The sequence below is a fragment of the Thermobia domestica genome, chromosome 13 (genome assembly GCF_964235325.1).
Source record: "Thermobia domestica chromosome 13, izTheDome1.hap1.1, whole genome shotgun sequence".
Classification (NCBI taxonomy): Eukaryota; Metazoa; Arthropoda; class Insecta; order Zygentoma; family Lepismatidae; genus Thermobia; species Thermobia domestica.
In genome coordinates, this window is record NC_137466.1 from 131,942,698 (window position 1) to 132,014,786 (window position 72,089).

The 72,089-nt window shown below is 36.0% G+C and overlaps 1 protein-coding gene across 1 annotated transcript; it reads left to right on the forward strand.

Annotated features, from left to right (window-relative positions):
* The first annotated feature begins 1,008 nt into the window (after positions 1 to 1,008).
* LOC145667756 (uncharacterized) lies at positions 1,009 to 26,961 on the forward strand. The gene is made up of 4 exons (XM_081735198.1): positions 1,009 to 1,194; positions 19,131 to 19,379; positions 24,276 to 24,394; positions 26,887 to 26,961. The coding sequence occupies exons 1-4, from the start codon at positions 1,104 to 1,106 to the stop codon at positions 26,959 to 26,961; spliced, it is 534 nt and encodes a 177-aa protein (XP_081591324.1). The 5' UTR covers positions 1,009 to 1,103.
* Positions 26,962 to 72,089: the final 45,128 nt, after the last annotated feature.

Genomic DNA, 72,089 nt, shown 5'->3' on the forward strand with positions numbered 1-72,089 from the left:
CTTGAAAACAAAATTTGCATTTTTTTTTCAGCCCACCCTATTGAACAGTGTACATATAGTAGCTGTACTTTTATATGATTCTCTTATACAGCTTATACAGAATATTATACAGTATAATCAACGTAACAACTTCTTGGAATTATAGTTTGTGTATATACCAGTGGTAAAAAAAAGGATCCCTCTAACCAAACTATTAACGTCTCTGTATTGTTAATTTATTTTGTAGTTCTTAGAAGGAAACATAGTAGGCCTCATATGACACGAGTTATCACACACAATATTTTTTTTTTTTCAATGCGTGTTCTGAAAGATGACAATCCGATCGAATACTACACCAAAATCGTTGATTTCTGTCCTCCTTTCCAAAATATTATGATCCATCTTACGCTCTCTAAGCCGAAGAAAGATATCTTTCTCTTGTGGTGTCGGTGCTGTAAGGTTTTTATTTACTTTTAATCCTTTTGTACTGAAATGTTCGTGCATGTTAAGTAGTACTTAGGTTAACAGTTAAATTTACAAAAGAAGCCTATTAGGGCTGCACAATTTGAATCAATTAATGCAATACAAAATTTCAACATTTCTGTACATATTTATATTAACGGCTTATGTTCTGCTTTCATGTCACCCCTGTGTCAACGAAACAACAGGAGGGGGGGGGGTGATGATGCTTATCATCGACTACTCGGTCATCCTCGCAGCAATATATGAAAACTATAATAAATTAAAAGGTAAGTTTCGCAATCTGATATACAATTTTAGTTAGTGCTTAGAAAAGGCCCGTTAATTATCTTAAATCATCTGCAGTTTTATTTTTTTTTAATACTTCCCACACTCCTCTGCTCACTGAATCATATTGCGCCATCTTGTTTCAACCAAACTCTACCATCATAATTTCCTCTTAATTCTTTTCATTCTCATTGGCCAAACAGTTCTCGTGCCCGTCCTATATAACACAGACCATTACATGAGGTGTTGGTAATTGTACACTACCTAGTGCAGTGTTTTCATTAGAGCGTCGTTCGTCTCTTTGAGCATAGAAAAGGGAATTCCCTTGTAGTTCTGGTTTTTTGTTCTCATCTTCTCATACAGTGTATAAAACTTGAATGACTGTGTATTCATCACGAGATATTCCTACTCTAAGACACCTGTCTGGTTTCCAACGTTCTTCAAGGGCAATAATGGATAAAATATTAGGTAAATATACAACCTACTTCTTTTTTAGGTAAATGCCATCCTTTTTACATAAACTTAGTTTTCTTTATAAAGAAAATAGTTCATTTGAAACTCAATTTGTGTTAGACGTAAAATTTAGTGAGAAGACATTATACTATGATTGAAGATATTAATTATAATTTATTATATCCTATTAATCTTTTCGCAGCAAGCTCATACTTTGAAAGAAAAAAAATATGACATGTACTTGCAATTTACTCATTTTTAATCATGGAGTCTGCAACGCACGTGTTAAAAATGTAGTTGTATTTTGTTTTCATTCTAAAACCCTTAGGGCCTCTTAAAAGAAGTGTTTTGTTCTTTTTTTACTTCTTGTTTCTCTTTCCTTTTATGGTAACCAGTTTCCTTAAGATTCGTACCCCGCTTCAACAAACTTCCAAATGTAAATGCTCCCACCTTCTGAAGCGAGTTATTTATATGCAGCTTAATAAATTTTTGCGAAAGAAATTTCAAAATAAATGTCAATTATAATTTATACTTTGCTACTTGTTCTATAATACGCAAACTGAATTAGGGGGAGCACGGCGACTCTAGTAGAGCGTATACCTCTGGTACATGTGGTCCCTGATTCGATCCCCGGTCAAGTAAGTTTATGGTGGACACCATCGTACTCGTGAGTTTACTCGGAGTACTCCCGTTTCCTCCAACTTTCTCATTCCACTAATTCCTCCATTATCATAAATGTTTTAATCATCGTCTTCCGTAACCTGACAGACATAAAAACCTGAGACGTTAAACTCAAAGATTTCTTTCACATATTAAACTTAATTTCACTTAGTTATTTCACAAAATAACACGCAATATCATGTAAAATGATTAGCTAACCTACGCTCAAGAAATATAGAATATACCCATTATATGCAGGCAACCTGTAGGATTTCTTCCCCAAGAGGGAGAAAAGAAAGTTACACAAGAACAATCGTGAATTCACACGCACATATTTTGATGCACGCGTGCATATACCATATTATATAAAATAACGATTATATACACACATGGCCTTATTAACTACATTAAGTAAACTAGCGTACCGTACTATAGTATTTAATATTTAATAATTTCGACATGCATTTCCAATAACTGAATCCCATTCGAAAACGTACTGTGCAACTTCCTCCTTGCCTGCTGGCAGCCATAATAACTTGCATAAGAGAAGACATTTTTTCTTATTTTTGTGCAATGAAACAAAGTACACTTTTACTGTTCTGTGTTTCCTTAATGTGCAGCTGAAGTGCATCTTCAGGTTAACACCAGAATGAATGTAGGCTACAAGTTAAGCGTTGCTTAATGCTACACCAAATGAGTTGCCAAATATAAATGGAAAATAATATCGGTCTTTGAGCATAGATTGTACAAAGATTTGACAAAACAATATTTGGCCCAGTGGCGTATATTACATTACACACGATAAGTTTTACAGCTCGGTTGATTAAACTTTGACTACCATGCATAAGATGAATCATGTTGCATTTCTTTTGTGATTCTCACTCACTTGTTCTCTGATAGATTTTGTAGTTATCTCCCAGTGCAATGATCAGACGCACGCAACAAGAGAGAAAGAAAATTTACAGATTTAGTTAGAAAATGAGACATGGGGTGGAAATTATAATCGCATTATCTGCCTCATAAATGTTCTCTATGTGTATGACGTTGTTTAGTAGTATTCGGGTCTTCGGATCATGGATATGTCCGCTTCCTGGTCACCAGATTGCATTTTCATCGATCCCAAGTGGTTCATCCAATACATGGCTAAAGTAGCACTCTTATTGGCCACGTTCCGATGACGCCACAAAGCTTCAAGTTCAACCTGCAACTATGCATGTTGCTTTCGTTTCTGGGTCTGTGTGTTTAAAAAGAAAGAATTGAGATTATCAATATTATTACTTCTGAAACACAGTGCATTATAATTCTTGATTTTTGTTTACTTCCTACTCAGTACCAATATATTATCCTTAAATATGTCTTCGTCCAAATAAAAGTTTTCAAAAACGCGTTTTAATTTTGCATCATCAAGTGAGTAGAACCCAAGTTCTGTATGCAAACTTGAAATCAAGAGGTGTTGCATTCCAAAATGTACGATTTCTGCAAAACCCAGTATATTCATTGTGATCACCATAAGCTAATATGTGATGTAATGAAAATGTTAAAATTGAAAACAATAGTAATATTCATGTGTAGTGTGTTTTTCAAAACTTTTACTTGGACGAAGACATATTTAAGGATAATACATTTGTACCGCGTAAAAGGTGAACATAAATCAAGAATAATAATGCACTGTGTTTCAGAAGTAATAATATTGATAATCTCAATTCCTTCTTTGTAAACACGCAGACACAAAAACGAAAGGAACAAGCATAGAAGCAGGTTGAACTTGAACATTTGTGACGTCATCGGAAAATGGCCAATAAGAGTGCTACTTTAGCCATGTATTGGATGAAACTCTTGGGATCGGCTAAAAGGCCATTAGATCCTCGTGGGCTATAGATATGACTGCTTCTGGATCTTTCAGGTCAAGAGTTCTGTGTCAGTTGCAGAAATGCAGAAATGTTGCCAACTAATTAAACAAAAAAATGCTATATGCAATTTTGTGCTAAGAAATAAATAAACAAACTGAAGGGGGGAAAACAATGAGATTGAAAATAAAATGGCATGAGCTTGTGGTAAGAGAATCAGGAACCATTTTCTCACGTTTCCAGTGGCGTACGCACTGCTCTCCTGACTCTTTGAACTACTACATAAACGCATACACGCATCATGAGGAAGAAGGGCAGAACGTTGAATTTCTTCCACCAGTGTAAATTATAATTAAAACTTACTATCCCCACTCCTAACGTTTCCTCTAGCTGAGAATCTACCTAAAATGTTAGGATTCAGAGCCACTATTACATGATGACTTACTATTCCACTAGCAGATCTATGGTTGGATGGATGGATTAAAGTTTATCGTCCCCTTCAACAACAAGGTTCTATAAGATTTGGACCTACAGCAGAATGAGTGATCCGAACTACATGAATTTCGTCCGGAAATCGAACACGGGTCTCCCGCCCGACGACGAGTACGCGGATCATATAGCCACAAAGGAGTTAATTATCAGATCTAGAAACGTGAGCAGTTGTACTCACGACTTCTATTCAAAATTGAGCTCTTGGGGGGCAGCGGTGGCTCAGTGGTAAAGCGTTCACCTCTGGCACATGGGGTTCCTGGTTTGATCCCAGTTCGCGCCAAGTGAACCTTGTGGTAGACAAATACCGTGTGCGTGGGTTTCCTCTGGTTCCTTCAGTTTCCTCCCACTTTCTTCATTCCACCATTTCATTCATGTTTTCATCATCACCGTCTCCTTTAGCCTAGCCTGCATAATCGTGGGACGTAAAAGTCGAAAAATTTCATTTCATTTCATTTCAAATTGAGCTCCTTGTACGTTTCCATTATAGGCGAGCGAGTGTTTGGAACAAGCAATTGTTCATTCTGCAAGAACTTGAAAACTACTGAGTTTACTTATTTATTGAATAGAGAATTTATTATTTTATTTTCTTTGTTATATGTAATAAAATACCTATAAAATATATTTTGAATCCTCGTGACTTATCCTTTCATTTGATATCTAACAGAAAAGTTACGCCATAAACTAATATCAGTCATGAGAGTATGAAGACTCTATCGACATCTTATTCAACAAATTCCAAGAAACTTTTTAGATTCTACATAGGAATAAAGACACATTATTTAACATGCACATAGTACCTCCTCTTAATTTCACTGCAGCCAGAAAAAAATAAGACTCAAAAGTTATGAACATTCCTATCCAATATTATGAAAATTCTTAAATGTTGAAGATTCCTGTGTACATTATTTCATTTTTGGCACCGAATATTCGGTTTTTGCACCTTTTAAGTGGTCATTTATTCTGATCGCATTTTAAAAAGGAGATATACAAATAATAACTGAAAAAATTAGCCTCATATTACTTCGTAATGAATCACTAAAACAGGTTTTACCCTCTTTAACTTTTCTCTATCCCCCTCCCTCTCTCTCTCTCTTTCTCTCTTTTTATTAATGACTATTTCCTCATTTCTAATGAAAGGTCAAACGAAGATCTGAAATACTATAAGGAACTTATTATCTTCAATAAGAACAGCAAGTTCACTTGATTTCTCTTTTTCATTTTCTTAGCCCATTTTCATGAAATGACACAACTGTTTGACATCAATTCTTTGTGAAAAACTGAAAAATAACTATGAGTTAGCAACGTTGAAAATGAGACTAATAACAGTTTATTCTTCCATGAGCAAATAGTACACAACAAATGTAATGTATTATGGTAATTAATGTATTATTAAGGCACAGTAAGAACATTTAGGTTTCGACTCAAAGTATGTATCTATATGGGATCGAAATCTTGAACCAAAATCGAATTTGTAACAGAAAACTGTTACAACAAATGACAAAACATACGAAGTGCGTGCCACAATTTAAAGATGTCGCCCAAGGAAGCCAGCATATTACCTGCTGCTCCAAGTTATTCTGTTAAACATAAACAAGGCAAACCCGTAAGTGCAGAAGAAAAGCAAATACTTTATCAAACGATATCAACGTTGTTCAATTCACTTGAAGAAAATTAAGACCTATAATAGCTAATTTTCATGTTCTCATAGAATATTTATTTACTTACTTTGTAGTACTGAAGTTAGTATTTGTACATTCGTATGCTATACAATGTAAGAAAGCACATCAATAAATTGAACTTAAGAGGGAAAAGTACCATCTGTTTTTCGTGGATATGCATAATGATTTAGGTAATAGATGAAAAAGAAATAATCTCCCATAATGATAAATATGCTTGCTGTTACATACCAGCACCATCTCTTTATCGTTCAGTTGATAATTTGACTTAACTCATTGTAATTTTATCTATAATTACAGTTTGGAGAAAAATAATGTTCAGTTGCTCTTAAAGGAGGGGGGGTTATATAGTATTGGGTATTTTGTCTTATATCACGGCAATGGTGTGAGAGTGAGACGAGTAATGCACATCGCAGTAGCAGAAATACATGCACCTGCTGCAGCAGAAATATTGCGGGAAACAGACGATACAATTTCCTCTTCACCAATCAGCAAATAGTCTTGCGCGCAGTGATACCACATCAAGTTACGCGGTTTGTTTTTGAAAGGTGCAAAGGACTGTGAAAAACGCTTTAGACAATTATAAAAAAACTTTAATTACTGATGCAATGGAAATATTGTACAGATTATATACAATATATCCAACAATTTATACATAAGATAATTTACTATTTGTGTTTAATCCACATTTGTAGCACATATGAACACCATGTCCGGCAACTATAACTAACGCCAATAAAAGTGATTGTGGATGAATGAAATGTCGGAAAATAATAAAGTAGAATATTCGAAATACTAGGAGTATGTGTCTCACTGCTTTTTCAGAAGAATTGTTCGGGGGGTACCAACTCAGTATTCGGAGGGAAACATATTATTTTCACACATATTCTATTTATTATTATATTATAGACGTATATTATAGACGTATTCGATCTCCTCCGGGGGCACTCTCAGAGTTTCGGGCGGGCAGTGCTCCCCAAGAAACATGTCTGCAAGAAACACTGATTATATACACACGATACATAAATATGGCTGTAAACAATCTGTTTCAACAGAACTATCAATTACTGTACAATGTGAATGGCTATTGTTTTTAAAAATACAAATCTTAATTTATCGTTATGTTATTTTGTTAAGCTCGATGCGATCTGTCAACTTATATATGTCATATCTATGGAGGACTCTTAGCACTGGTGCAAATCCCGGGATTGATGGGGCACATGTCTTCTCCAATCTTGAAACTGAGGGAGACTGTCCCCCCGAATAATCCGATTTGAAATGCTTTTTGGGGGAGAAATGTGATGATTTGTGTCCGATTGCCACAAAGGAAAGTGAGATGAAATTGATATCGCCCCAGAATAAGCCTCAAATCTGTCCGCCTTCCAATGTTGAAGACAACCCTGCTCCCTGATCTCCCACAGCATAGTTTTTCAATTTCATAAAAATTTTGATCATCGTTAAAAAAAGAAACGGTTTTACCTGTACCCCCAATATTGAAGACAGATTTGCGCTGCTGACTCTTAGTTAAATAGAAACTAAAGTGTAAAACTTAATCATAAATTTGAGCTATATCGTATTAATTATACTACGTACTGTCATCCATAGTGATCAAGTTTAGACACACCACTCGCAATAATTGTTGAAAATGTATAATTCTTTCCCTGATTACCTTCTTAGTGTTCTTCAAGAGATTTGCACTGGGCGACATGACATTACCCCACTTAGCATAGGGCCTAGATGAAATTCAAAGAGGCCAACTGAATAGTTGTTCAAAAATTACAATTGCTTTATGACTTACATATAAATACAACTTTCGGATGTATATCATAAGAAGTACAGTGCAAAAACAAACAAACCTGTGTTGGGTGGCTACCTAACATAGGTAACCACCTAAGCACGAACGCTGTCTAACCGAAGGACTTGGTTAGGGGTTTCCTCCTAATAATAACCCAAACATTATTAGGACAAACAAATCAAGGAGTTTACTATCAAATTCACAGAATGATAATATCCATCCAACGTCTCCTTCTTCCAACATTCGATCTTTTGACGTTCATCCTTCTGTTTACAATCAGTCAACAAAATCTAATCCTTCGCAAAAATCTCTAAGCACTTGAACAATAAAAAGAACAAATAGCTGTTATACAACAAATAATTCAAATTTCACTTGGCATATACTCCCCAAATGACACTGTTAATTCAATCATGCAACAAATTACTCAAATGCTTGATTAACCAAAAATTCTAATGTATACACTGTTCTTCAATGGAATATGCAAAGTTGTCGGGGAAAATTTCTTATTTATATTTTCCAACCTAATATTATTATTATTCAGGAAACTTGGTCCCAACCAGACCTCCTGATAATTATACCTGAATATAACCTTATTGAACAAGTAAGAGATTATGGCTATGGAGGGGTAGCTATAGGAGTTCATAAAAGCTTTTCATACAAAAATATTCGTATTACTCTTCCTAATACCCATTCCGCAACACAAATTTTAGCTATTGAACTCTCAAAATATAAGATCGCGAATCTACACAGTCCTCCAGATAAAATACTCATCACACAAACCTGGCAATCTCTATTTACTTCTAATCATCAGTTTGACCTAATTGGAGCGGGTCAATTCAAAATCCATATTGCGAGGCAATGTTCGAACAAATACAGAGATATAAGAACTTAATTCGGCACTAAAAAATAATAATTACTTAATTTTAAATGATGGAACCCCGACTAGACTAACCAAGGACAACTCTTCAGCACCGGATGTACCTATTATTAAAAAAGATAAGTACTTACACTCTGATTGGACAGTATATTATGATACTTTTGGAAGTGATCACTATCCCATAATTACCATTACCACTAATAATAAAACGTTTTCATCACATGTGTCCAATGATAAAAGGATCTTTTGTACGAATTATACACAACCAATTTCTACCCAAATAAACTGGGAACAATATATAAAAGATATAGACACTGTCGTCACTAAGGAAAACCATACTGATATTGACCCTCTAATGTCAAAACTTTGTATGCTTCGAAAGTCTCACAACTAAACAATTACAAACCACAAAGAAAAACAAAGAAAAAGAACATTTATAAATCTCCGCACCCAACATGGTTGAATCTAACCTGCCAAAAATGGGTAAATAAACGTATAACTGCTTTGCGCGTTTTTATAAGAATTAATTCAAAAGCAGATTTTTTATATTATAGAAAGATAAAGGCAAAAACTAAAAAATCTGAAATACAGAAAAACGCAAATATTGGCATGATTTTTCCAATGGTTTAAATTTCTGTACCACCTCCTCTCAAATTTGGCACTTCTTCAGAAATAAGAAAACGATTGACCCAGTTTCCTCGCAAGGTACCTTAAAAATGTCGATGAATGGGGGTCTTAATTTAATAAAAAAAATTAACTCCTCCCTATACTAACAATTCCAGAATTGAATTAAACAAATATATGACTGGAAAGGAATCTCATAAAATCGAGGATCCATTAGATGAATTAAAGCATGTATTAGGAAATTTGAAGAAAAACTCTACACCCGGCTTAGACGGAATACATTACACTCACTTAATATACTTATCAGAAAAGGGAAAAAGACGTTTATGTGAAATATTTAACAACATTTGGAACACGGCAAATATACCTTGTAACTGGAAAAACTACGGCATTGTACCAATTAAAAACCCTCAAAAACCTATAGGATCTGCAGATAGCTACCACCCCATCGCATTAGCTTCGTGCATTCAAAAAGTATTTGAGCAATTACTACTAAACAGATTAACTTGGTTTATTGAACACAATAAACTGTTACTAAATATATATGTGGTTTCAGAAAAAAATTATCAACCTTAGATGCATTAGGAAACTTAATAATTGATATTTGGTCCGCATTCCAAACCCGTCAATATCTGTTACTACTATCTATTGATTTTTGAGCCGCCTATGATAATATCATACTTGAGAACCTCATTTTTTATATGGATAAATTTAACATTCCTCAAACATTTATTTGTATAATTCATAACCTTTTCATAAACAGAAAGATTTACCTAAAAATTGGAAACTATATTAGTACACCATGAGGAATTTCCCGGGCAATAAGACCTACGCTATTTAATATTTACATTCTCGATTTAATTAACACACTAAAACAATATACTCACCATCAATTTAATATTTTTGCAGATAATCTTATTCTTTTTGTGAAAATACATGATGCACAATAAAGACTTCAACGCATTCGAAAGGGCCTTAAACTTGTAACTGATTGGAGTAACCAAAATGGCCTGTCAATAAATTGGCAAAAATCCAGTCAAATAAATTTTACACTTAAGAAACATAATCCTTCAATACAACTCCAATTTAATGGTATTATTTTCAAAGAAACACATCACATCAAATATTTAGTTTTACATCTCCATGAAAAGCTGAAATGGGAGCTACACATAGAACATCTCAAAACTGAGGCTTCCAAATTCTTTAAATTTTTCATTGGATTAACTTTTTTTAAAAAAATGGGGTGTCCACCCTTCAATTCTGTACACAATATATAAACAATGTTTAGAATTGAAATTAATATACGGTGCGATATTCTTTTCTCCAATACCACAAGATAATATTAAATCGTTAACGGATATTCAATATAAAGGCCTAAAACTTATTTTTTCACAACCGAGTATCTGCCCTAAAAATGCATTACTCGAAGAAGCCCAAACCATTCCATTAGATTTGCAAATAAGGCATCAAGCTTACAAGTTTATTCTTTCGCGAATTGCACGAGCAGAATTACCTCTCATAGAAAAGTTACATCAGATGTTATATGATAATGAAATTAAATGATTAATTTATTATAATAGACTACCATGGATTTTTTAGGCTTATTTGGATTTACGACAAATGCATGATCAAATTTCTCAATTTCCATTATTATCCTGTTTTTGTGTCTCGTTCACCACTGTTTCATCAAAAATCGTTCCCATCATTTCATCGTATCCTACAAAACTATCATCTGAAACCTACTTCAAGATAATACCTGCAATTTGGCAAGCACATATTGATAGACTTCTAGCAAATACTAAGATAATCTGTACAGATGGTTCTAAAACTCAGAACATGGTGAGGGCAGCTATTTACATACCTCAGAAAGAAAAAAAAACTATAAAGTATAAATTTCCGCCTTCCACTTCCATTTACGAAGCAGAATCTTTTGCTATTAGGCAAGCACTACTATACATAAAAACTAACCGAATTAAAAATGCATGCATTTGCTCTGACGTCCTTAGTGTTTTATAAAGTTTGTCATCAATGCATTGAAACAAAAGATCAACTTGGCTTCAATTCCAGATTAAAAGTATAATTCTTTCTCTAAATTATAATGGTGTAGAAATCATTTTATATATACAAAAGATCATAATAACATTATTTTTAATGAGATAACAGACACAGCCTCTAAATTAGCAGCTAGAGATGGTTCACTTGCTAACACCAAACTCCCATATGATAATTTTATGCTTATTATTGAAGATAAATTTAAAATATTCTTAGATAAATACAGGCAAACAATCAGGATGGGTCCCGATAAACATTATTGGCATATCTCAGATCCACAAACTAAAAAATCTTGGGATCAAATCCAACACTGGAAACGTTCGGTCATTATAAACCTCTTTAAGCTTCTTCTAGACACTGAACTAATCCCAGCTCAATTATTTAAAATAAATAAAAAGACCCCCCGGATGTTGGTGTGGGGAGGGAAAGGCTGATATAGACCACATTACCTTTAACTGTTCTACCACTAGTAAATATAGAAATACTCTATTTGATGTAATCAAGAAATATCACGGCATTGTCCCCCATAAGGTCCAAAATTTTTTGTCATCCAATAATGTACAACTCAATAAAGCTCTAAGAATGTTCTTACAGATCAACAATGTAAATATTTAAAGAAAAAGACTAATCAAAAACCAGAAAAAATAAAAAAATAATAAGGAAACTACAATAATGACATGTATGCTATATTTTTCCTGTACATTCCATCCGGTGAAAAAACAATACATAATAAATCTTGTAACAACCATAACAATTAATCTTGGCAATTTAAATATTTTCACCGGATGCTTATGAAGATCATCAAATTTCGTGCAAATTAGTGGAAGCGCCCTTCTAGCGTTGTTGGCGAGCCGGATTTCAACATCCGCGTCAGTATAAAATACCTCCTTGGAGGTAATTAAGTCAATTCAAGATTTTCGTTAACTTTATACTATACATGTGAATATTTGTGGACAGTCAATACCAATTGTGTATGAACTTCTTGAAAGGAATAATCACAATATTTACGTCGAGCTGTTTCAAGAATTATACTATTATTGTTCTTCAATAAATATCTATCTTGTACCAAAGAACGTGGTAGGGGGTTTTGAGATACCAGCTATGATAACTGTGAAAGAAGTATTTGGAGATACAACAGAAGTACAAGGGTACTTTTTTCATTTGTGTCAATCAACGCAGATACCAGAAGCGTTTGAAAAGATTGTGTGAAAGATATCAAGGACGAGAAGTGTCTCTAGAAGACTTTCTTAGAAGTGTTAGTCAAATTGCAAGAAATCGTTTAGAGACCTCAGTGGGGAAAATTAAAGCTAATGGGAGACCCAATTATAATCAATGTAGTGACTAGTTGTAATATCTGAATATGTGTAGGCCTATGCTGATTTTATATTATTTCATTGGTGTAACTTTGCTTTCTAAATTAGATGTATATTTTCACATTTATTCACTATATTGTATACCTTTATTTGTTTTATCATTTTGTATGATGGCACTTCATATTAAAGGAGTTTAAAAGTACGCTTGAGTATTCTTTTGACTTGCTGTGAATGCTAGGTTAGCATGTTTTACGAGTTTTTTGATGTGCTAATCATTTTGTCGGAGGCGAAAAAGTAGATATAGGTAATAAGGAAGAAAAATTCTGGAATGATAGTTAGGATGGTACTTGCTGCACAGTGGACAGATATCAACTTATATCACATGAATACTCTATTATTATTATTATTATTATTATTATTATTATTATTATTATTATTATTATTATTATTATTATTATTATTATTATTATTATTATTTAAAAAGTACTTTTTTGGAAGGAATTTGTTCGTCAGATTTTGCTCTAGGCATATCTTTCGCGGGGTGATTATGTCCTACCCTGTCTTTTGGGGATATTTTGTCCGGGGAGGTTTTGTTCTAGATTCACAATACAACTTTTCTTATACTGTGCAGAAATACGTCACCGGTGGAAAATAGTATATAATACAGTCAACTTTCATATAAACTCATTTGTTTTAACCGTCGTTAAAGCACTTGTAATGATCTTTCACTAATAACCGTACACTTGTAAACCAAAAATGTACTAGTATTGTTTAGTATTTAATGCTGTTGCCTGCAGAAATTCGTTCCTTATAAAAATATCTTTCCATACAGAGTATTTAATTTCAGCTGTAAATTTTGCAAAATGTGTTGTTCCTAAATTTAAACTGCCCCCTTTCGTCTTGTTAGTACCAGCTTCATTCGATTATAGTTTAGTGATAGTTTCATGTCAATAGATGGTGTGATTCTCGTTCAGCATCAAGTTTTAGGTTTATGAAATAATTCGTTTTTCTCAGTTTTCTAGATAACTACGCATGAACTTTTACACAGATTGAGTATATCAGCGAAATATATCAATTGGAATACGTCTGGTCTTTGGACATTTTTTGTTACACCCTAATAATATGGTAGAATTTAAATTATTGTTGCATATTCAACAAGGCAACATCGAATATATTAACCCATTGCATTCCAGGTATTATTTTCTATTTGTGTGCTGTAACACCAGGTTTTCATTTCCTGTTAAAAGACTGTAAAGATCGTTATATAGGGCATAGTTATTGTGCGCATGTGAGGAGAGAATTCACATTACTGATAAAAACATTACAGTAAACCCTCCTTAAGACGAACTCGTTTAAGCCGAACACTCGGTTGACATAAACAAGTTTTCGGTCCTGGCAGCGATAAACGTTATCTGATTGGAAGTTTTATCGGTTAACACGAATTTCGGTTAGCACGAATTAGGAACTAATTTTTATCCCGTTGCGTCATTAGAGGTTTTCATTTAATACAAACTTTCAAGATTTCTTTCTTTTTTCTCCAGCTCAGTTTTTTTTTCGGATTTTACTCCAGATTAGTATTTGCAATACAGTATTTATACAAAAGAAAATTTCCTAGTAAATAAGAGAGGAACAAGAAACGCATATATTTTTTTCTTTTCTTATGAGATGTCAATTATTTCCTCTCTCAAGCGCTTAACACTACAGCTGCTTGGTAGACGAGCTAGTGACAGCATAATACATAACAGCTCCTCTACATCCCCTTGTGGCTGCAAACTGGTGACAGTAGACCTAAATACAGTATGTAACTTTCCATTATAATTATCAGCGGGGTTGCGAGTTTTATAACTTAGCTTGGATTTTCTGCGTGAAAATTCCAAGAATAGGAGTTCGCGAACGTGCTTTATGCTCGCTGCTTCCACCACTTGAATTTTCGGGTGGGAACAATATTCGGGATGTTATTTTTTTCTCCTAGATTTCACCTCTGAAGTTAGGATAAGAACATTCGAACAGTTTTCGAACGAATATGGTAACAATTGCAGTACTATGTTCAGATCAAGGATCTTATAAAATAGAGGATCTGCCCCTACAAAAAATCTTGAAGCCATACGTCACAGTTTCGTCACCCCTACTCTGCCCACTCCGCCCAATAGGATCGCAATGTTTTGAGCCAACAATCATGGCGGAAACGAAAGTAGCCAATCAGACGATGACAGAAATGAGAGTAGCCAATCAGACGTGCCGATACTCTGTTGTTTTTGGGCTTCATCGATTTAATAGGATGAAGATACATATGGGCAGATCCTCTATAACATCCTTGGTTCAAATGTACTTTTCAATTGTTTTAAAGTGAGCTAGTTCGAGATGTGTTATGGCTAAGAGAAAGCAGAAAGTATAGATCTGCGAACAAAACTACAAATTCTAGTTTTCAGCGAGTTTTGCGGAAGCCATGAGTACAATTGGCCGTGAAGTTACCAGACATTTTCGTTTCCGTCTAAGACAGTGCAATATGCATGAACTTTTCACCAGAAATAGTAGAACTAAATCTTACTTTATACCCACTAACAAATTTCAGCATCTTCAGAATTAATACGAACCTTAATAAGGGATACATTTTCATGATATCTATATGGATGTCACCAGTGGCGGAAGGAAGATTGTGGTTTAGGGTGTTGCAGTACGAACGATCGGAGACAGAAGATATAAAGTGCACTCATTGACTAATCAGCACAACTTTAGATGCAAATGCTACGTGACATGTTCAATTAAATAAAATTCTGTTTTTAAAAAATACAAAAATGCAGAACATTTTATCCGATTAATCACCTTATTTAATTAAGTTCATTCTTCTCTCTTTGATTGGAGCAAATCTGCCTAATACGTGCTGGTTGAATTCTAGTATTCTTATGAGCTCCTTCGTGGCTAAGCGGTAAGCGTACGCGCCTTTGGCGTGGGAGAGACCTGGGTTCGATTCCCGGCGGGAGCTCATGTGGTTCGGATTCCACGTTAATCAGTAGGTCCACGTCTCATATAGCCTCGCTGCTGAACGAGACGTTAAACTCAAAATCAATTCAACTCAACTTTGGTATTCTTATTGTCAGGTCTTCTTTGATGGAAAGTATAACCAATGGTGATAACCTTTTTTGGAGTATTCAATTCCTTGAAAGTGTCAATTCTTTTTGATGTGAAAAAAATATGTGAAAAAAAAACTTACTGACGCCATAGGTACAGTTAATATTAATTTCACAAGTTTTGTAGATTCACTGAATAATTTTTCTAGATTATTGCGAACAATTCATTCTAGGAAACTCAGTCCCTGACAGTGATCCGAATTCCTCTTCAGTGTAGGCTGAAGAGAGTTCGTAGTAAAGATTAGTGTAATAAAAATGTACATTGAACACGTTTTATTCACAATTTATCTAGGAAAATTTAAAATAAATTGTGGAAATGTATCTAGTGCATACAACATTACTGCCATAAGATGTCCTGTAAATTTAAACTTTTTTTTTCGAACACTCTCCTGAATTGCACTATGCTTGTTTATGTCTAAGCTTTTTCTCAGTTGAAAGCTGGGCATATTTTTTAGTAAGTTATTTACAGAAGTCATGGTATTCAATGCATTCAGAATTTGAAGATTATTTATAGAATTAAAGCACACACAATAAAATTAAATCTAATAACTAATAACCAAAACAAATTAAAGAAAAGAGGTATTGGTATATGAATTGCGAATGTCACATATTCATACACAGGGCTGCGAACTGGCCGGAAAAATTGCTGTTATTTTGATTAAAGCCGGTGACGGGTACAAACTTCTCGCCAGCCCCTTTATGACCTTTTTTTTTTCAAATTTGCATCTAGTTCGAAGTATAGATATTGAAAAAGTAGCTGTCATTCTGTAAATACAATCAATTACAATCAATTTACAGTACTGGTAAATACAATCAATTGATCAATGCCGATTAATCAATTTCAGTTTCTCATTTATAGCACAATGTATCTATTAAGCTTATTAGTGAATGTTCTAAGAATATATGTGCTAATGCACTTTTGTTCACTATAGTACATTTCCTTTCCATGGATAGGTCCGAACAGAAATACTTCACGCTTAGACCTATATCATAGGGAATTTTGAGGAGGTGCCCTTTTTTATTTTACAGAGTTGGCAACCCTATTCATACATCAACACACACACATGTGCGTAAAAGAAAAAAGCTACATTCCAAATCACCCGTCTTAGTTGTTACGCAATGCACGATGAACACAATATACTTCCACATGAGGCGAAACAATAATGAATGTCATACGTTCTGAAAAGCAACCATGAAACCCGCCAGATGTAGGAACAGCATGTTAGCTGGGAGGGGTCCAAAGTATTTGAGGGAGGTCCAATACGTCTGCGTAATATCGAACCTGTCTTATACTGCACCCGAAAAGACGATGAGTAATTCTTAATTACTGTCACTTATATTTTTAGAAAAAATGATAGAACGATTATTTTTATAAGAAAAGAAAGAGTACGTGATGAGGCGTAAAATAAAATATCTAGCCTACAACAATCATTTCTCTGTTAAACAAGTATAGTTTGTTAAGAAAGTCTACAAATGTTAGTCAAGTTTCGAAATTTTTGGGAGGTCCGGACCCGGTGCCCTTCTCCCTCGTGGCTACGCCCCTTAGCATTGCTAACTAGTCCCAAATTCAATGTGGCGTTCCCCATCATACAGTTTTATGTGGAAATTATCAAGAGTATAAAATATACTTATTTTATAAAAGAAATATGTATATACTAAAATACTATCTACATGGGGGGAGAGAGATTCTACATATTGACTTATTAATATTTGGTTCACAAATTACTGTGGAAGAAGCCTTCATTATCTATAGAAACTAAGAATTAACTTGTAAACGCGGGTCTACTTTCATTTGTTTTCTGCTCTACTAGATATTTTCTTTCTTATTTTGTAATTCTACAATCACTTTTTTTGTCATTTTATTGATTTGCTTCAGTATGGCCCAGTAATTTAAAAGTATGAATGCATAAAAACAAATTCCATTTGTTAATTGCTAGTGAAATAAAATTCAGAAATCTTATTTAGCGCGAAAAAACCTCGTTAATTGGAAACCGTGCTGTGTTGCAGAAGCACTGCAACGACCAGTCAATTTAACTTCTGAGATAGGGGAAAGGAGACTTAACATTCGCTCCAATTGCCGCGCTGAAGGAATCTGGTCGTTGAATGCTCGCTGCAACACAATATAAATTAGAGACTCTGTGACGGATTATTTTTCGCTTTTTAAAACGGATTAACGGAACGGACAGCTACAGAAGTAAAAAAAAAATAAATAAAAAATGTTATTTAAAGTGTATATATGCGAGTACTAGAAAGTTTTTTTTCTGTTCTTTACTACTATTGATAATTTTTTTTAATATTTTGGTCGTTGCGCAACGCTGCAACACTAACATTAGCCGCCACTGGATGTCACTGGTATGCAAGGCGTTAAAATATGAATTATTTGTATGGAATAATTTTATGCGATCTTTTTTTTCTTAAAAAATTAAAACAAAACTTCTTAAGTACATTTTAGACAAATGATACGATTTAAGAGTGAGCAAGTATGAGTACATCTGGTATGGATGAATTTAAAATGGTCCATAAACGTTTTTGTTACATATATCTATCTATGGTATATCGTTTTTTAATGTCACAATTTAATGTAAACAATACATTCGTTAATGGCTGCATTGATGGAAACTTCATGGGCATATTAATGCTCTAGTTTGCTATACGTAAGGGCGCCGATCCTGGGGGGCCGGAGAGACCCGGGTCCCCCCAAAGCTCATGTGGGCCCCCTGTATTTGTGAATATACAATATTTGGCATACTTTGAGTGCAGTTTGTCTTAAAATCCTCATATATATACCTTCAGCATCTGAATGGCCCTCCTCCCAAATTTACAGAGAAATCGGCGCCTTGGCCATACGTATTACCAATCGAAAATTTCATAAGGAAATCATGCCAAATTCTGTTCCTTCGTAGACAATGTAATAGTTAACTTCATATCTCTTCTGTTTTTTCTCTAGTGAAATAATAAAATATAACATGCTAAAACTTGTCAATCAAATTTTGTTTTGTCCGGGGAGGGGAACAAAATTAAAATATGAAGGGGTTGTATTTTGACACTATTTTGGGGTATTGGCAATAGTAATTTAATTTTTCTTACTTCCAGGAGGACAGTTGGCAAGTCTGGGGGGACAAATATGCCCCCCCTCTCCTCGAAAGTATGCCTAGAAGAATCACTGTTCTCAATAGTGATTATTTCACTATTCTGTATGTTTCATACTCAAGATCTTAAATTAGCAAATAGGCTAAAATTATACTTTTAATAAATGTGAAGATTTCTGGTTCAAAAGTCTAGTGAATTCATATCACTTATACAATTTTAAAACTTAGGCTTATCAGTTTTTGTTTGTTTGTCTGTTTGTTTAATGGTAACTCTCATTTCATTACAATGTACTACCTAACAACTTATATTTTTTCTTTATTTTTATTTTTCTATTATGTAAAGGTAGAGAAAATTATTGGTTGTATAGCAAAATGTTTCTTTTTTATATATTTTTCAGGTCTCCATCTAACCTTAATTTTGGCAACTTTATTCATGGAGAACAGTGTTGAGTCATACTCTGTATTACAGGAAGATGCACAGTCAAATTGCCAACAAAAAAAGATTGAGGTTAACTATACATTGAAATATTACAACACATTCTGCTTGTCTATAAAATTTGGACCCCGCACATTAATGGTTACATCAGACGATAGAGAAAACTGGACATTAGAAGTTGAGAAGACACATGACAATTCACCGAAAAAAAGTTCGTACTTCATTTCATTTTTATAACGAAAAGAATTCTCGCATACTGTATTCTTTTTAAAAATTATGTCAATGTCTTCGATGTTCTTATAGACACATATTTATTAACTGACCGCAAAAATTAAATACTTTCTGTTCGTCTTTCATTTATTTTTGTAAAAATCTGTGGGTTAACTGCTGTATCGCCGGATCAAATTTAGAAAATTTACCTGGTAGACCTATGTGAGTAAAAGGTGGGGGGAATAGTTGAAGCTAAGAAAATACTTGTAATTGTTAGTTGTTTTTGATTATGTAAGCGGCACTATATGTAGAGGCGGAAGGGACTATTTGGCGGAGAGGTATATTTGCTATGATTTATTTGAAAGGCAGTGTAGAAATGGTGCTTAAAGGATAAGATAACACGATAAAGGTCACATATCATGTTTGAGTTTTATGGAGTTGTACAAAAATAAGGAATGTCAGTTGTTGAAATTCTGTGAAATACATGGTCTACTAATCAGTCGAATAGTTTGTCGTAAGAATTGAAATTACAGAAAAAGAAGACAAACACCTAACCAAACCTAACCTAATCTAACTTAAATTAGTACATTTTGGTACCTTTTTGGAGGCATTTAGTATCTCCCCAACGCTGTGCAACACATAAGCCATGCATTTCATGACATAGAAAGTGTATTTCCACTATACTCGTTTATTCGTATACTTACCGCCGCTGTCGCACCTGCTCCCTACGGATGCCCCCGTATTGTATTGGAGTACCGCTCGCCTCGGTCCCGCTCGGGCTTCCCTGCTTTCGTGCTTTTTAGTGACCACCTAGCACAAGTTTGGACGTGTTTTATGCACTAGATTTTATGCCATACGTCCACACTGTATTTCGATCAATAATCACTACCAAGTGAGCCAGAGTCAGAACCTAGTAGTTTGGGGGAGAAACTAAGTAATATTCACTTTTTTCGATTTTAGTGTGGTCCGGCGATACAGCAGTAATGCCAAATCAGTCATAAGAATAGTTATATATAATGTACATAATCTTTAGAACTCATCCAATTTTCACTAAATTTGGCAAGTAAATGTTGACTTCCTTAGTGTGCATGTGAAATATTTTCATGTACAGAATTCTGATTCCTAACTTACTGTATGTTAAAAGTTCGGGTTTGCACTTAGTTTAATAAAAATCACTAATTGGTATTTAGAACAAGAATGAACTTTGATAGATAGCGGAAAGCATCACGCTTCAATTTAGTCCTGTAGATGACCACTGCAGAATTTGTATTGCCACCTAACGGCGGGATATGTTTCTTCTACTATCTATATATTAAAATGTTAGGTTTATATGTTTGTCTCCAAAGAAAAGTTCATATATTTGTCTCCAAAGAAAAGTTTATATGTTTGTCTTCAATCCTTTCGACAATGAGATCCCAAAAACCACAAGTGCTAGAAACGAGCCGTTTTAGTATGTCAATTCCAAATTTTGAGTAGATTGTCTAGCTCTAATTGAATATTTTAAAAATCTGACCGTTATATCTTTACTACATTTTTAGGGGCACACTGTAAGTGTTGAAATTTCAAAAATTAAAGCATCATATACATGAGTTATACATTCCAACACAACACAGTTATATATAGGAGTTGTATATCTCTCAGGCGTTTGTTTCAGGGCCAAATGATAATGAAAAACGAAGGATAACCATTTCTCCAGGCTAAGATGAATCTTTGTTATTTGGAGTGTTTTGCCCAATGAACACCATATATCACTGACATAATTAATTTTATTACATACTTCATGCAAGAAGAAAGAAAACATTGATCATACATGAATTAAAAACTCCAGCCGGAAGTAGTCTCAATCTTGCAAACGGTGCGAGACATTGAACAAATAATCGAAAAATCTGCCCTTTATTGTACCCCTTGCTGATTTTCATCAAGACGTCTTTCACTTGTGCTTGTAAAGGGACATGTACAGTTGTTGTAAAGGAGATTCATGCTCATATGTGAATGATGCGCTGCGTAGAGAGCGCAGGTTCAGCTAGTCTTTACAAAGAAAACAGAATTCAAAAAAGGAGTTCGAGGCAAGATGGTGTCAGGGTAGAAAGAATTGTCTGGAGCTCAAGCTAACACAACGTTTTGTTCGCTTATAGATTTGTTTATTTTGGATACAGATTTTAAAAAATGTGTGGACATTCGTGGCATCACTACTTTTCATACTCACGATAGTTTAACTGTATAACCATATTGTTTAACACGGGCGATTTTGAGCTGCTTGCTTGTGCCATTTTAGTTATAGCTTGGGTTGTGACCAAGACAATTTTTAGTGCAAATTAATTTTTGTTTAATACAATTTTGTTACTTTATAATAATTTAGAGTACAATAGTCGACATGACTATGGTTGTGGCATTCCATTTATAAAAACCACAAAGTAGTTATAAGAATAAGAATTCAAAAAATCCGCTTGTGTTCTAGAATTACTGTGTGGACTAATAGATGGATGGATGTAAGTCACTGTTATTCATTAAAATGTTAACACGTTGACTTCTTTTAATGAACTCAGCTAACTTAACCGCTCTAGCTATCTATTGGATAAAATAGAATTCAGAAACATAAAATTCGCTTCTATTCGAGAGTTATCCTATGAAGTAACGAGTGGACGTAAGTCAACGTTACCCGTAAAAGATGTTATCGAATTGACCACGTTAATCAACTCAGCCCAGGTAATCACTATAGCTCTCTACTGAGAACAAAAAGTTGGTTTAAAAAATAGCTCTCATTTAAGACTTATTGTGTGGACTAACGGACGTATACGTCACCGTAAAGATGCTAATGGATTCACTCCGTTAATGAACTTGGCCGAGATGACCGCTCTAGTAATCTATTACAGAATACATAGTTCAAAAATTCGCTCAAGAGTTGTATGGAATAACGAAAGTATGGACTAAAATTACAATAAATTCCACTTCTCTGATTCTCCTAGTTCTAAGTGCGGAATACACGAAATAAACCTGTGAAATGTTAACATGATGTTAAACTGTAAGTAAATTCCCGTTTGTAATTACAATACAGACTTGCTCAAATCAACGAAAAACGATTGTCTTTCAATCCGGAAAATCGTTAGTAGTTGGCTTTTTATACAGTATCTAATATAAATAAAATAAAGAGTTTGTTCGTCTGTGTTTCTGTCTGTGTGTGGCCTGGGGACCAGACGAATGAACCGAGAGTTATCAAATTTGAGTCATGGGTACCTTGGTCCAAGCCCCAGACAAAGCGGTTTTCTTTTTTTTTTATTTCGAACCAGAAGGACGTTTACGGTACATGTAAAAGTAGTAGAAAATCTCCGATATTAGTGTCGAATTCATAGTTTTCGCGGTGAAACTCCGATCGCATTAACTTCCAAATTCACCCCATTTGGCTGCGGGCCGGGGGTCACCAGGACAGAGGATACTGAGACATGTAAAAATAATCCAAAATGACCTATATTATTGTCAAATCCATAGTTTTCGCGGTCGCTGACATTAATGGTGAAACTCCTATCGCATTAACTTCCAAATACAGCCTCATGCAAAAAATGGGTATTTCAGCTAGTATATCAATAAATAAGATTGTACATTGTTTTATCTGCATATAGTTATGCTGTATTCATATACTCGTGTAGAAAATTAAGGGGTAAAAAATTTATGTGCTGCACGCCGAAAAGTACAAAACGAAATTACATAATGGCACCAATAAAGTATGATATAGAAATGGTTAATTTATCAAAAATCCTGACATTATGTAGATGAGTAGTTATATCACAAATTGTGAAAACTGCATTTAGCAGGCAATGTGATTACTCAAAACTGCTATACAAGTCTCATAACAACAGTTCATATTCAAAATAAAGTTATTGATCAGGCTTACTGACAGCAAATCCTAATTTATCGCGAAGAAACACTTTTACCTCCCTATCTTAAAGAGAGACGAAATATGTTCTACTTGTTGTCTGCCTAGAGCATCTCTTTTGAATACCGTACGTAACAGAAACATGACTATGATTTAGATTGTATTATTTTAACAACTTGGATCGGATTTACATTGCGATATCTCGTTTACCATTCCATTCAATCAATATTCTTATTAACAAAGAAGTTGCTGACGAGGGCTCAATGAAGGCTAATATTAACGTCCTTCAAAACGAATTCGAAATTATCAGTATCTTGAAACTGCAGCCCTATTTAAGAATCTTTTTTTTCTCAGTGACCACAGAATAAATCTTAAAGATATTTAGGTTGATGTAGGCATCAAACCTAATGTCTACACACCAGCAAACTATATCGCCATAATGATCCAATTTTCTGGTGTTCCATGGTTGGAATATTGTGTTTGGTTATCGCAAAATAAGTACACTTCAGGAAACGATCTCTAATCTGATGCTTAACTCATCCATGAACACAGTGTAGAACACTTTTTATAGATGTACCGTTTCATATAGCTTTGGTGCTGATGACAGTTATTACACATTAGCAAATGGCCTAATTTTATCGAGCATTCCTGATCCATTAAACATTGGCATATATTGAGAATATCACCCAAGTTTCCCATTACTGGTTATGAAAAAGCTATTCAGTAACTCATCGAATTCGAGGAACAAGTCGGTTCAATATATTGAGCCCCCTTGTATATCTCTATGGTTACGAATTTTCGTAGTTGTGCAGAATAAATAATTACAATGGTTAGGTACTTTAGTCATAATAACAATCATATTCTGAGCAATGCACATTTTAATGTTAATCATCTTAGTGTTTTTCCATAATCCGATATGTTGAAACACATTTTAATAAACTGAGTTATAGTGAGAATTTTGTTTGATGTGGATCTTTTAAGAAGTGATGTATCAAATAATAATTAACGTATGTTTCATGTCCTCAGTGTACTTCGAATACATTCTCTTCAATGCAGACAAGGAAGCACATCCAGGAGTACTCCTACGTCACAAAGAATCCAAGTTGTTCCTGAATGTCAATTGTGATAATACAATAGGATTAGTGGTAAGTAGCATTAAACGTAATCTTAAAAATTTCACACTTATCTATTATCCAAAGCTTTTACAAAGCATTATTATACCTAGGTAGTAAGCATTCTGCCATCTCTGATAGGGTCGAAAACCAAGAGTGGAACAGTAAACAGGTTTATAAGCGTATTTATACGGAAAATGAAAATTTTTAGTTTTTGAAAACGCGATTTTCCTTTTAGTGAGTTATAAGCAGATCCATTAGAGAGACTCATCGTATAAAATACAGTATCCATGAAACTTTCGTAGGACTTCATACCAATTTCTGTCTTTCCTTTCAACTTCTTTTTCCAATCTAGTGACATAATTCAATATATTCTATTCTACCTTCGTTCTACAATCTAAGAGCATGAGCAACTTAATATTTTATATTTTAGTTTCTTCCTAAATCTATGAGCATAACATAGGCCTCCGAACTGAAACTCCTATTTTATGGCATAAAGTGAAACAAATATCCTTACCTAATTTCGGTGGGCTGATTTCAGTCTGTCAAAGGTTTTGTCGTAGTAAGTAAGGATTTTCTACAGTGTGCAAATGAAAAATTTAATGACCCACCAATTTATAACAAATACTCGGTATCAATCACAATATCAAATGTATGTAACCCTGACTATGAACAACAATATTTCATTAAAACAGGTATAAAATATTCAAAGAAGCTTGAATTACTACACGTTTACTTGCATAATTATGTGAATTGAGTCTATTTGCGTTTGTAGTCTCACCAAAGATTATCTCACACTAGGTACCAACAGTAATCTTCCATCATGAGCAAGTCCTATTTACTCTAATACCTCGTTAACATCTCTTTAAAGTCTCTGTGGAACCGCTTACATTATTCATAGTTCAGTGCAGCTATATTTTATGCAAAATAGTAAAGATATGTAACTTGAAACGCATCCGATATTCCAGTACATGTTACTTTTACTTTCAACCGACAACAGCAGATAAGAAAGTATGATGATAGTGAAAAAAATCGAATTTGATAGCTGAAGGCATTTATATATTTTATTAGCCCCTACATGCTGAAAAAGGGGTTTATGTATGTCTGCCTATGTATTCGTTCGTCCGTTCGTCTCGACCTAAATGTGTTCACTCGTCTAAAGGCTGCATCGTTCAACGTATCGGCACCATATTTTTAACTTGTTTTTCTAACAAGAAACTCAGGGAAGAGAAGTTCAAATTTTCTTCCTGGCTTCAAAATAAGAGTAGTATCTGATAGGTAAAGATAATAAAGATGCGAAACGGCTCTAAGGATTTGGTTTACATTACATACATACATATTTCGTTAAAATATTTGCAGTATGATACAAGTCATTTTTCTTTTAAACCCAGAAAGGGTAGTTTATTCTTGGGAGTGAGTTCTATTCTGACGACTTTCTCAAAAACAACTCGGGTCATTTTGTTCATATTTAACAGTTAAATGTTTCATTGTAAGCTTGAAAATATCGTATAGCTCACTTGTCCTGAAGAAATCTACAAGTGAAAGCTTACTTTTGAGAGTAAGCTTGTTTTAGCGATTTTCTCCAAAACGACTCACGCAATTTTGTTCATATTTTATATATAAATGTTTTAATAATAAAATGACAATATTGAGATGAGTATTGCTAGAAATCGTCAATTACTCAGTCTGAACCGCTGCTGATCATTCCCCTCTGTAGTAGGGAAAATCGCTTATAACTTAACACTAAATATCAAAATTGTGAGGTTGAAAAAGTAAACATTTGGTTGTACTTTGAAATACACCAACCTTAAAACAAACCAGCAACGTGCGAACGAAAAGTATCTATTTAGATTTGCGAATTTAAGTTAAAAGTTAATCATAGCGCACTTTAACGTCTTGCTTGCTTGTTATGTCCCCAATCATATATTGAGTCATTATATAATTAACCCTTTCCAAAACCTCAACCAATAGCTTAAGTTAATGCAGTACTCACTGCTACTGTTGATCGTTGATATCACTGAATAGAATTAAAGGTCAGGTCTTTGCTTAGGAATCACTTCAACAGTGTGTTCGGAGCACTTCACTAGTAAAAGTTTCGTGTAGTTTCATGATAGTTCCTGAAGTTACACTAGTAATGTATAGTAGGCACACTATCATCTAAGTCTTTTCAAACTTTGTGAAAATCCGTGTTTACGAGTCTAATGCTCTTGGTATTACGCAAACTTACACCAGATTATAATCCTCAGTTTATGTTTGTATTTCTTCAATGCAGATCTAAGGAAAAGAATCCTGTCATCGAGTGGGAAGTTGCATTTATCCTTTCTCTGTGCTTGGGTTTCGGCTTCGGTTCCCACCGCTCAATGATCAATTAATCCTCTTAGTTTGGGTGATGCTTGTTGTTCCAATTTTCTACGACGATACTTCCCTATGTTGCCAATACTCTGGTATTTCTCTTCCGAACACGTATTGCATAATGTGTGAGTCGAATTTATTGCAAGTAAGCAAATATCTATATTCACTTCCAGATTGCAAGAGAATTAGTTGATAGCCCATCTGGAAGACTGATACCATCGGACGAAACTTACCCTTCAACCTGGTGATGTGCTTTACTTTTATTATCAACCTAATTAAAATAGATACAAAAAACTTGCATTAGGATTATTCATAGGTATCTCCTCATGAAGCTTTCTGGCTTTGATTGAATAAAAGCTCACTTCTTTCACATTTGCGTGGCTATTCTTCTAACCTAATTATTTTCTTTTAACGATATGGAATAGCTCGTTTGCCCTGAAAAATTTACAAGGTGTAGTTCGCTATTAGGAGGGAGTATTTTCGGACAATTTTATCAAAAATGACTGTTCATATATCATAAATCTTTCAGTAATAGCCTGTAAATATAGTGTAACTCCCTTGTTCTGAAAAATCAAGAAGAATTAGTTTACTCTTGGTGGTAAGTTCTTTTCGGATGATTTTGTTAATAAAACGACTCACGACTTCATTTTTGATATAATACAAAAATTTAACAGTGAATCTAACCTTTTATTCTATTCATAGAAGAAAAAGGAAGCATTTTCTTGACGTATCTAATTTCCCGGGCTACTTATTTCCCCTCTGGATTTTCTTTAGTTCAAACATTTACCTTTCTTTATAACTAAACGATGTAAATATTCCTTTGCTATAATAACTAAAGTATCATTATGTTGATATCCGTGCAAGTTGATGTGGAACATTAATTTCGCTTATCAGCTTCTCTTAGTTTTGGTGTTACTGACGACAGCCGATTCAAATCACAAGAAAGAACGGTCAAAACTATGATAGGAGAAACGAAAGAAAGTAACAACCGAAAAAAAGAAAAGTAGAATGAACGAAAGATAGAAAAAAGAACATAGTTCTTACATGGAATGAAATTTGACAAATACAGTATTAGGTCTATTTGTGAACATAGAGCATCAGAAAATGGAAAGTTAATGAAATTCTTAGAAATTATGAGAAGGAATATTCTTGTAGCCCTACGTGGAATGCGAAAAACTATCAAATTTATTTCGGGAGGGGCTTGAGCCCGATAGCCCTTCCCCTAAACACGCCAGCGCCTAGAGTATTACTATACAAGTATAAACTATCAATTATACAAAATCTGTATATGACAGGACGAAACAAATAATGGTTTTGTATCAAACCCGATATCTTCATTTGTAGCTTCTTCCTACAGTCTACGAGCATTATCAACCCAATCTATTCTCTTTAACCTCCTTCCTAGAATTTAGGAGCATAATTAAAAATAATGTTCGTTCCAGATTAGTTGATTCACATGTTTGTACTAGTTATGTAAAATAGTTCCTTGTTCACATTATATTTGCGACTTAATAGTATTGTGAAAAATATACCACAACAGTTATTTTGTTAAGTTCTCAGGAAGAGCGTAAGAAGGGGCTAAAAGATACTACTTAATTCACTGACAAAACACAAGAAAAAGAGTATTTTGTAAGAATTTCAGGCACCTAACACAAAAGTCAAGTTTTCCTAAAGAAAGTAGGTGTTCCTATCCCAGTACTTCATAGAAACCTTTGTGAATATATGGTTAGCAAACATGCCACGGGCTCAGGAAGCCAAGGTTCGGATCCCACGTTAAACTATAAGTCAGCATTTCATTTAAGCTCATTGCTAAATTGCAAATCAACTAACCCAACATGTTTAAAATTTAAAAATGTGTAAGAATAGTGCATAGCTAAAACTTTGCATTTAAGCATATTCGTACATAGTAAAAATATGATTTGGTAGAACGATTAAAGCGATATTAAAGCAATACAATAATATAGGGACGATTTTTAAGTATAGAAGCACTCTTATATGTGAGGTGTTCATTAAAGATTCATCTGACCCACTTGTCGTCGAATGAGATAAACGAAATCCGGTACACACATTGGGTCTTTCTCTACATATGGGCCTCCATTGATCGCACACTCTTACCATCAGTCACGAACTTGTGGAGATCTTGTTTGTAGAAGCTCGCAGATAGTTCAGAAGCCTGAAAATCAATGTTTCATCGTCCTTGAAATGATTTCCGTTCAAAAATCATTGAATGGTTAGAAATATGAAAGGCAGATGGTGCAAAGTTAGAAAGGGAATGGGGAAGAATCCTGCAGGATCGTGCCTCTGTCTGGAATCATGAGAGTAACTATGAACTCGAGCGTTGTCTTGAATGATACGACACCTTGGGTCATCATTTCACACCTCTTGGGTTTGGTAGAATCTCGTAATTCCTGCAGTAGTGAAGCATAGTATGTCTCTGCAATTGTGACACCCCTCTCCAGGAAATCCATTAACATTGCTCCATGCTTGTCCCAAGAAACTCTCAACGTAACCTCGCCCGCTGAGGATTGGACACGACTTTTCTTTGGAATTGGTAAGTAAGTATGTTTCCATTGCTTTGACTAAGTCTCAGTCTCTGAATCATAGTGATAAACTCACGTTTTATACGGTAAAAAAGGGCACTCACGGTAAAAAAAAAAAAAAATACTCCTGGTTTTGGTGATACTGGGTCAAAATTCCTGCGAGCAAGTGACTCGTTCCTGCTTTTGGATAGATTTCAATAGCTGGAGAACCCATTGGGCAAATACATTATGCATGTGCAAGTGCTGATGGGTTACTTTTTCCACATACCCCACACTTATCTTGACATTTTTACTACTTGGTGAATGGTTATGCGACAATCATCTGAGATAGTAACTTTCAATCTCCCAATGGCGTCTTCATCATTGGCGAACTTGGGTAGCTATGGAATGGGAGCCATTTCTACGGAAATCCGACCACACTTCAACTCATGATTCCAGTGTTTCGCAACATCATATAATGAGACTTCTCGTTCATACGCCTCTTTCATATCCTCCAATGTTTTCTTTGGTGTGTGGTCTCTCAACTACACAAACTTGATCACCACTTGAGATTCAATTGGATCCTTCTTTACACTTTCATTCAGTTTAGTCCCTGCAACACAGAAAATATTCGGAGTTAATCGATGAAATTTAACTAATAACCTATAGTAATATGTATAAATACGCATGTAAAATTTCAGTATTATACACTAAATACAACTAAGTCAGGGAAAATCTTTAATAAACATCTCACGTATGTAAAAAGATGAGCTTTAGACATTTCAGAAGATGTTTGCTCAATATCTTAAGTACACAGAAATTGATTTCTTGTACCAAGAAAATGATATTCATGAAAACCTCAATAACATTTAAATACAAATAGGAAAGCATAAGCAAGTTTCAGAAAGATCTACTCCCCTCCGCACCCCATGATCAGCTCCTGTACGCTCTTCCAGTAATACTGCGCAGGAAAATGGTTGCCTATGAAGAGACGAATAGGTTGAATACAGCTTTTTTTGCGGTACGGTCAATGTGATTATTCAGTATAATTTCAAAGACATGATATGTAAACAATTTAATAAAGGAATCTTTTGAAACTGATATGTTCAACTAAGAAATACAGGGTTAGCATAAATGATTTAATCGTTTTGAAAAGGCTATATTTTCGGAAGTATTACACCTACACACACGAAAGATATGTACGAAAAGAACAACAAACTCACCAAGTTGGTATTTTGTGGACTACGTGCGTGGGTTTTCTCGGGGTTCTCCCGTTTCCTTTCACTTTCTTCATTCCACTATTTTTCATTCATTTCTCATCATCACCGTCTCCGATAGACTAACTGGCATAACTGTGGGACGTAAAACTTCAAGGCTAAGCGGTTAGCGTACGCGCCTTTGGCGCGGGAGACCCGGGTTCGATTCCCGGCGGGAGCTCATGTGGTTCGGATTCCACGTTAATCAGTAGGTCCACGTCTCATATAGCCTCGCTGCTGAACGGGACGATAAACTCAAAATCAACTCAACTCAAAACTTCAAGATTTCATTTCATTTTATTTTTCTATTGTGCGGCAGCAGGAGTAAATTATCTTTCCGATCAAGTGGGGCAGAGTGGCAGTACTAGGTTAGTACGTGTCGAAAATGGAAGGAAAGCAAGAAAAATCACGTCGAGTATTGTCTGGACTTGTATCATGTCTCCAAAGCAGCACATATTGGTGAATATTTGTAGAGGGTGTATAAACTTGGTGAGTTCGTGGTCCTATTCATATATCTTTCATTTGTGTAATACTTTTGAAAATATAGCCCTTTTCAAAATAAATGAATCATTTATGCTAGCCTGTATGATTGAGGGCCGGGAAAAATATATACACGTTTAAAAATTATATTCAACAGTATATAATGTTCATATAGATTTTTAAAAATGTTTAAAATATATTTATAGTTGTGAAAAGCAATAAAGAAAAAGATATTTAAAAAGATACTTGTTCATATTTTATAAATAAACATCGTTATCAGATCTTTTCTACTTTATGAAATATGGTAATTGCCTGGTCTACCAGAATTTGAGACAATAAATCCGGGAGACGTTTTAAAAATTTACACTGAAAACTGGAACATCCTATCAAAATTTATAGTACTGTCACAGACACGTAGTCACTTTCTGCTGAAATATCAGAATTAATTAAATCATACGGTAACGCTCACCGAAAGGGAATGACGAACAGTAGATTATTCCTATAAGTTGGGTACCGATGACCAATAAAAGCGGTACTTTTAAAAATATATATATACGCGAATCATCTTATGGTTTAGAGAAAAGCTGACACATTTGGAGTTCTGGACAACTTTTGGGAGAACCGATGATGTAATCCGGAATATCTGGGAGCCTTATTGTAGTCTGATATCCTTTTTGTTTGTTTGTTTGTTTGTTTCATGAAATTTAGTATCTCTATGAGAATGTAAGAACTCTGTAAGAATGAATACCACAAATATCCTTGAACTATCTTCGATGTCATTGTTCATTATCTTCAGCACGATACGATTACACCTGTGCGACTAGTGATGATGGTTCGTATTTTTGTAAGTCATTCATAATATTCGTTCATCTAAATGTGGAATCGGATCTGCCTCATTCAAGCTCACTATTTTCAATAAGATTTGCTCCTACTAAGGGCTCGGGCTCACTTTCCTCAAAGAAGCTCGCAATTTCTTGTGCTTGAGGTGACTAATCTTATTGGGATTCGGTCTCGATGAAACTTGGGCGCTATTATCTGCTTCGGCTTACTTGCATACGGAGATAAACAAAATTATTCGTATTCTTTCGCTGTTCAAAACTATGATTGACTAGTGATGCATCATTCCCATTTTTGCACGGGGAGGAATAAATTTTAAGCGTGCATTTTGAGAGTCTTGTGTCCTGTGGACTACTTGCAACGGAAAAAAGGAATTTGAAAAAAATATTACTTGAATTTCCTTAGGAAGTTGCTTTTATTCCCACGTAAAAGTTTCGCATGTTGGGTTTTATCATAACATTTGTGGAACTGCAGGATTCATGGCAGACATTTTCCGACTTAAAACCAGAACACATGCGTAATTGAGTTTGTACCACAATCACTGCGCATGCTTAAATATAATACTCTCATGACTTCATTAAACATATTCAATTGCAGTTTTATTAGATAGTTGTATTATACTATTGTCACTTATAATAATATTGTGGTTTTATATTGTAATATCCCACGTGTTACTGTATACAAACAATACTCTATGCTTGTGTTTGTAACCACCAGCACATGGTTTTACGACAGTACACTACACACCAAGTGGATTTAACATAAACAGCAGACGAAGGACCTCTGGCTCCTCCTACGAAGTTCATGATGATACTGGAGCAGCAGCGCCACAGCCACCCTGGAGGCCTATAAATTCGGCAGCAACCAGCGGACTAGTACCAGTTCTCTGGTGTCCCTCTACTGCTTGCTTCGGAGCATTAGGAGAACATAACCCCAAATCCTCTACTCTGCCATGGGACTCTTGGCTATTCCTTTCCTCCTGACGTAGTCTGCTTCGGAGCTTTCATGGGAATCCTACCACAATTGCTTAGCCTGCGACGGGTCTCTGTGACTACTAATCCCCTTCATTGCTTGCAACGAAGCATTGAGGATTCCTTCGTCACTCTGCTTGGCCTGCTTCGGAGTTCTGTGGAGATCCTGTCCTCGGCCTCACGGTCAAGAACTACCTAAATTTCAACTTGATAATTTAAAGAAAACAAGTTTGTAGTATTTTTGTAAATACTATTGCATACTGAATTTTGTAAATTTTATTACATAGTGAATTTTACAATACGCTTATTTCATAGTAAAAGTAATAATTAAGAGAGGTAAATTCTTTTGCAGCGGAGTACAATCATCTGTAGGCCAATAGTGAATTACCTTGCTTTAGTTACATGTAGTTTTGAATATCACGATTTAGAGGTAAGGCCAAACAGATAATAGTTCACTACCTACTTATAGGCCTCGCGCTCAACTATTGAGCTCGAAAGCTGGCCTCGCGAGTTTGGACATCTCTCGATTGCCAAATAGTCCAGGGGTAAAGTAATCATAAGAGAGATTTGCCTCCATTTCCCTGTGACTAAAGCTTTGAGTTTAATTGATACTGTCTTGCTCCTAAGCCATCGGCCCTCTGTCCAAATTGCAATTAAATCGTCGCAATATTATGATATAGGAATACACAAATGTTAATGCTCAAATCTAAATATAGTTATGACCCTTGTACTGTGTTAAAATAATTAAGTCGAATTAATGCAGTTTTTAAGTTGCACTTAAATCATCACGATAGTTTTAAATCTCTACAAATTACCTGCACGTTAGTGACATCTACTGGCATCGATCAGGTAGGTAGTGTACTCTTGATTGTGTACTCTTATTAATAAGCGTCACTCACAGATCGGCACGTTTTTGTATTATAAATAGGATCCAAATAGCTGAAATAGTACAATAAACAATATATTTTCTAATCTCATTGCAGAGTGGAACTGAAAAAAATATGACTGTTCCTGACAATCGATTCTTCCACTGTTATCGTCCGTACACTGACGGAAAATATGTTTGTGAGAGTGTGGCCAGTAAGTATATCACAAAAGTATATCTAAACTTTTCTTCATTCTTGCAATTCATTTCAAAAGACAAAGAAAACTTCCTTTTGTGTTATATGTTGCGTGCCATTATAAATGATATGTCAAATTTCTTATTATTTTTCTATTTTTAGATGATTACATACTACACAAGGATTACAGGATATACTCACATAATATATACTTTTTTCGTTATGTTAATTGCGATGTTAAAAAGGTGCTATATGGAATAATAACTATACGTGCCAGGTTTTCCTTAGGGGATGAAGGTTTCCATTCATTAAAAAAAAGTTCTTTAGGTAAAATAACGAAAATTTTCACTTTTTTTCTTTTTATGGTTTTCTTATTCAATTATCGACTTTGTTTTCGTGTAATGAATTCCACAGAAAAGAAATTGCTCTTACAATGTTCAATAATTCTAACTCCTATAATAGTGAAAGTTCGAAAACGAAATGAAATCTTTAAGTTTTACGTCCCACGGTTATGCCGGTTAGGCTAAAGGAGACGGTGATGATGAGAGATGAGTGAAAGGGTGGAATGAAGAAAGTGGGAGGAAACGGGAAAATCCCGAGAATACCATGAGCACGGTGTTTGTCCACCACAAAATCCACACGGCGCGAGCTGGGATCGAACCAGGGACCCCAAGCACCGGAGGTGAACAAGTGAAAGTTCGATTCCAGGTGGAGCTCATGCGATTCGAATCCCACGTTAAGCTGTAGGTTCACGTCTCATAAGGCCTCGGTGCCGAAAGGGACACTAAATTGCAAACCAACGAAAACAATTTTATTTCTGCATAATATTACATTAGCATATTGCTCTGTGTTTGGATTATACTTCAAGGTATGCTTCAAATATTCTATTACAAGGACCTAATATGTGCTCTATTTTCAAAATTAAGGTCATAAACGATCATTTTCGTTATGAGTTTCAACTGTTTCATAGAAGTTCATTTTTAGTGATTTACTCTTTTATTTAATGATGTTTAGCGTCAGTACGTTTCAAATAAAAAAAAAAGTGGGATCAGCGAATTTTAACCTCTATGACTGTGGTATACGCTATATACTGATTCGCCCTTAGTTGACACATAAAATATGATTTTTGCTTCAAAAACATTTACTAATACAAATTTCAGTTTACACATACTCAAAGTGTAAATGGTCATACCGTGGAACAAAATTTAGTAATTATATTTTGAAAGTGAAATTAAAGAAATATGTCAGTTATTACGCTAAGGGAGCTATGATTAATGCAAGTGAATGATGATTTAATAATTGGTGTAATGAAAAAGTGGGAAGAAATGAGAGTATCCCGAGAAAACCCACAAACACGATGTTGTTCACTACAAACTTACTTATCCGGGGATCGTATAAGGGACCCCACACACCAGAGATAAGCGCTCTACCGCTGAGCCACCGTGTCCCCTAGGAATTATATTTTCTGCACAGTTGTTCCTAAAATTATTAATCAGTTTAGAAAATATTTTTGCTGTTGAATATTATTCTAATAGTTATAGAAATCGATGGAACTAGAGAATTGATTGAGTGAACCGATCTTTTCTATCGACTGAGCTATTTTGCCCATAAGCTGTTCGCAGCGCTCTAAACAAAGCTCTTGTCATTATTACGGTCAGAGCTGTAGCAAAGGGAGGCGAGCGGGCGGTCGTCCCGGGCGCTGATACCAAGGGGGCTCCGAACGAGCAAAAACATTTTAAAAAAGGTGTCGGAAAAGAGTAAATGAAGTGACGCCCGGTAAAAGAATTGACGCCCTATTAAATCAATATTGATGTCAGTTTGAAAAAAAAAAAAACATTTGAAAATTTTCTTGCTAGCTCCGCTCTCAACCCAAAATTTTCAATAAGAGTCACAGCAAGTTTTTACTTATTACTTAAAGTTATTATGTACCATTTATTAATGACGATGTGATATACAAGGTGTCGAATAATGACTTATAGTGAATGCAGAAGCGTTTTAAAAATCGGAAACGGTCAAAGTCTTAAATGCGTATTCAGCGTTGTGATGGCAATGAGTTTGTTTAGTTAATCACGCTTTTCTACCCAATGGAATTAATCACGACGGTAAGAATGAAGGTATAAAAATGAGAGAAAAGTAGAGATACACGAGAGCTGCTATTTGCGCGGAATGTTAAAAATGAAGGTAAACAAAGGGAATAATAAAAATATTCGAAATCGTTGGAGTAGGGGCTACAAGGGTCACAACTTAACCCAACGAATTTCGTCTTTTTTAAAGACTAACCACTACCAGTAATTTTTTATTACTCCATTGACATATAAAATGCTTCCAACTTGAAGGAATTTATTAGGTTCATTTCTCCATCAACTAGCTGTATCGCCAGGATGTTTTCTGTGCATACGTATCAGTTGTGCTCTATTTTATCTATCTACATACAGACAAAATATAAACCTTCTGAATTTCCGTTACATTTCACAAAATATTTTTTACCATAAAAGAACTAACTCTATGGCCTATAGAACCCGGAGGTTCAATGCCGCGTTCATAAAACCTCTCCAATGGCTTCTGTCTTTACCCAACTGAATCCAGTTTCTACTTTGTATTACTATTTCTGCGAGATTCATCTTAATATTGTCCTTCCATCTGTATCTAGATCTTCCTAATGGACTTTTTCCGATTGGATTGGATTTCCAATCAAAACTTTGAAAGCGTTCCTACTTTCTTCCATGCTTGCTGCATGAACTGCCCACCTGAGCCTGATGGCTTGAACAATGTTTGGTAAATGGTGTAAATTATGCAGTTCCTCGTTATGAGGTTTCCGCCATCCCGATTGCCGTTTCTCTTCGGTCCGAATATTCGTCTCAGGGTTTTATTACCAAATATTTTCAGTTTGCGTTCTTCCCTTAAAGTAAACGACTATATTTCGCAACAGTACAGAACAACAGGAATGATTATCTTTCTATAAATTTTGAGCTTCAAACTCGATAGCATTCACGACGAAAAAAAATTGAACTGAATAATAACACGAATTCCCTGCTTTCAGTCGACATTTAATTTCTTTGTGGGTATGATTTTGACCTGTTAATATTGATCCTGGATACTTCAAATTATCCAATTTGTCGAAAGTATTATTTGAAACTTTGAGGCATCCGTAGTTTGCAGTATTACGATCTCAGTGAACTTCCATGTATTTAGTTTTTTTCTGCATTTACTTCTAAACCTGCAAGCATTTAATAATGCCTCTGCATTTCTTTCTATTGTTCTCTTATCTCTCCTATCAGATTTACATTATCAGCATACACCATAACCTGATGAATACCATTCAGCTCTAGACCCTGGTTGCTATCTTTAATTTTCCTTATAGCATACTCCAGAATAAAATTAAATGATAACGCATCTCCTTGTTCCAAGTCATTTTCGACGAGGAAGCTCGTGGACAAGAATTTTCCTACTCGGACTGCACTTTGGGATTCGTTTAAACACATCTTAATTAATCTAACTAGCTTTTTCGTTATTCCAAATTCTGCAAGAATGTTGTATAATATTTCTAAAAAATAATAAATAATTGATGTGCAAGGATATTATATTCCCATTACTTTTCGAGTATTTGTCGAATGGTAAATATCTGGTCCATAGATGATTGATTTCGTCTAAATCCACACTAATAATCTCCAATAATTTCATTCGCGTACGAGTATCAATCTTGTTAATAAAAGGTTTGAGAGGATTGTATAGGATGTTAACACAAAAGAAATGCCTAGGTAATTATTATAATCCGCTTTGTCGCCTTTCTTGTGAATTGGAACAATGATTCATTCTTTCCATTCTTGTGGTAATTCCTCCTTGTTCCAGATAAGGAGAATGAGTTTGTGTATCTTGTTCAACAATTTTCTCCTCTAGCTAAATTAACTCAGCCGGAATTTTGTCTACACCCGGAGATCTGTGTTTCTTTAATTTCTTTATAGAAATTTCTACTTCTGTTTGACTAGGCTCTGAAATTTATGATTTTGCTGTGCATTTCCCTTTCCCTACGAACATTAGTTTTTGGCTGCGTGATAAGCAAATCGTCAAAAAATCTTTCCATCTATTCAAGATGCTATCTGTGTCAGTGTGAACTGTTCCGTCAGCTTTCTTTAATATGTAAACACGAGGTTCATAGCCTTTCTTAAATTCGTTGATAACTTTATACATGTCCCGAATGCTTTTTATTTTTACAATTATCTTCAAGTCCATTCATTTAAGCTTTCAAAAATCGCGTTCCTCTCTTCTAAACATTTTGGAAATTTCCCGTCTCATGTCAACGAAATTTAGTGTAGTTATATCGTTCGGATTTTTCCCTTCTCCGTTAGTTTGGTACATGCCTGTCGAACCATGATTTGCTCCTACGTATTTCCGCGTGCCCCAATCTTTCTCTTGTGGAAATTTTAATGCTATCCCTAATTTAAACCCAAGTATCCTAAACATTAGTGCTCTCAAAACCTTCTAAAAACGAGAATCTATTACACTTCAATCTGGTATTCCCCTCTCGCCTGGTTCTCCTCTAATCTCTTTAAGCTAAATCTCTCCGTATTCAGATGTTGAATATTCTCTTTATTCAACGATAATCTCTCCCTCTTGTTATCGCTGCTACCAGATAGTGATCAGTGTCACAGCCGGGTCCTCTGAATGAGCGAACATCAATTATGCTAGACTGTCTTCTTCTATCTACTAAAACGTGAACAATTTGACTGTGTTCTTCCATCTGGCGAGGTCCATGTGTATTTATGAACGTCGCGATGTGGGAATTTTGTATTCTCCACGATAAGGTTTTGGATATTCCAAAGTTCTCGAAACAAACGCCGTTGTCATTACTTCCCTTATATAGACTTTCTTTCTCTATAATCGTTTGAAAATATCCTGTCGCCTCTACCTTCGCATTGAAATCCTCTAATAGAATTTTCATGTGGTATCGCGGGATTTGGTCGAATACCCGTGATATTTCTTCTTAAAAAGTGTCTTTTATATGGTCATCCTTATCTTCTGTTGAGGGACGTGTATTTAAAACCATATCACACCACTGACCCTTAAGAGTAATAAAAACAAAGCCTATCATTAACAAATGCAACCTATTTTGCTGATATTAAAATGAATCGAAATTAAAATGCTATTTGTGTGGTCACATACAGAATAAAATTTAAGAAGTTCACAATTATTACTGGAAATTAATGCTGTCACCCACTTCTAACATTTTAAAAGCACATACTTTCTAATGTATTGAAATTTCATTTCTTATCGATATTATGAAACGTTACAAATAGTTGTACTGTAAATTTCAATACCTAATCTCCAAGTGGATCTGTATACCAACCAAAGATAGTTTTGTTAAGTTGAACAAAAAGTCAAATATAAGCCTCTTGAAAAGAACTCTTATTTGTAAAATAATACATAATGATAGCTTTTCGCTGTTGCAATGCTCTGTCCAAGCAGTTTGATAAAAAAAAATCAACATAGCATAACATCAAAAGCTGTTTCTCTTATATACAAAAAGAGGAAGGAAAAGCTTGGTTTGGTGGGTGTAGAGTGGCATCGAATTCTACTTCGTTCTGGACTCCGAAATCTCTAGCTACGGCTCTGACTACAGTATTAATAATGATGCGTCTCCTATTGAAATGAAATTATTATTTTCAGTTTAACGTCCCATAATTGTGCCCTTTTGGCTGTAAGAGAAACATGATTAATGAAAGTGAATGATTATGAAATTAATTTTTTGTTGCTCCACCATCGGAATTGAACGCAGGACCACCTCCACGAAAGGCACAAGCCTAGACGCTAGTCTAGAAATGAGTCTGATCCATTAACATAGCATTCTCACTACACAAAGTTTCAAATATAGCTATTGCGTTCATTTGAACTGGTATGAATTAGAAGAATTAGTTTTGAACTATCACCTTTAGAGAGTTATTTTATGATTTAAAGTGAAAGTGTTAATTTAATGCTGTCAACCACTCTATTCAATTTTTAAAAATCCAATATACGCAATCCTTTGAGCTAAAGTTCTTAACTTTTGAGTTATAACATGACAAAGTTACTTTCAATTGAAATTGGGGAGCGCGGTGGCTCAGTGGTAGAGCGTTCACCTCCGGTGCTTGGGGTCTCTGGTTCGATCCCAGCTCGCGCCGTGTGGACTTTGTGGTGGACAAACACCGTGCTCGTGGGTTTTCTCGGGGCTCTCCCGTTTCCTCCCACTTTCTTCATTCCACCATATCTCTCATCATCACCGTCTCCTTTAGCCTAACCGGCATAACCGTGGGACGTAAAACTTAAAGATTTCATTTCATTTCATTTCATTTTCTCAATTGAAATTGCGAGCTAAATCCAATAGCTGATTATTACAATTTTTACTGGTTTGAATGTTAGATACTTATTATTCAACAGATTTAATTAGATTACATCACAGTTTAATCCTCAAATGAACTGTATACTGGCTTTACAGACGAAGATAAGACTTGGTTCTGCTAACTTTTTTCACTACTAAGAAGATATAAATGCTAATTAGGCATTAATAAAATTCTTTCTCACACACTCATAACATAGTTTTAAGCATTCTCTTTGTAAGTATATCACTTTTTATTAAGGCTAATATAAATTATAATGGTATAAAGACTATTAATTTCTATATGAAACGTAAGTATCCAGAAAAAGAATTGAGGATTTTTGATATTATGCTTATTCAGTCAATCGCAAAATTTGTTTTAACTCATTATTGAATGCTTCATGGTAAAAATAAAATTATGTTGTATAAAGTCTACAGGTGTTCTGGATGACATCATATTAATTTTAAAATTCTAGAATATCGTGACAGATCCCATGGCTGTGTGACACATCAGTGTGTCGAGACACACTGGTTGGTAATCACTGCCCTAAACTATTCACTGTTACAATTCTTCTGCAGTACTTTATATGATAAATGAAAGGTAGCTTTTCTATGATGAGAAACTAACTGCTGGGTGTATTTTATATTCTGTAAATTCATTTTTTTTTCAGAACCACAGCACTTCCTCACAGATCGAAATGGACAACTTCGTGTAGACAGAAATACAAGCTATAATGCTAAACGAAACATAACATTTACACATTGTACAAACTAGTAGCCCACTTCTGACGAGGATTAATATACTGTACAAGAGCGATGACCGTGACCATGTTTAAGTGCCAGTTACCATATACTGTTATTATGTTATTCGAGAGAGATATAGAGAACTTTCTCGTATTATGTATTTAGGAGAAATTTAATAAAGAATTCCAAGATAATTTCAAAATCTCTTCTTTCTAATATTCTGTACTAATAATGAATAGTGCATTTAAAAAACAACTACATAAACTCCATAATTATTTTATAAAATAGTCAACATTTCAGAAATATATCTCACGAAACATGATAATGTACTACAGAAAGGGAAGCTAACAGGTTAAACGTTTCTGTAAATTGACAAAATAAGATAACAACAAATATTTCATATGTACAAACTTTGAATTTCAAATATTGATTGTGGGATTTATGAGGGAATATATATATATATATATATATATATATATATATATATATATATATATATATATATAAGGTAGATGCAGGTAAATACACCATGTTAAGTGTGTTGGATTTTTTAAGGCCTCAATTTTCATATAACAGAAAGAACAAGTCATGTGCGTTGCAGAGTAGCCATTTCCGCGTGTAGAAAAAATGTGGCAATGATGCGACTCACTTCTACTTTGTACCCAAGGCAAAAGAAAGAAGTGTTATAAGTGGCGTATTTACCAACACGTGAAGGTTATTGGCCAAGTCTATGATACTACTAGAAACCTGTAATAAATCTTGCAACTGCTTATATCGAATGTATTATACGAACTCAGATATTACTACATAACATGGCTGAAGGAAAAAATATAATAATCAAAGTGCAAAATGAATATAAAAAAAATAAAATGTAAATATGCAAATTTTCAAAATTGGAATGAACTTCCAAACTGAAAAGTTTTAGTTCATTACAAGATAAACAAACGTTTCAATGTACTCTGGCTTAAAAAAAAAACTACATCTATATTATATTGAAGATGTGAAAACATCTTTACCTTCTGCAGTCAGTCCTGCACAAGCCCTGGCATATTTCGCTGCATCATGCTTGAAATTGACTTAATAGGCCATGGAATCACAAATACTGAAGTTACGCTTACAAAATAAAGTGTTCCTAGACGGACACGAGGTAAGGTGTACATTGCTGTAAACAATCGGCAATGTTCTGAGTTAGTACGATACCAATAACGGATTCTTACCTCTATTGAAATAATAACGTCCATCCACGGGACCTTCCCGAAGCAAATAGCACTGCACGGCGTACAGTGGTCGTAAACTTGGAAAAAGCGGTCAAAAATCGATTTTGTCAACTTGGCCGCCTATGAAATCAGTATTGATATTTGATTATAAGTATCTCTCCTGCTTCCAAACCCGGAGTTTCAGGACATAGGAATAGTTCCGCTATCCATAAAATGCATGTAAACATGAACAAATAAAAATGCCAAAAAATCAATAAAAAATGTACCAAAAAATATGATATGTTTTAACCATTTATATCATTTCTGAGGTCGATGAAAGCGGTTGAATAGTACACTAGACTCAAATACTGTGTGTTAAGTGAAGAGTTTTATTTGTTATCCATCGTCATATCATTTATATGATAGCTTTCTTAGTGTTACCGAGAAGTTACATATACACTGATGTTAGTAGCTCTGCAATCTAAGCTTATCCTTGCTTATCTGCAAAATAAGGTTTATTGAGTTGATCATGAGTAGTACAAAGGTTGAGCATTTGAAGTAGCTGCAGCCAAGTGCAGCTGAAGGAGTCAGCCTTATCTAACTGGAAATGCGTGATGAATAATATTGTTGTAATCGCAAGCGAGATCCGCTATCTGTGCCTTACAAAGGGAAAAGGCATATTGTCTTGTACGTAATTTGGATTGCCCTTCGTCCCTGAATCAAAGTTGTAGTCAAAGCCTCATACATATTGCAGTGATAAACTATCAGTCATGTGGAGCTGCTGTAAATTACACGTCAGTGCAGTAGTATATAAAAATATTCTATACTAAATCTTTTAATCTTACCGAAACAACGTAATTCTGAACTAAATTACATTCCAGTAAGTATTAGGGTTTCTTCGAAGATGGTACGAGTGCAAAACCGCGAACTTAAATTTTGTATCCTAAGGTCAAACACACATTTGTTTCACATCGTCTTTTTATTAGCTGCACGTACAATTAGAGGGAGAGCACATTGAACCTGAAACCTCTTCTTGGATGCATATTAACATCTGTCATAACTTCGTACTGGCTAGCGATGTCCAATTCACATAAGACGTCAACATGTTATGTTTTCAATTTATAAACTGTATGCAGTGGCGAATCCAGGATATGAACAAGGGAGGAACATAGTTTGGCGCTTTATCCAGTGTAAAACAGGATTAAAGTTCATTTTATCCAGTGTATACCTGAGTGTCAAGGGGGGGGCTATAGCCCCTATAGCCCTCCTTAGATCCGCGCCTGACTGTATGTATGATTCACGATGGTGGAATTCAAGATGCCGGCTTTCATTGTTCTGAATCCTTCCTAATTTCTCCTCATCTTTATTACTCCCCTACACTGTTCATTTGGTTATAGCTATTTTGCAGTATTTGACATCTATGCGAGACGATTCCACACTTTTGGACGACCCTGTACGTATGACAGCAGGTATTGTAGCCGGGGCTCTTCGAATCACTTTCGCAGTATTTGCTATTGATTTATAAAGAACAAATACATATAGAACGATAGGAAAATATCCGTCAACTTCCATTGCTTCGTAATAAACTATTTTTGTCCGATTTTTCCAAGTTTCCGACCACTGTGCAACGTGGCGGTCTCACAAGTAAAGGGTCCAATGGATGAATCGATTTTCGAGATGAGACTTAGTGCGCCTGATAGAGGATGTGAAAATATGTGTATGTGCAAAGTTATAGCGGCTGAGCGCCATAACAAACAGAGGGGGAGGGGTCAAAATTGGTGGGAAAAGGGCTATGCAAAGTTATAGAAATACATCAAGTTGTAAAAATAGTGAAAAATGGACAATGCTAAAGGTGGCAGTTTCACATGTTGGCAAAAGAAAAATTGGCAGAGTAGATCATGAACCTCCGCCGCCATCTTGAAACCGGTAATATTTTTTGAAATGGAAAGGTAGTAATGTCATATATCAATTAGGGCCAGCACGTTCTCAAAAAGTCCATTATGAACTTTATTGATCGCTATCTGTACTTATTTGAAAGATTTAGGACCGTATTTATAGTTATTTACGAAAATCTAGGAGACTGATACTCGTATGTTGAAAATTTGGATTATCACTAAAACACATGTAAGTTAAACATATTATCTACAAGCCAAGAAAACTAAAAGTGAAATTTGATATCCAAGTTGTATATTATTACATTATTATTTATGACATCATTTCCAATTTGCTTCATATAGTGCCGAAGGGAACTCTTCCAGTCTGGAAGAAATGCTTCTGCTTCTTTTTCGCTTTTGGTCGAAAACAATGTGGAGTTTATATAGCTACCTTTTGTTAAATGACATACTTACTGATATAGATCATAACACAATAACATCAGCTAAATTGGAATGTAATTATTACTGTACGTAAACCACTATTTTTCCCTACTTACTATATTTTTCACTCAATTTTCTTTGTCAACCTTCGTAAGCAATAGCAACTTGTGACGAGCTAGCATGTGATATCTGGATGAAAAGTGGGCTACTGCATTCGAATACAGCGATGAAGTAGTAGCGGAAAATAAGTTATCGGGTGAGGTGGCTTTCTCGAGTGTCTATCGTGTCGCATTATGTTTGATCGGTATGTTTGAAATATGAAACCTCCGATAATTGTGACAATGTTGGTTCGCGAGTTCGGAACTTGCAATAATGATCCATCGTCGGAGAAATACAGTGTGTTTGAAAGAATTACAAAGTTGTTGGACGAAAACGGAAGTGTAATAAATAAGATAAAAACATTGGTGATCGATGACGACGTGGAACCAGATGATGGTGATGATATTGATAATACATATAATGAATTAGAAGAGCAATAAGATGTTTCTAAATTAGAATCATCAATGGAACCTGTAAAAGATAGTTGTTCGCAACAAAGCTGCAGCTCCTCATAAATGCCTTCTCCGCAACATTATCACAATAATCGAAGGCTTCATATTTCAAACATAATGCGACACGATAGACACTCGAGAAAACCATCTCACCCGATAACTTATTTTCCAGTACTACTTCATTCCTGTATTCAAATGCAGTAGTCCAATTTTCATCCAGATATCACATGCTACGCTCGTCACAAGTTGCTATTGCTTACAAAGGTTGACAAAGAAAGTTGAGTGAAAAATGTAGTAAGTAGGGAAAAATAGTGGTTTACGTACAGCAATAATTACATTCCAATCTAGCTGATGTTATTGTGTTATGATCTATATCAGTAAGTATGTCATTTAACAAAAGGTAGCTATATAAACTCCACATTGTTTTCGACCAAAAGCGAAAAAGAAGCAGAAGCATTTCTTCCAGACTAGAAGAGTTCTCTTCGGCACTATGAAGCAAATTGGAAGTGATGTCATAAATAATAATGTAATAATATACAACTTGGATATCAAATCTCACTTTTAGTTTTCTTGGCTTGTGGATAATATGTTTAACTTACATGTGTTTTAGTAATAAGCCAAATTTTCAACATACGAGTATTAGTCTCCTAGATTTTCGTAAATAACTATAAATACGGTCCTAAATCTTTCAAATAAGTACAGATAACGATCAATAAAGTTCATAATTGACTTTTTGAGAACGTACTGGCCTAATTGATATATGACATTACTATCTTTCCATTTCAAAACATATTACAGATTTCAAAATGGTGGATTTCAAGATGGCGACGGAGATTCATAATCTACTGTGCCCATTCTTCTTTTGCCAATATATGAAACTACCACCATTTGCATTGCCCATCTTTCACTATTTTTACGATTTGATGTATTTCTATAACTCTGCATAGCCCTTTTCCCACCAATTTTGACCCCCTCCCCCTCTGTTTGTTATGGCGCTCAGCCGCTATAACTTTGCATGTACACATATTTTCACATCTTCTATCAGGCGCACTATGTCTCATCACGAAACTCGGTTCATACATTTGGATCTTTACTTATCAGCGTTGTCTCCCAGATTATTCGTCAAATCGGACTTGTCTAAGCCGTGACACATATTGGAGGGCGCATTCTAGCGAATTTCGTCGGAAACATCCCAGCACTGAACACTTGGTGCATTTAGCTGCACTAGCGAATATACCTCCAGTTACTTTATATATGTATACATAGGGGCAAAAGGAGCAAACGGACAACTGTGCACATCTGTCATCAGAATCATCATCACAACACACACATAATCTGCTCATCTCTATTGAAAATACATGAAATATGAAACCAAAAATTACATTTCAAACACTGAACCCAATTTTTCCCTTCCTTTATACCTTTGTACATTTAAACAAACATTACTCAGATCGAATTGTCGTTTTGCTGGTGAATTAGATGCTGCACTCTTTTTATCGTCGGCAGGAAATTCTTCTTAGCTTTTGGATTGGGGGATTTATTTGCAGGTTTGTGCCGAAGCACATCCATGACACCATTCTGTGCCATCCATGACACCATGACACCAGAATGACTGAAAGACATTCTTGATCCAGCATTGTTCCTGTTGCGGTGCTGTCCTAATGACGTTGCAGTAGTAGAAGGATTTAGGCGCGAGAAACTTAGGTTTCTGGCCAAGCGGAACTGCAACTTGCTGCTCCTCTTGGTAGATGTACATTAGGGTGGTCCTTAATTTTTGATTTCCTAATTTCTTTGGACTCACCTCCTAAAATGGTTCCATATGGGACTAAATTAAGGAAGAAGAAAAATTAACTTCATTGAATAATATTAAATGGGCCCCAAGCGACCTAAAATTTTGAATACGATTACAGTACATAATATATGGGAAAAATCTGGAATAAAATCTTGTAATTTAGAAACGGTTTAAGGCATGGGCGGCGATTAGGGGGGGCAAAGGGGGGCAGTTGCCCCCCCACTTTTTGGAAGTGACCCATTGATGTATATAGTTTCATTTGGAAATGTAAAGTTATTGTATATACACTACCCCCGAAAAGTTTCCGTACAAAGTAGGTTTACGTATACTTTATGTGTATTCGAGAAAAAACAAAGACATATCACTGGAATTTATTTTTATCTGGAACCTACAATATATATTTGAGAGAAATTTAACAGAAATGGACCATTGTTTTGTCAAAAATTTAAATCTTTGATTCATCAAAGTAGCCTCCACGTGCTGTGATAACAGCTTTACAGACTTTGGGCATTCGCCGTATTAGTTTCTGTAGAGTTTCGGGCTTGATTCCTATCCACGCTTTGCGAAGACACTCAAATAAATGTTTCTCGCTAGAGGGGCGCATCTTTCGAACTGCCCTATCAAGCTCATCCCACAGTAACTCAATTGGATTACAATCCGATGATTGTGGGGGCCACATCATATTCTTGAGATCTCCCTGTTGCTCTTTTGCTGACAAATACCCTCTACAAAGTCGGGATGTTTGTTTTGGGTCATTGTCTTGCTGCATGATGAAACCATGACCGACGAACCTCTTCCCAGATGGCACTGCGTGTCTGATCAAAATCTGATGGTACTGTTCTTTCTGCATTGCACCCTGTATTTGCACTAAATCCCCCACTTGATTCTTACCAAAGCAACCCCACACCATCACAGAACCACCCCCGTGATTTACCGTTGACAAAATACACGACGGAAGCAGTCTTTCGCCCTTGGAGCGACGCACGAAAACCCTGCGTCTATGACTGAAGAGCTCAAACTTTGATTCGTCAGTAAATAAGCACTTGTTCCATTGCTCTGGCCCCCAGCTTGCAAATTTTCTTGCCTACAACAATCTCTTATTTTTGTTTTTAGGGCGCAAGAGCGGTTTCCTAGTTGCTACACGACCGTTTAGTCGCGTAGTAACTAACCGCGTCCGGACAGTTTCATAGCTGATCGGCTTTTCGCGAGTTTCGTTCACTTCAGATTGTATTTGGGGCACTGTTTTAACCTGTTGCGTTTGCTTGTCACTATAATGTATTTGTCCTCCCTTGCAGTAGTAGCTCTAGGTCGTCCAGATCTTGCTCGTGAGCGATTTTATCCTGTTTCAGCAAATCGTTTTAAGGTATCATGTACTGTAGAATGGGGTATTTTCACTTTTGCGGCTATTTCCTGTATTGTATAGCCTTCTTCACGTAAAGTAACAATTTTTGCTCTCGTTTCAATGCCGAATTCCCTTTTCGTACGGCGCATTATGCTGACTAATAGGGAACACTTTACACCTCACTTCAACACACAAACAACTAGCGTGCAATAGACAACTCCCGACAGTGCGGTCTGAGAGAGAAGTAGACAGAGCAGCTTAAGAGACACCTATGAGGCATTTATTGTGTGTTCGACATTCAATTTGCAATGTAATGGCCGTTTTGTATCGCACGCGTACGTAATGCACGATCACAACGGCGCGATATTTAAGTTTATTTTTCTTAATTCATCCACAATAGGCCAAAACCTTTTCTCCCGACGGATTCTAAAATGTTTCACCTTTCATTTGTAACCAAATTGTAAGGTTTTCTTTTGTTACATTTTGAAAATTTCTTTATTTCGTGTTTGTCCGGAAACTTTTCGGGGGTAGTGTATATTACTGGTTCATAGAAAAGAATGATGCCATATATTTGCCGCTGCGTGAGTACGTATTGGTTAGTTCTCTTCCTGTTGTGTTAAGAAAGCTACAGAAATTGCGTTTTAATTGCCACTGAAAATGGTCCAAAATTTAACGAATTGCAGCACAATGATTCCAGCGTACTTCATTTCTTCTTACAATGTTAGTCAGCCGCTTTGAAACTAATTGAGATAACACTTTAAAAAAAAAAAAAACACTTTCACAAGTTATTCTTTAATTGCATAAAAATTGACTAAAATGTATTTTCTTTTTCTAATAGCAAGGTATATTGATTAAAAACAGAGCAATAAGAAAGAATTACTACCTATTTCATTGTTTTACAGTGTAATATACGAGTGAAGTGGTGTGTTTAGGGGTGTACGAAGGTATATAAAATTAAATTTACTGAATTCAACATAATCCTAGGTTTCAGGATTATTTTGTATAACTGGAGTGTGGATTGATTCTAAGTATTGTTGAGTTTAGATGTATTCCAAGAAAGTGAAAACTGCACCTAATGGCAACGAAAATGTTTCGGGAAGCTTACTGTCTTTCTAGAGTAATAACATACATTTAATACCTTGTGTGGAATTAAAAATATAAGTTGTTCATTAATTCCTAATTCATTAAAGTTTCTATGTAACTTTTGCAAAACAAGCCTCATTATTCATTACTGAGTAGTGGTCCCCCGAATGAAGAGTTTAAATTACATGGTAACGTAACTTACGTGAGTTGTAGGGTACATCTGGAAGTGGTTGTGATACAACTACAGATGTTCTATGTGTGACCCTTTGGTTACACGGGAAACATCTAGTCTGTAGTCTAATTCTTCCCAAACACGCATCAAAGTCTGACTGTCCACCAATGCAACAGCATCTCTGATTCATTCTTTCAGTTCCGTCAGATTGAGGGAGGGGAGGAAACATACACATTATCTTTTCTGAAACCCCCAGAAAGTAATTACACGGTATGAAGTCTGGACTTCATGGTGGCCATTGAGTCATAGCCATGTTCTCATCAGTTGAACTGCCAATCCACCGCCTGGAAAAACTTCGTCAAGATAACCCCTTACATCCGAATGCCAGTGAGGTGGGGTTCCATCCTGCACAAATATGAAATTGTCACTATCTTCTTCAAGTTGTGGCATCAACCAAAGTTGCAACATGTGCAGGTACGTTCTTGCAGTAACAGTTTCTTCTTGAAAAGATACACCTTCCATACACCTTTCTGGGCGATACAGCAGAAAACACGTTAACCTTTCTGAGTCCCTAATCTGCTCTGTTTACGACATCACTAGTGTGAAAGGTTGATTCATCCACAAATCTAAGCAGCTGAATGAGGTCATCTTTTTCTTCACAAAGATTTTGTATGAACACGCAAAACTGAACGTTGCTGTTTGTCACTTTCATTGAGACTTTGCAGTAATTGCAGTCGATATGGACAGAACTTGAGACGTTTGCATAGAATGTTCCAGACAGTCTTTTGAGGGATATCAAGTTCTTTTCTGCACGTGTCTTTGATTTCCTCGGGCTACGAGCGTAGCTCGCACGAACGAGCTCAACTGTTTCGTTTGACACTGGAGGTCTTTCCGTGGATTTCTTCTTACACAGACAACCTGTTTCTTCAAATTTATGCACCCAGTCATAAATGGACTGTCCTGTGGTTGGTTCTTTCCCATACTTGTCCTAAAATGACGTTGCACTACAGTAACTAAATTTGTCTTGGCATATTCCGGAACACAGCCTTCTCAACTTGACTCGCCATATTCCTCCATGCCACGTCAATGTCAAGTTCGAGGGCAGAGCCGGTTACGTCACTTACCCGTCATTGAAACAAAAGAAAAACTGTCAGCCGCAAAACTTCAAGTATGTATGCATGTACCACAGGTAAAATATTTTTGCTCAAAAAAAGATACATAGTATAACTTGTCTATTTCTTTTAAGTTAACTCTGTATTATCCTTTCTATTTATTTGTTTTGCAAGTTTGTTACATAATCTGATCACACAATTTTCCAGACAGCATTTTAAGATGTTCATGAGCAAGAAATCAAATCTTTCCTTACACTTTCGTTGTTTAAGAATACAAAGAGCTAGTACCTACTTCCGTTACTCTTGTCAATTTCCTTAATAAAATATGAAATAGAATATACAGTATTTTAACTGAAAAATATAGTATCCTATTAGTTATACAACCTTTCGACAAACAAAGTGTTAGCATCAACCAGGTAAGCTAACATCGATATACAAATATTCAAATCATGCCTTGCCCCCCCACTTTTAACGTCCAATCGCCGCCACTGGTTTAAGGGAACGCAAAAATACCCTGGATAATGGAACTAGAGGAAGAAACACATCTAATGTTGTATAGTATTGTCACAGCGGCCATCTTGAAGTCCGCCATCTTGGATTCAGATCAAAATTTTCAAATAGGAAGAGGGTCATGTGACATATCTTTTTGAGGTGGTGTTTCACCAGAAACACAAATCTGGCACTATTTTAAAAATAGCCTTAGTCGTCTAAGAATTATTACCTGTGAAAATATTTCTCTTTTTCACAAGTAATAATTCTTACATAACTAAATGTAAAGGCATGAGTTTGGCTCGAAAAGAACAAGAGGGATATGCGCGGCTTCATTAGGAAGAGGAACGCAAAAGAAAAATGCACTTCTGAAAATGATTTGTATGAATTTTACACCAAAATACACGGAGGTAAGCATTTCAAGAAATGAAGAGGAAAACCCAGTTGAGTATGTAAGATAAAATGTAAATATGTGCTTGTGTGCGCCCGGACCCTGCAAGAGATGTAAAAGGGGAAAAACTAATTTTAAAACTCCAAGACAGGTTGCTGCTCTTGATCGATACAGGTCCACTGATAGAACGAGAATACATATTCTGACAGGGACGGCAGAAACATTAGGCCATAATGTAAAGGAACTAGTAATAAATATGCATCGATGCTGAGAGAAAATCCGTAGCGAAGTTGCATAAGACCACAAATAATTTTGGAGTGCATCAAGTGCGTTAGTTGTGCAATGAGACGGAAAACTACTGCCGAATTTGACTGGTAGAGAGACTATCGACGGGTTATCAATATTTATTACAGGAGATGCTCATGAGAGGCTAATTTCTGTTCTTAGTTTGTCATCATGAAGAGAAGAACGAACATATTATTTCTACCACAGTTCATTAGCTTGAAGAATGGAACTTGGTAAAGTTCGTGCAGGCAGTTTGTTGTCACACTATTCCCTGCAATATGTGTCATGTGAACGGTGCTTTCATTCTGCTAGAGCAGATGCTCCAAAATGATCTTCTATACCTTCCTTGTAGACACTACATTTATGAATTGGTTTTAAAATGCGTATTTGACAAGTGTTGTGTTTCGTTTGCATTTGGACCGGACGTTTCCCTATTTAAGCATTTTCAGAACGATTGGTCTAAAATAGATTGTACTAACTTTATTCCAGAATTGATTATGATAATGACGTAAGGAACAACATTTCAGATGTAAGAAATGAAGTATTGAATTTTGCTATCAAACTTGTAGAAGCAGGACACCGCAGAGAAGATTACAGTAAATTTTTAGAACTGACATTCTTGGATGGCATACCTCCTCGGAGAGTTTTCTTTCGTTTGCCTGGAGCAATTCACCATGCAAGGTAGATGGGAAAAGCAATATACTGTTTAAAAATGTTTCTCTTTCGCCAACATTTTCGTTTAACGAAGCAAATAGAAACGGGTCTTCGGAGAGCATGAATTTTTCTGATACGACTATATGTCCAAGCTTGATTTAAATGTGATCAAGTATCCCAATTATCGTTACAAGACCTGCAATTTTTGAAAGCTTTGTACAGTTATAGGCAAATAGATAATGAATTATCTGAAGTGGCTCTTTCTAAATTTTCTCGGCATCTCTGGTACTTGAAGGAGGAATACGTAGCTTTGGAGTTTTTTGATGATGAAGTTAACACAGTGGAAAAACAAAAATTGTTTGAAAGAATTAAAACTGTAAGGAGAAACCGTGAAGCAGCAAAGAGGCTTGACGCAATGATAATACCATAAAAATTCTTGCGAAAAGAGAAATCAGTGATTTTGATACAACAAACAATTTTTTCTCGTGAGATTTAAAATACCCAAAGGGTTTCTTGAGTGTGATCCGATTTCATGGTCAGATAACAATGACTATCTTCAAGGAAAGACAATAGTTAAATTCATCTCCGTAATAAACGATGCAGCAGAAAGGGGAGTGAAACTAACAGAAGATTACAACTACGCTTTTACGAAAAATGAGTATCAGAAACAGTTTCTTTTGCACATAGTGAATTCTCATAGATAATCTTTTCCTAGATGTGACAAAAGTGAACTGTGTAGTATATAAGATTGAAAACCTATTGAAAACTTACCCCAAACCTACAGTACTACATAAATAAGGGATATTTCAATTTCTTCCATGTTATATTTTTTCTTTTTCCTCATAATGGTCTATGAATCATCTTGATGGAAAAACTTATTGGTAGTTCATCAGGAAACAAAGATTTAACTTTCTCTAGCAGTTTGTTTCCAGTTTATGTAAAATACTTCCAAAATTCTTACAAATCTGTGGTCCATAACTATAATAAAATAACATTACATCGAAGTATTTCGTTTTTCACACGTAATAACTCTTACAAGATTATTGGTAGCTTGAAAATAATACGAGATTTGTGCTTCTGGGAAAACGCCACCTCAAAATGATATGTAACATGACCCTCTTCCCATTTGAAAATTTCGACCTGAATTCAAGATGGCGGACTTCAAGATGGCCGCCATAACAATGCTATACAAAATTAGGTTGTTCATTTCCTCTAGTTCCATTATCCAAGATATCTTTCCATTCCCTTCAGTCGTTTGTAAATTACAAGAGTTTATTCCAGCTTTTCCCCATATACTATGTATTGTAAACGCATTCAAAATTTTAGGTCGTTTGGGGCACCATTTAAAATTATTCAATGGATCTAATTTTTCTCCAGGCTTAATTTTGTCCCATATGGAACCATTTTAGTTGGTGAGCCCAAGGAAATTCCTAAATTTATTTTTCCCCATATAAATAAGGACCACCCTAATGTACATCATCTTCACCTCGCTTTGTAGCTGCAAGATGTTCTCCATCCAATGAAGATCAATTTGCATCAGACTCCACGTGTTCCTGGTTGGTGTCTGTTTGAACAAAATTTTTGAGCCTTGACTATGGTTAAGTTTTTCCCTAGCATATGATAGTCTTTCAACCACTCATACACTCAGAGTTCTATGACGTGGCAGAAAACCTCCAATCCAGTCAGCAACAGGCATTTGTGTGTTGTTGCTGAACGGATGATTGTAATTATTTGCCATTCCAAAACAATACACCAAAGAGCGAATCTCTCCCGTAGTAAAACCGAAACCAATTTCTTCAAGATCTAATAGGTAGGATTCTAGTTCGTTTCCTACATCAATCAAAAATGTAGTGTGCTATCTAAACTTAGGAAACGTCTCTATCAAAAAGAGTATGACGCCGCAATGTATTGCGAGGAATGTTAAATTTCCTTGCTACTTTGACAGTGGCATTGCATCTTCTTTAACAGAGTTAACTGCAGATATATAGAATCCGCGTTCCACGAGCATCTGTTTGTTGTCCTTTTCCGGTGCCAAACCATAACCAAAAGGAAAATGAAAGTCTGTATCAATTACCGATGGGTTTGTTTAAAATTTTTCTAGACTTAATTGTTTATCAGAGACCCTCAAAATAACTGTAAACATCATTGTCCATCAGTCTCCACGACACGCTGTCCGTCTGCCCCAATATACATGTTTCCAATGAAACATCAATTTTTATCGAAAGATGGTACATGCTATCCTATGACTATGTTCTAGCGTGGCGTGATCCATGGTGCGCACTATACCTGATTCTTACGGTTTTGAACCCGCTTGTAATATCTTAGAGCCTTACCGTAAATCTTGCAATTATTATAAATAGTGATTCACGCGTCGTATCTGAAATACTGATGGACACTTGATGTCTTCCTATCTGCAGCTGTTCTGACTTTAAGTGGATTTGTAGACACAAACTATAAAGACATAACCCCAATCGCCAACTACATTCACTCCAGTGTTGCTACTTTCGTATTCCGATAATACACCGAAATGTTAGGACGTGTCCCTTTGCCACGCTTTTACTATATATATGTGGCTTGGGTTTAAAAGGTCCAACGCCATTTTTTGGGAAAAAAAAAAGATGTTTATCAAATTTTACCACCTATAAATGGATATTTTCTTGTTCAAGAAGAGCAAATGTTAATATGAATGGCATATGTTCCAAACTATTTCCTGTTGACATTTGCTCTTCTTGTCCAAGAAAACATCCATTTATAGACGTTAAAATTCAAGAGTATACAGTATATAGTCCATGGTAATATGTCGCACATGTTGTTTGTATGTTGTTTACAAATAACCAACACGTGTTTATATTTACAAACAACAACATGCGTTTTTATTACAAACTATTACAAAGGTAGACGACAGAAACACAGGCACCACTACTCATCACATAATGTAAAAAGAATACTAACGCCACCGCTACACAAGAGCAGCTATAAAACTAGAAAGATTACAGCAACGGCTACCGTTTTTGGCTGGTTAAGTCTTTATAGCTTACAGTGAAGGTTTAAAACCACCTTATGTAACATGCAGCGGAGCTCTAAAGCCTTTAGTCTTTGACGTGGGAGTCCCGGGTTCGATTCCCGGCAGGAGCTCATGTGGTTCGGATTCCACGTTAATCAGTAGGTCCACGTCTCATATAGCCTCGCTGCTGAATGGGAAGTTAAACTCAAAATCACTCACTCACTCACTCTAAAGCATTTTTTAAAGCCTTTCCATCTCAGCACCATTGTCACAATCTTACTAGTTTTGTTTCTTTATGCGTTGTAACTGTTTATTCCTTTGATGTCAGTGTGCAGAAAATGAAGCAATGTGTTCCAATCAAGCTTTGTGTTACATGCGGCAAAATCGCGACTAAAACGTACATAATGATGGAGAACGTATATGGACATGATCGCCCTAGTCGAAGCAAATTTCGGCTGATTTTGGCGTTCCAAAAATGGTCGTGAGTCACTAGAAAAAGATCCTCGTGTCGATAGACCTGTGAGCAACCTAAGTAAGGAAACTATGAACCAACGAAGGGGCATCAAAAACACAGCAGGTGAACTCGGTATTGCTGTAGGTTAGAGGTCTGCACAGGCTAGAACTTTTATCCCGAGCCCGGCCCGCCCTTTTAATTTATAATGTGACGCCTGACCCAAATCCGAAATATGTTTTAGCATTTAGGCCCGTGCCCGCCCCGAGCTTGCGTGATAATCAAATCAGCCAGAAATAATGCCGAATTACAGAAACTTAATAATTAACGCAAACTTGTATTTTTGTTTACTTGAATTAGAGGTTTAATTTCCCAGTTGTGCTTTAAAAGTTCTCCAGAAAAAACGGTCCAGTAAATTTCGTTGTACAGTATATTTACAAAGTTGGGCAGGAGAAATATGGTTTAAAAATTTACGGCCCGGGCCCGAAATGATAAGTGCTTTGTAGGCCCGAGTCCGGTTCGTGGTCCGGGTCAGGCTTAAGCCCGCGGGCTCCGTCCGAGACCGATGACTTGTTAGCACCCCCATGTAAGCAAATTTGATGGGAATTGAGCCAGATCATTTGATCGTCGTTTCATCGCGTTTGATCACCAACAATTATCGTTTGATTCCGTTTGATCGCCAACATGTATCGTTTGATCGCCACAGGTATTGGCGTAATACAAGTAATTATATAGGGTGGCTAACACTTTAACCTGGTAGCACCCCAACCGAAACAAATTTGTTCCGAATTGGTCAGTTCGTTTCATTGTCGTTTGATCGCGTTTTATCGCAGGTTAAAAAGTTAGCCATTCTACATAATTACTTGTATTACGACTATACACTGGCGATCAAACGACAACGAAACGATGTGACATAATTCCGATCAAATTTGGTTCGATCGGGGGCCTAACAGGTTAACCTGTTAGCCCCCTACATAATTACTTTATTACGTCAATACCTGTTGCAATCAAACGATACGTGTTGGCGATCAAACGCGATCAAGCGATAGTTGGTGGTGATCAAACGTGATGAAACGACGATAAAACGATCTGACCCAATTCAGAGCAAATTTGTTTCGCTGGTGGGCTAACAGGTTAACTTGTTAGCCTCCCCTACATAATTAGTTGTGTTACGTCAACTCACGTGGTGATCAAACAATGATGAAACGATCTAACCCAATTCCGAACAAATTACGACCGCAGGCTAATTGAGTAAATACGAGCCGGATCATCTATACTTCAAAATCACTCGCTCTGAAAGAAAAATGAATCAGAGGCTGAAGAAGTATCAGGCCAAGATTCTGGTATGCAGAACCATGTTCCTTCATCGACGCATACTAGCAAATATTAATTTTTCAAGATGCTATTGCTAAGATATACCCTGCTAAAAACTAAATATACTCTGAAGAATAATGGCACGCTAAGGTGCGTCTGCAATGATCCCAAAAGTTTCCCACTCTACTTCTTCAAAACTTGACAGGTGATACACTTCTTACACTTTTGGTACACAAATATCTTCATATTGAAAATTATAAGCATACTTTAATAGAAGATTATACGTTTCCGAAAAACCACCATGATCTACATCGAGCTTCCCAGCGTGGCATGTCTCAAAATCTCCGTCTCGGTGCCAAAAGGAGTTTATTCACTTTGTAAAGGATGCAAAACTACGCTTTGTTTTAAGTCCCAATCGGAAACATGACGGCATTTTCACTGCTAGTTTCTCATTTTAATAGATAGAGTATACTTACAACTAAGGGGGTGCACCCCTAAATTCGGCCCAGTACACACACACAACAGTTTTTATCAGCTGAATAACAAGTATTTACTGTGGGAAGATAAACAGATACTTTCATTTTTTTTTCTTTCTTTATGTGACTTTCTTATTAAAGTACCACCTTTGTTTGTCTGTAGTGATTCCACAATTTAAAAAGTGTCTTCACAACATTCATTACTTTTTAGTCCTATTTTTAGTCTGGGGCTGGCTGCCTTGAATGATTTTTAAACTCGCCTTTCTTCCGTTACCAGTATATGTAAGATATGCAACCCAACATACCACTAGTGTCAATGTGGCTGCCTAACCACCAACTAAAGTGCCTCGAAGTTATACTTCTTGTCATACGCATGTAGTTGCGGCCTGTCTAAAGTCAAATTGGCAGACAAGAAAAAAATATCATAAACCAATTAATTGATTTTAAAAATATCAGTTTTGGTATAAAATTGTTTCATAATTGTTTTCTGTTAAAAAATACTATTGTGAGCTAGAAATGCATACACTCTATTGGAGCGAAACATAAGTTAATTTTATAAAATAAAAGGTATTACGGCAATTTTTGGTAGGCTATAATGTTAGATTAACGGTAGTAATATTTCATTATTCACAGATCATTTTTTACTGTTATGTGGTGTCAACTTGCTTGGGTATAGTGACATAACTAGGGGAGCAAACGGGGTTTATGATCGGGCGCCGGATTGGGAGGGCGAAAAATTGGGGAACGTTTTGTTTGGTAGGTGAGGGGGGTGCTAAGGCGAATTCTTGCCCCAGGTGACAACTATCGTATTTGCGTCGCTGCTTGAGTATTGCGTTTCTAACCATCTCTTCCTTGTATTTTAAATGAAATGTTCAATAGTGCTAGCAATAAACTGTTCTGAGAATGTAAATAACTTCATAAAACTACATTATCCTTCACAATTTATACATAAATTACAACTTCAGTTAGTGACGTTTTAGGAGTTAAAGACACATCTTTTAAAGACGATTATGCAGAAAAAGTAAATCTATTTATATACATAGCATTTATTGGGACTGCGGTGGCTCAGAGATAAAGCGTTCATTTCTAGGAATTAGTATCCCTAGCTCGATCCCAGCTCCCGCCAAATGGAATTTGTGGTGAACAATCACTATATAAGTGGGATTTTCTTGGGATCAGATGCGGATCCAGGGGGGACGATCCGGGCGATCACCACCCTCCAGAAGAGGAAACTTTCTTCTTTTGTATATAAATAAAACCCATCCCAGAGTTTGAGCTCTTGAAAGTAGCTCTAAGTAGCAGTATTACAACCCGCTGCCCCCTCCCCCAAGAAGTCCGTCCTGAATCCGCCCCTGCTTGAGATTCTGCAGTTTATTTCTACTTTTATAATTCCAGCATTATCATCCATTTCATCATCGCCGTCTTCCATAGCATCGGCGCATAAATGTGGGACGTTAAACTAAAAAAGAGCATTTATTGAGGTATTTAAAATTTTCCTGTTTTGAACATTACTCTGATTCATTGGGACTCGAAAGCCCAGTGTCCACAAATTTTCCTTTTTTCTTTCCTATTTACTGATTGATTTTCTTTGATTTTTCAATGTTTTGTTCTCTCTTCTTCAGGATGCAATAATTAATTTGTGTGTATGCTATAATAGGTAGAAAGATAGAACGTATTGTTATTTCTACATTAAAATCGTAACTTTTACAAAAACCGGGAATTTCTTAAATAAAACAGTCTTCGAAAATATATTTTTTTTAGCTCTTCCATCACTTAAGGCGGATCACCACCCGGAAGTCAGTACATATTTTAGCTCATTCCCTTAACTGTTGCGTAATGAAACATTATATATTATAAATATTGTATTATAAAATAGAGTTATGTTTCAACTACAACTTAGACACTGATTCATTTGATTGTGTCTTTTGATATCGAAAAAGATAAATAACAAAAGAAAATATTTAATTCGTTTTACAATGAGCACACAAGATGGCACTTGCTGTTAGATCTTAACTAGAAGTGCTTAGTTTTATGAAATATTTATTTGTATGTGTGAAGTACTTTAAAGTAACGATGTTATTACGAAATAGATATATTCTTTGACCGTTTTTCGTGTTATGTTTCACATTTCATTTAAATATTATTTTACATTTAAGGAAATAGCTTTGGAGAAGAAACTTGCGCAGAACGCCATAATGCCATGTTGCCAAATTTTATATTTACTGTGGCATTCACAATAAGAAAATTCCTGAATTATAGTGTTGCAGTTCGAGAAGCGGAACTTAGCTGTGAATTGCGGTAGGGTCTAAGGGTCGAAAACTAATTTCTCCAGTAAGTATCCAAGGAGAATTCCATGATTACTTCCTTTATTATTTGACATCAGTAGTTTTTCGCAAGTTGCGAAATCGCGAAAGTTTTCCAATAAAGCCGAGAGTTGGCTTTTCAGCGAAATACATCAGATTGCGTAAGGAAATTGGTATTTTGAAGTCGCGACAAAATGCGATAACTGACATTTTGAGCGAAAAATGCCGCAATACGCGACAAATTGCAAATTTTCTAAAACGTCAATTTCAGTTGTTCAAGTATAGAAATAAAAAAGTACAATTTTCCAAGCAACGTTTTCCTTTCGCAATATACCCAAAGAAAAGGTGAAGTGCAACATATCTGTAGAAAAACTTTACCAATCTGCATAAGAAGAAAATGGTGATATTTTAAAAGATGCGGGGGGGGGGACCCATCTTAAAGTTACATACCTTGAGGAAAGAAAAGTAGAAATTGAATGAAAGCCTTGGAAAATTATTTGATCCCTTATTTGCTGGATGCCTCTCAAATCCTGAGGTAGTCTTTGTGCAAGCTTTTTGTTCACATACTAGGGTTTTCAAAGGAAACTGATGAATTTTTGTATGCTGATTTCCATTAGAGTTTGAAGAAAGTTGTGATGCAGAGTCAAGATGTTGTCGCAGTGTGAGGGATATTTTACTTGCAGAGAGAACCAAAGGAGAGGAAAATTTAAATTTCAGTAACTTGTTCCTGTCTGCAATATTTCTTCGAATAACGAATACTGATTGTGAAAGTTTTTTTTTTTTTTTTTTTTTTTTTTAGTTTGGTAAAGAAGGCTACAGATGAAAGAAGATGTAGAAACGTGCAACATGCTGCACTTTTCATCAGAATAATAATTCGCAGACGAGATATACAGGAAGATACTGCGCTAACGTATTGCATATATGTTTTTCCCTTTTTTGCATGTGTATGCGTTTTCGTGTATAGCTAATACAATGTATGGTGTTCTGTGGTGGCAATCGTAAAGATACTGTGCTAGTATACTTTAAGTTTTTGGACTTGTAAAAGAAGAAAGAAGCAATATGTTGTTAGTAACTGCAGAAAGAATAAATTCATTGTCCTAAGTAGTATTATTGTTTATTACTTATATTAAGCCTATATTACAGTTTGTATATTGTCTCGTACCCAGACGCTGGTATAGAGGTAGCGTGAGTGCCTCTCACACCACCGACGGGACATCTTGACTGAGTTTTTTCCTCGTTTTCAGCAGTCCCCCGGATGCATGCTGGGATGGTCCCTTTTTTCAAGCCAGGGCCAATTCCTTTTTTGACCAATGCTAGACTCACCTAAAGTATCGATGTGACCTTGGAGTATATGCCCGATTTCTCCTTGTGTCATTTCTCTGAACAAATAAATAAATTAATTAATTAAGTTTCTCGGCTGGTGAGCATCATTATTCATTTGCAGGTCTTGTCTCGGCTCGTAAACATGTTGTCTCATCTCATTTCGTTGAATGATTTCTACTATCGTGTATGAGTTTTCTAAACGAGCCGAGACACGAGAATGTTCTGTACTCTTGAGTAATACTACTTATGTCATTGCAAAGGAATTTAAAAATATAGAAGCCTGCTATTTGAGATGTACTATCACAGCATTCGTCTGGTGGTCGACAATGACATACCATCCTCGTTCGTTTGACAATTGAATGATATTAGGAAGGACTGCGAAACTCACACAAGGAATACTGCACGTAACCTAACTCATTCACTTCAAGTCCCCTACCTGTGGGAAGGTCCTGAATCAGGTAAAACAATGCTGCAACTGTGCTCAGCGTAGAAGACGTTCGAAGTTATATCCATCTTGTTGTGCACAAATTGCCATACAATGTCGCAAACTGACCCTAATTGGCCGTTGCAGAGTCTCAGTAGTAATAGCAGAGCACGCCTTGCGAATATTGTGTTGTCGAACAGTAATTTACGCGGGCGATCCTGTAAACAACGGATTTTAAGTAGCCCCGCAGAGAAAAATCAAGCAGTGTTAAATCAGGCAATCTCGGTGGCCATTCCATCGGACCTCGAAGCCCGATCCAATGCCCACGAGCTCCTGCATCCAACTATTGTCGAACGTTGGCGCTGAAGTACGGTGGTGCACCATCGCGTTGGCAGTAAAATTGCTGGAGGTTTGCGACAGGCAAGTTGTCCAAATAAGGTTCGAATTATTCACACGGGCGAGCTCCAGCACGAGCGAGTTTTCTTTGAAACTCGACTCGAGAACTGGGCTCGAGAAATTTCCTCCAAGTCGACTCGAATTTGGTTCAAGTTTCGAGTCGAATCGAGTCAAATCGAGCTAAACCTTGTGTGTAGTTTTAAGTACTCTCTTCAAGTATCCTATATAGACAATATAATTATAAATGATACTACTACTATAACTTAATAATAATAATAATAATAATAATAATAATAATAATAATAATAATAATAATAATAATAATAATAATAATAATAATAATATAACAACACCGTGTATAACTATGAAAATAGGCGACTTGTATCTGAATGGTAAAAACTGGTTGACTGCCCATCTCGGTCGTCAGAAGTTTTCAGGAGACAAGGACATCGGTCATGAGGTTCTGGGTTTGAGTTGCGGAGGAAGAAGTATTTTCGCTCGAGGCAAAAATTGTTAAAAGTTATACGCAACCGGCCAAACATGTTCAAAACTGCTCGGCCCAGTTTTCGGGTTGTTAACGGCTCGAGCGGGTTGGCTCACAGCTCGTTCACTATCGAGCCGAACCAAGAAATGAACCGAGCCAACCGCTCACCCAACCGATCAGGCTCGAGCCGATGGCTCCTCCGAGCCAGTTCCAACCATTGGCTCAGTTGATCCGAGTCGAATCGAACCGATGGACTCGTTTCATGAAACGGGCAGAGTGTGCGCACAGTTGAACCGAACCGAGCCGGTTGACATCACTAACCTGGTTGGGATTTTGCGTGGGCTCAAAAATTGGACCATAGGATGCAAGTGGTCTCCTAAAATTGTGACATAATCGTTGGCAGTGATTCGTCTGCTAAGTGTGACCACAGGACCCAATGAAAACCATGATATTGCGGCCCACAGCATCACCGAGCCGCCGCCATGTTTCACAGTTGGGCGGAGACATTGCAGATCATAAGCTTCTTTGGGCGTTCTCCACACATAAACACGGCCCGTGGTTGGGAATAGGGTGAAGGATGACTCATCCGACCATATCACACGTTTCCAGTCCTCAACGGTCCAAGTTGCATGGTCGCGGCACCATTTGCGGCGTGCGAAAGCGTTATGGTCCCTGATGAGCGGTTTGGCTCGTGCAACACGACCCCGTAAGTTCATGTCATGTAATTCGCGGCGGACTGTGATTGTCGAAACAGGGTGGGGGAGGTGCTGATTGAGTTCCTCCATCACTTGCTCCGCAGTGGCACGACGGTTCTGCGTGACAATGCGTTTTAATACCCGGCGTGACCTGTCACTCATGATTTTCTTCCGCCCACTGTTCCGCTTGCCCGATGTGGTTTTCCTGTGTGTTGTGTAGGTCGTCATCACCTTCGACACTGTCCCACGCGACACACCTAACACAGTAGCCACTGCCGTCACACTCACTCCACATAACCGCGCACCAACAATTTGCCCTCTTTGAAAATCTGAGAGGTCTCCCACGTAGAGTCCGTCTGCTGCAGCCACTGGACACTGCTGTTATACTGCGCCTGACGTAGTATGGAGACCGACCTAACACACCACCACCTGCGAGCGCCACGACACCGCTGCCAACCCATACATCTGACGTGTTGCCAACTACAGGTGTTTCCATTTTTCTGATCACCATCTGTACATTGCTGTCGTTCAACCTAACAAGGTTGGCCTTTTCGTTGCTAGGATAGTCATGAGCAACTCCCGGTTCTTTCTCCATTTCTTTGATGTCCCTTAGTGGGCGGTTGCGGATTCGTCCTTGCTGAATTGTACCTTGTGCACGAATACCCATATTACTTAGATAATTCATGATATCTATGGAAGTAAAGTAATTGCCGAAGAATGTTTTATACCTAGCATTACTTGGAATACTAGCATTACGACACTACCATCCAGTCCATGCTGATAGTTTCTTTCTTTTTGTTTTCCTGTATTCAATTGGAAACACATCATATAACCCGAATTGGTACAAATGATCCAGTTTTGGAACCCTAAGCGGACGGGATTTCCTCTTATAAATTGTTTTGCATAAGTATCATACTTTCGTCAGTTGAAAGTATTTCCTGTAGACCTCAACGTTTTTGGAACTAAGACGAAAGCTTGCCTATGGGTTCAGCTTGTATAAAGTATTCGCATCAGCGACTCGTTGGGCATCGTTGTTCAAATGATGTTACACTGTATATTACGTTACATAAACATTTAATAATTAGAAGTAATTGTTATTCCTACGTAATAGTAGGTACTCATTTAAAAAAATGCAACGCATTTAATGCAAAGTGGTTCTGAAATTAACCATAGACTCAATGCAAGCAAAATTTAAAACAAACAATGTGTATTATCTAGTCAAAAATTGAGCTTGTAGTGATTGCAAAATGTCCCTCATGCACAGCGTCCGATAAATCGGACGTTTAAAATTTACATCTCACCTATCTCATACTAATGGAAATCATTACTAAATATGTAGTTAGTAACAAATGTTGATATATATATATATATACTTTATTTTTTATACAAAATTTAAAGCTTTATGAACACCTTTATATTTATTTATATGTAAAAAGTAAAGCCATACGTGAAACAGCATACTGCCTCGCCGCCATGTTTTAGTCTTCGACAAATGAAGTACAGACAATCAATGTTATCGAGTCAACCACAGAAAACGTAGGAAGAATAGATAGTAGAATCACAAACTACAAAGAATTAAAGGGCTGAAAGCATACAGTTTCTTCGAAAAATGAATAAAAGCATGGGTCCGATTTATCGGACGCTGTGCACCAATGGGTTAATCTTTCCGAAATTGATATCACCATTGATATTAGACGACCCCCACAGGAACAAGTCCAATGATGATAAAACAGGTGATCTGGCAGGCCATTCCACTGACACACGTCGACCAATCCATGGATCAAGAAATTGTTCATCCAGGTACTAACTAACCTGCTGTGCATAATGATGTGGCGCCCCATAACGTTTGGTAAAATATGGGAAAACTGCCATCCGAGAACGACACTGACAAAGAATAAGTTGTTCTAACATGTCCAAGTAACGCTGTGCAGTTAAGGTGAAAAAGGTAAGAAATATACCAATGATACATGTTTTCCAGATCCATGCCTCACCATAATTTTCCCTGCACCAACTATTTTACACGGATCTGTCCACTTGGGGATATCTGGAGACCAATACCATATTTTTGTTTCCTTACCTCCGCATTAACATAAAAATTTGCTTCATCGGTGCATAAAATTTGCATTGCAAATTTGGGGTTGTGTCGCATTTGTGCCACTGCCCACTCAGAAAATTGCACTCTCCGATTTGGGTCATTCTCAGAAAGATGTTGCTGCACCTGCAGCTTGTAAGGTTCCATTTATTCATCTGTAACATTTGTAAATATAAGTTTGCCTCCCGTGCCATTCCAGTGAAATTCAGCGTGTGCTGCGCTGTGGACTCTTAACAATCGATGCAAGCACTGCCGCAGCTGTGCCTTCGTCAGCGGCGGTTCTTAGGCTTACCTGACCGTGGCCTCTTACTGACTGTACCTGTCTCTTCGAACTTGGTCAGTAACTGCCACTGGAACCTGCGAAAATGGAACATGCTGAGGATGCCTTTCACTGAAATCACGAGCCACAGTACGAGCAGTTTTTGCACCCCACATCTTGACGATCTCGATGCGGTCGACTTCGGTCAATGCAGGTAAATTGAAGTTTAATTTGATCATAACTTCAAAGTTATTACAGTAATGTTAAATCTGCTTACAGCATTGAGTTTCTCTTAAAAATCTAGCCCTATTTCATATATCACATGATAACCTTCCTATTTAAACTTTTTGACATGCAAAATGGCAGAGAGTAAGATGGAGGCGTTCATCTCATACGCACCATAAACGTTCCCCTTTGGCCTAAAGTGTCCCTACAATTGCCAATTCCTACTATCTACACTCGCGTTCATTTTATAAGGAGTGGAAAGGGACTTTTGACTCATCATGTATAGTATGTGATTAAGCAAATTAGCATGTCTTGGCATGAAATTGCAAGAATTGGACACTGCCCCGAAAACTAGAGGGGACAACGGCCCGTCGTTAAGGATGGAAATGGCTATAATGGAACAGAGGTAAATGCAGATTGAGTCGAAATATAGAAATCGCTTATGCCGAATGCAGTTAAAAAACATCGTATCGTAAAAACTATGAATGAGAGGAAAGAAAATAGTCATTATTGTAATTTAGCAATATGACTTATACAAGATCTTATATACTAATATTACATAATGCGAATTTTAATTTAGAAATCTTCAATCGACTAAGCAATGCAAAGTCAGTAAACGAAGTCCAATGAATTATCCAGAAGTCGAATAAAATTTTGGATATATCTAGGTATTGTTCTTTTATAGAAACTACCTGATTAAAATTCTGGTCATTGATGGCTTTTGAAGCGATATATTTTAATATTTTACGAATGTGACTTACGCCACTGTTTCCAGTAAAGTGCTTTTGCTGTATTAGCATCAGATGAGAAGATATATATACATACATATATGAATCACAAAAGATCACATATATGAATCACCAGCAACGATTTTTGGAAGTATTCTTTATCAATGTCAATTATTGCATGTACTGCCCATAACCAACATAGCTTTTTACCCGCCAGATCCACTGTTCTCACTCACTTTATAACTACGTATTTTGAGGACAAAAAGCAGGTTGATGTTATATATACAGACATTAGTAAGGCTTTCGATCAGGTTAACCATGATGTCCTTTTAAGCAAACTGAAATGTTTAATCCTTTCAGATTTGGCACTTGATTTCTTTTCTCCATATATTAAAGATCATCGCCAAAGGGTATCATACCAAGGTATACAAACTAACGATTACTCATTGCTCTCAGAGGTCCCTCAGGCTCGAACCTTGGCCCACTTTTATTTTTAATTGTAATTAATGATATTCCCAATTACTTGCAAAATTCATTCAGCCTACTATGTGCAGATGATAAAAAATTCGGAAGATGTATTAATAATGTCAATGATTCGGTATCTCTACAAAATGATATAAATGCTATTTCCAAATGGTGTCAACTCAATGATTTGAAACTTAATGTAAATAAATGTTTTATAATGTCATACTCGTGTAAGTACATCTCTAAAATATAACTATTAAAGAGTTTAAAGACCTCAGGGTCACTTCTGTCACCAAACTAACATTTTCCAACCACGTTAAAAAAAACTGTGAGCGAAGCTTGTAGAAACCTGAGGTATACGATAAGAATTGAAAGGGATTTCGACAAATTAGACACATTAAAATATTAAAAATGATATATAATGCAATCGTTAAAAATCGAAACTAGAATACGCTGCTGAAATCTGGAGCCCTGCAAGCAAAAAATATAGCCGCAAAATAGAAATGATAGAATCAAAATTCACAAGATACTAAGTTTTCAGGGAATCAGGGATATATCCTAAATTTGAAACATATCAGTGTTTAATTAAACAACTGAACATTGTATCCCTCGACAGCAGAAGAAAAGTTCGGTTACTTCTGTATAAAACTTAAAACAACAAAATCCAAGTGTCGCGATTACTTGAACTTCTGAAATTTAAAGTTCTTAACGTGAAAAGACGTCCGAAAGCTGGCTTATTTCACTGTAGAACATTAAAATTCAGTATAATGAAAAGTACACCTATTTGGAGCATATGTGACCTCTCCAACAAACTTTGTGTCATTGATCTAAATATTGGTATATTCAGAATGTCCTTTACTAAATTTTCAAAAGTAGTAAATTCTTTAAGTGCCAGAGACGATGATTAACCAATGATTAAAATTATCACTTATCTGTTTATTCTATTGTTAGATGTTTATCTGTTTTTATGAATACTGTAAATGAGTATCTTTACTTGTAGTATTCGTCTCTCTAAATAAATAAATAAAATAATTTTACCAGGAGTGAAAACAATAATGTTATTATGATGTTTAAAAACATACCTTTATAAATTAACCTTGAATACCGACGATTTTTCTACCAAGCAACTTGCTCTCTTTGCTTAACAGGAAATAGCGGAAAGAATTTCGATAATTACGGGTATTTCTTCCCATCTTCACAAATTATCCGAACCAAAACATGTTCGCACACATAAGCTACTCAGAATTTTGAGGTACTTCCCTGGATTCAACCAAATAACTGACTCCTCTTTCTTTGACGCAAGTGACGCATTACGTTTACAAGGTCTGGACTTTTTTTTAATTACCACTAAATATATCAGGCATACAAGACAAGACACGCAAAAACGAAGAAGGTAAAGATTCTTAGAAACAAGTTTTACTCGTCGTATCATTCTTCAACTTCATCTTAAGTCGTTAACTTTAAAATCAAGTAGTAGTAGTACTACTACTACTAAAAATTATATATACCTAGTAGGTATTTTAAGCATTTACAAGATTTGGTAAGAAGTTTCTACGTAAGTAACCATAAATTTACAATGAAATAACAATCCGTTTAAAGGAAATTTTATGCAAAATGCAAATTAAGTTACAGAAGTTATATAGCCTACATCTGCAACAATGGGTGATGTTTTACGAAACGCGACAGCCATTGTTGACAGTTACATTGAGGTTTGTAAAAAATGACTGACTTGAGATAATACTTAATTGGATATCCACGGGATTTGATAACTAGATTGCACCGTTTTGGCATGGAGTTTTGCACGTCTCTACTTGAATGCAATGTTGTCAGACGTCGATTTTTATTTCATTTAACTGATTTCTTGTTGTAGGTGTCCTTGCACGAACCATAACCTAAAATTATGCCATAAATTTTCAATAGTTTTTGGACCTGGCATATTACGTGGATAATGAAGTGACAGTATAATATTTTATAACTCTGCCCTCATGGCAGGGAGCAAAATCGCCTTGAAAAATAAAGGGTCCACAGTTAAATAAATATTTTCGCGAAGATATCATTTTAGTTTGAAAAACATTTTCTATGTTTGTGGATTAACACCATCACAATGAATTCTACTGACCCCATTGGAAGAAAAACATATCCAAATCATAACAATTACAGGGTATTTCGAGGTTTTGACAATACACGCAGAACCAGGGTTGCCAACTTTTCGTAAGAAAAAATCGGGACGGGAGAACCGGTGTTGGAGCCCCCTCCCCCACCAGAAATGTACAGCAAGTCGTCGAAAACAATGTAAATAATCAGCTGAACAACACGAACCTGAATGAATGCGGCACCTTATTTTTTTTATTTTCCTGATGGAATATACTATCATCATAATCGGCTGGATTATCAACTCAAAACAATTGAATCATTTTCTGTTAAAAGGGCGTATATGACATTTTTCACAATTTTAACTTTTTAAAAAAGAAATTAATATTTTACAGATGGATGTAACAATTTGTGTTAAAAGGACGTGTGCGTTTCTTGAAATGCATTATAAGGCATTTTTCTTTTTTTTTTTTCATAAGTCAAACCATCTCGTAAAAAAGAAAGAAAAAAGTTTTTCTCATTTTCCGACAACATTTTTATTGCACATACGCCCTTTTAACAAAAAAATATTCCATTAGGGAATAACTATAAATTAAAGACGAACTGCTAATTTTCATTTGTCAAATTAAAACACAAATTTGTTAAATGCATTCCATACATAAAACTGCGTTAAAGAATAAGTAATTCCTTTGTAAAAATTGTCCAGTAAAATATTAATTAACTTTCAAAATCGATAAATCTGGACAATATGCGTCTCGACGAGTGTCCGGTCGGGACCCGGGAGAAATAAGTCAAAAATCGGTACGGTCCCGACTTAATCGGGACGGTTGGGAACCCTGCATAATATTAGTTGTTCACCTCAAGCCTTACGCTCGTCTGCAAACTGCCTGCACGCTAGTGACACCTATTAGTGTTAGGCAGCGCAGCTATCGACAACTATTAGCCTGAATGTTAACTATTTGGAATTACTGTGTCTGATAGACTAAGACGTCTTGTGTTTATATAAAGGATTAAGCATGTCTAAGTATTTCCGCCTAAAGGTTTATACAACCCATTATTCTTAAATGTTTTGAAGTCTTCATATTAGCGTTATTCACAGATTGATATGTCTTTATACTATAAAATAGGATATCAACCACACTTTTTTTAAAGTATTATTTTAATTCTATTTAATATACAGCATATGGTGGTCATTGGTTTTTGATGTAATGAAAACCAATGACCTGGGCGCTGATGTCCTCATTACCCCGTAAATACTAAATCATGTTGCTTGTAGAAGCTTGGCGCCGAACTGATTTCTGAAGATTAGAGCCATTGCAATCTGAACCAATGGCGTAACTTGAAACTTCAGCGAGGGCCGCGGTGGCTCAGTGGTAGAGCGTTCACCTCTTGTGTTTGGGGTTCCGGGTTCGATGCCAGCCCGCGCTAAGTGAACTTTGTGGTGGACAAACACCATATGCGTAGGATTCCTCAGGGTTATACCGTTTCCTCCCACTTTCTTCATTCCACCATTTTATTCATTTCTCGTAATCACCGTCTCCTTTAGCCTTGCCGACATAACCGTGAGACGTAGAACTCAAAGATTTCATTTTTTTAAGCTTCAGCGCCCCCTGCAACCCTTACTTGTGCTCTCCTACTTTCTATATATTGTGCGCCCTATTTCTATATATTTTGCGCCCCTGGAGCTCGTGCGCTCCTGCGCCTCGGGGGTGAAGGGGTGCACCTTACACCTATGATCTGAACAGATTATGGACCACTGAGCAAACCAGTGTGCTGGGGACCCTCAACATATGTAATTCTGCCCGTGGAATCCTAGGGAAGTGGCTGTCGGGCGTACGCGTTAAGAGGTGTTGTACAGTTCTGAAATTGATATCATTCTTGTATACTGAGGTAATAGACAGATAAATAGATACATAGATTGGGCCAGTATAATTTTCACAAACATCGGTGCATAAACTGGCGTCAATAACAATAACAAAAAAGAAATACCCAATAAGATTAGTTTCTTTGTTCATCAGAAAAGAAATAAAATAATCTCTGTATAATTATCTTTTTATGTTTTTAAATTTAATGAATAATCACAGGTGCTTCACCGGATTCAACTACGCAATATGTTTACGTCATTAAATACTATATATAATAATGTTTTACGTGTTAGGAACCTGTTTTTGACACACACAAGTTACAAACGAGTTTTTCTTTCTTTTCTTTAGTAGTTAAAAGACTTTTTAAATCAATAATTCTAACAACTTAGTATTAATTTATTTTTTGTAAAGGACACAAATTGAATTTTAAAATTCTTAGCCATGTATTAATATACCTTAAAGCTGTTTGCTAATGACACTATCAATTTCAATTTTACTCTCTGCTAATATATAATTGAATTCATTTATACTTTACAGTATTGGTAAACGTAAGTAAATATGATGCACCTATGTAGCGAAGAGCTAGGACACAATGCGTTGGTCATTGCTGCATGAGGTCCCTGTTCTGATTAGTACTGTTGAATTTTTGTGACATTTGCGGTTTTCGGATTTCAAAACCGAAACCGAAAAAGCGGATTTCCAAACTGAAATCACAAAAGCTCTCATCGAAAGCGAAAGCCGTCCGAAATTGTGTTCACGGTTTTATAAGCGAAACCATGTTTGTCCTTTCCAAAGCAGAAACAATGTTTGCTGTTTTTAGTCACACCTTTTAACAATTGTGAAAACATTTATCAATCGAGACAATTGTATTGATTTATATGTGTGTTTTAACTTTTTTTTATTTGCTCCAAGACTATTATGGTAATATGTGCAGCACTGTGCGAAAGGGATAGTTCGTTGGTTGTACAAGTCACAGCCCGGGGCGGATCCAGGATGGGCAATCGCTTCCCCCCCTTCCCAGAAGAGGAAACTTTGTTATATATAAATAAAACTCATCCCAGAGTTTGGAAATCTTAAAAGTAGCTCTATACAGCACTCCCCAAAAGTCCGTCCTGGATCCGCTCCTGGTCACAGCTAAACAGAAAATAAAGTATATACCTATTTAAGATCACTACACATGTA

What these genes read in the sequence shown, in the direction of transcription:
- LOC145667756 (XM_081735198.1), top strand. Translation starts at nt 1,104, where the DNA reads ATGACTGTGTATTCATCACGAGATATTCCTACTCTAAGACACCTGTCT. An exon ending in TGACAATTCACCGAAAAAAA is followed by an intron (nt 19,380 to 24,275) that starts GTTCGTACTTCA and finishes TCATGTCCTCAG; the next exon opens with TGTACTTCGAATACATTCTC. An exon ending in ATAATACAATAGGATTAGTG is followed by an intron (nt 24,395 to 26,886) that starts GTAAGTAGCATT and finishes ATTCACTTCCAG; the next exon opens with ATTGCAAGAGAATTAGTTGA.